The 72,089-nt window shown below is 37.7% G+C and overlaps 2 protein-coding genes across 3 annotated transcripts; one reads left to right on the forward strand and one right to left on the reverse strand.

Annotated features, from left to right (window-relative positions):
• The first annotated feature begins 25,717 nt into the window (after positions 1 to 25,717).
• On the forward strand, positions 25,718 to 30,132 carry LOC104091569 (uncharacterized). The gene is made up of 3 exons (XM_009596938.4): positions 25,718 to 26,730; positions 28,616 to 28,693; positions 28,790 to 30,132. The coding sequence occupies exons 1-3, from the start codon at positions 25,870 to 25,872 to the stop codon at positions 29,945 to 29,947; spliced, it is 2,097 nt and encodes a 698-aa protein (XP_009595233.1). The 5' UTR covers positions 25,718 to 25,869; the 3' UTR covers positions 29,948 to 30,132.
• Positions 30,133 to 32,197: 2,065 nt separating this feature from the next.
• LOC104091570 (protein ULTRAPETALA 1) lies at positions 32,198 to 36,474 on the reverse strand. Of its 2 annotated transcripts, none has more exons than XM_009596939.4 (4): positions 36,258 to 36,474; positions 35,734 to 35,966; positions 34,287 to 34,608; positions 32,198 to 32,531 (listed from the first exon to the last, which is right to left on the reverse strand). In XM_009596939.4, the coding sequence occupies exons 2-4, from the start codon at positions 35,939 to 35,941 to the stop codon at positions 32,357 to 32,359; spliced, it is 705 nt and encodes a 234-aa protein (XP_009595234.1). In that variant the 5' UTR covers positions 35,942 to 35,966; positions 36,258 to 36,474; the 3' UTR covers positions 32,198 to 32,356. The 2 variants fall into 2 exon arrangements, with proteins under 2 accessions (XP_009595234.1, XP_009595235.1); XM_009596940.4 differs by lacking the exon at positions 36,258 to 36,474 and adding an exon at positions 36,073 to 36,207.
• Between the last annotated feature and the right edge of the window lie 35,615 nt (positions 36,475 to 72,089).

A 72,089-nucleotide genomic window follows, 5' to 3' on the forward strand; every position in this document is an offset into this window, starting at 1 on the left:
TTAAGGTATCATTTTTCTTGTGGGAGGCAAAATTCAAAATTTTAATTTAGTGGACTTAGATTATTTCTACAACCGCTATTTTGTTATGACAACATGTATAAACCTATTCTGTGTGTATATTAATGGGAAGAACTTCGGGTACGAAGCACCTCCCCATTTAATGGATCTTATGCGATGTAAATTCAAATTAATCGGACCTCAGTACCGGTTATTGACCACGGTATGAGAAACCAAAAGAAAAAAAAAAAGATAGTGATGTTGTCTATGCATGCGCTACTTGTAATGTCATTTACTCTTGTACAGCATAGTAATTAATGATAGTTTATGTCACGACCCAAAATTCACTATAGGTCGTGATGATGCCCAATATCGCCGTTAAGCAAGTCAACGGTGAACCATCTAAATAATTATTTATTTTATTACTTTAAAATCATAAGTTTTATTAAGTAAAGGGATTTACACACTGAAAATCATAGGTACATACATAGTTAGCAAGATATGAAAATAAAAGATGATAATATTATGCAAATCGATAAACATCAACTAGAATATCCCAAAACCCGGTGTCAAAAGTACATGAGCGTCTTCTGAGGAGTGCAATAATAGTACAACATCTGTCTTGAATGTAAAATAGACATGATAAAGTAAATAAATATGATGGAGGCTCTGTGGCCTGAGGTACGTAGCATAGAAAGCAGCTCACCATAAAGTCCCCTCAGCAATTGCACCTACGCGCCAAGATGACCACCAAATGAACCTGTCAAATACTGCACATTTAGTGCAGAAGTGTAGTATGAGTACGTAAATCAACGCGTACCCAGTAAGTATCTAGCCTAACCCCGAAAAAGTAATGACGAGGGGTCGATATTAACACTTACTAGTGGTCCAATAAGTCAAATATAATAAAGAAGATAAGTATAAAACATGGTAAGTAAACAGTAAGAACATATATAGGCAAATAATACGGTCTACGACTGAACAGTGAACACAAAGTCCTCAAACATCAGATACCTCCTCAAATAGAATACATAATGGTCAACACCAAGTCAACGGTCCCATCTCAAGTCAGGAAAACTCATGAGTACGCGGACTATTTATCAAGTATTTCGCACGATTCTATCGAGGCGAGCGGCCCGATCCCATAGGAGTATTTCATAGAACTGCCGAGGCGAACGACCCGATCCCATAAGAGTGTGTTACAATATCCTGTCGAGGCGAACGACCCAATTCCATAAGAGTGAAATACCATAATCCTGCTGAGGTGAACGACCCGATCCCATAAGAGTGTATTACAATAATTCTGCCGAGGCGAACGACCCGACCCCATTAGAATAAGAAGCTTTAACGGGTCCTTGACCCCACTCACGAATATACGTATGAGTTATGAAATTTAAGGAAACTTTTTGTTCAATACGCACAACGCGGATGAAATTCGTAAGGAAAGCACAATTTTTCATGGCTAATCAAGTAGCTCATCAAGTATCTAAAATAGCAAGTCCGATATTCTACGTGAGTCTAGACTCAGGCTAAATGTAAATTAAAGCAATTAAACATGCAGAAATAACTCAAATATTATAATTAAAGCATGACGTAAGTCTAAGTTTACCCGAACCTAATCATGAATTCCAGCATACGCACGGACAGCCGTCACTTCATACGTGCGTAGTCCCCACAATATGTAGAACATAGCAAGTATAATACTTACGGGGTAAATTCCCCCTTACAAGGTTAGACAGGAGACTTACCTCACTCCGAAATCCGATAACTAACTCCAACGCCTCTCTAACTCTTCAAACCGATGTCAAACGATCCGAAACTAATCAAACAACGTGCAAACCAATCAAAATATACTCCAATACTCATAATTTAACAATTTGTAATAATTCTCAACTCCACGTGAAAAGTCAACAAGGTCAATTCCCGTGCTCGGATTCCAAAACTTATCAAAAATAAATATTATCCTTAACTTATATAGTATATATCCAAAATATTATCTAATTGCATCCACGAATTGACCCTCAAATCAAGGATTTACTATTTCTCAACTTTGGTGCTCAAAACCTCAATTTTTACCATCCAAAACGGATAAAAATACTAATCAACGAAACTAATCATGGAAAAATATCAAAATAAAGGTCATATATTTACCCCCTTATTGATACAAGAACAACGCCGTAAAAATCACCTCAAACGGAGCTCTAAAACTCAAGATATGCTCAAAATACTAAAATGCTCGGTTTAAAACACTGCCCAGATGATTTTTGTTAATCGCCTTTGCGGGAGACCTTCGTGTTTCTCTAAGAGAAATTTTTTGCGTTGACCGGTCAACCCAGAAATTCATCTTCACGTTCGTGGAACCTCTCTCGCATTCGCGAAGAACAAAAGTTCGCACCAGAAACCAACAATCTTTTCCGACACGGAAATAGGCATAACTCTCTCATCCGACCTTGGAATTTGACGATTCTTGTTGCTATGGTTCCGTAATTACGATGCAGATCTAATGGTTTAATCTAATCCTAAATAAAAGGTCGTTTGCTTAATATAGTACCCTTTATTCCCAAAGAAACGACGCCAAAACATCAAATAAGAGCGCGACACAACCCAAACACGTCCGAAACACACCCGAGGCTCCCGGGACCCCACTCAACCATACCAACGCATCCTAAAACATGATACAAACTCAGTCAAAGCATCAAATCACGTCAAATAACGTCAAAACTATGAATCGACGATAAAATCATTCTCTCAACTTTAAAACATTCAAATTTCGACGAACGCGTCCGAACCATATCTAGACATTCCGGAATGACGCCAAACTTTACGTACAAGTCACAAATCATAATACGAACTTATTCCAAGGCTCGAAACTCCAAATGGACATCGATAACACCAAAGTCCTCTTCAAACCAAACTTAGGAAATTCTAATAACCATCAAAATGCCAACTTTTCACAATAAGCACTTAAATACTCCGTGACCACCTGATACTCAACCCGAACATACGTCCAAGTCCGAAATTATCATACGAACCTATTGGAACCTTCAAATCCCGATATCGAGGTCGTTTACTCAAAATTCAAACCTTGGTCATCTCTTCCAACTTAAAACTTTCGAATTGAGAATTTTCCTTTTGAATCAACTCCGAATTTTCCCGAAATTCAATTCCAACTACGCGTACAAGTCATAAAACATGAAGTGAAGCTACTCAAGGTCTCAAACCGCCGAACGACATGCTAGATATCAAAATGATTGGTCGGGTCATTACATTCTCCCCAACTTAAACATACGTTCGTCCTCGAACGTGCCAAGAACCGTTCCAGAGATGCTCAAATCACTGCTTAACACCTCGTGCACTTACCCGTGCTGCCATAATCCATATGAGCATATTAACTCAAGCCATACTGAAGATCCTTCCTGCTATCTTACCCCACTAGCCTTAGAACAAAATTCCAACATCCGAAATTCTCTAACATGCCTAATTCTAACATATGCACGCCGTATCAATCTCAACACACTGCACCAAAACATAATCATGCATCCATGCTGAATTCACGCAATGCACCCCATAATTCGTATGCTCATAATAACATCCTCCAACCACAATAGTTGCAAATTCACGAACATGATGCCCATAATATACCTCATAGCGCATACAAGCCATGTTCCAACCCTCGCAATACTGCAAAAAAGAAAGAGATGTGTAGAAACTCATACCCATATGCAAAATCAATAACTCATAAAGTCTCTCTGCTTGGCGAGAAATATTGCCTCATTCTGAACTGATTAGTGACATTTTCCCTCTAATATACATTATACAAATCTGATTGCACTAATTTCAGGTCCAACAACTTGTATCGCCCAATACAAGCTGCTCGGGCAATAAGCCACCTCAAACACCGTCTAAAATCTCATACGACCCCATAAAGGAGCCAACAAGACACAACTCGAATATGACCAATAAGGAATAATGAACCCGAATACAAGACTATCCGGTCTGCGCAATGAAGAAAAACAACCAAACTAATGCTATGAACCTATCTCAGAGATGAAAAATAAAACACACAAAATAAGTATAAAGATTTGTACTCAACATCTCACTGTTGCATCGTGCAACCCAATATACACATCATACCCGTGGTGGCGTGCCACCCGATCCGCACATAATAATCAATAAGGTAATATCCATCGAGCCAAAATGCTCATACCCATGAAATACCCGAATATTGACCACAAGCACGCCAAATGCATAAACACAACTCTTGGGAGACAGATAGCACCATGCGCTACAAAATGCTAAGCACGACTAAGGTGCAATGGTCACGACCTAAACCGATAGGCCACGACGGGCACCCGGTGCCTTACCTAACCGAGCACCAACGTAACATATCTTTCTTATCATACCATCATGGGTAAATGGTCCAGAAGGGCCATCATGATATAACCAGAATAAAACATAAGGGGATACTCTACATAGGATAACCCAACATGGAATACAAACTTATACATATGACATACGAGCCTATAAGACCGACTTGATCATTTGTACACTCAAAACATAGGCCGATAAGGCCATACAAGTATCCATATACATGAGATATGTCTACAAGCCTCTAAGAGTGTATAAACATCATAAAGGTAGGGACAGAGCTCCGCCATACTAATCAATACATGTCCAAATCATACTGACCAAATAGGTAACTCCAGAGCAAGTGGAGTGCACCAACACCTTCCGCTGAGCTGATAACCTACTATAAGGACTCTCAACCTGTCTATCGGGACCTGCGGGCATGAAACGTAGCATCCCCAGGTAAAAGGGACGTCAGTACAAATAAAGTACCGAGTATGTAAGGCATGAAAGCAGTATATAAAAGACATGAAAGAAACATGGAGTAAAGCACTCAACCTATAATTCTGAATAGCTCTATGAATCATGAAAATTGTATAATGTCATGCATGTGCGGATAAATGTCATATCGTGCATAAGTATATGCGTACATAATATCATCAAGACTATGAGGGCATCCCATCATATCATCTCAGCCACTGTGGGCGAAATCATCAACATATACCAGCTGATCAGGTGGTGGTGCATATATAACGCCATAACCTTTTCCCATACCTCATATACATATACTATACGCGTATATAACGCCATCTGGTCATGGATAAATATACATGTATAAATGAATGCAATGCATAATGAAGTAAGTCAATAAGATCTCTCAGAATGTCATGAGACCCATGAACAGATGATATGACAGCAAGACATATGGGGAATTAAGAACATAGGCAACGCTAGTACTTCTAGGAATATAATCATTTGTGAAAGTTGCGTGCTTGCTCATTTCGTCGTATCATATGGATCATGCCAAAAGGAAAGAAGTGATAGCCTTAACATACCTTAAATCAGCAATTCTTTAAACAACTCAACTCAATCTACCATAGCATAAGGAGATTCAAAATCAGTGTTGAGTAAAGGCTAAGTCCGTAACTTAAACTAGTAGCTTGTTTATATAAATTTGGGCAGCATCTCCCCTGTAACAAGAGCCTAATCCAATACTATATACCAACAACAATGACCAGAGTAATCTAGCAATATATAATTATCAATAACAAGACACCATATAACAACAACAAGCCACAACTACTTCACGATGAGCGGTAAGCTCCAATTAGAATCTGTATACCCCATATCACCCCTTATAGACTTCTTACTTTAACTTAATAGTATCATTAATATGATAATGAATTTATTCATCAATTATTCCAGCCTTATACCACATCGTAATAACAAAAAAAAATCCATAACTCCAATTATCCTCAATTAGCAACTTTATTCACTAGTTCATGTCTAATCCATCCATTTAACTTAATCAATATCAAGATAACCTTAAGAACATACAAGAACACAATATACATACCTCCTACAGTAGCTTCACATTGAAATCCAAGTTACATTTCTCTTATAACATCCCTCAATGTCAATACAACACCATAGAAGTGACTTAAGCTAATCTTCACTTGAAATCTCAAGTTTCATATGTTTCTTTTATCAATTCACTTGATCAACATATATACATGCATAACAACAGAAACCATATCGTAATAAAGTTATTTTCACCATTTTCCATCCATAACAACCTATATATATAGCCTTAAAACAACCCAACAAAAGATAACAACATCTCTTCCACTTTTAAGTGTTATCTTGTAATCTTCATCCAAATAACTTAACCAACACATAGATAAGATTAATCCCGAGAAATAGGATGTTATACATAACTTACATAATATGGAAAACCTTGAAGCAAAGCTTCCCTTAGCTTACACGCATCCTTAATCACATCACAACACCATAGAGACTCTTTTCTTCACTTAGGCTAACTTTGATGTTTGACTATGGTGTATTTCTTTGGAATTTGTTTTGAGCTTTTGGGGAACTATTTACGAGGGTTTGGAGAGTGTGAGGCTGGAAGTAGGAAAAAAATAAGCAAATTTCATTCCAAAAATGAGATAAGAATAAGTGAAGGTCGGGCCCCGACCAAGTGGGTCCCATAGAGGCTTCCTACGCAGTCTCACAAAAATGCAAATATATCTCTACACCGATGTCGTATTGACGAACGGTTTGCAGTGTTAGCAACTAGATACATGGGGCTTTAATTACCTATAAAGATATCCCTATAACTCTCTATATATTTGGAGAAAACTGCCTCGCAACCTGGCTTATAAACCTGCCAATTTCTCCGAAGTGCGGCGACGTGACTTGGCGACCCTACTTTAAAAATCTATATTTATCTACCCCGATATCGTATGAATAAATGGTTTGGAACATTGGAAACTAGGTTCAAATACCTTCATTTTTATATGATATATTTCTCAAAATGACATCATAAAACTTACAAATTTAATTTCTCAAAATGGCTCGTGACAAGGCAAATCTTAGCTTGATTTTTCCGCAACTTAAATCCGATTTTTCCTAAACTTTATATTTTATATATAAACATCATATATAGTCATATCATGACTTTAAAATTATTTAAATCGTAATTAACAGGTCTCTTATTCATCTTAACTTACTTAAGACTTCGGTAAACCTTTCTTATCCTTGTAGAAGGATTTCGTCCTTTTTGAGCTTACATTAGATAATCCTATAATGACAGTGACGTCTGAAATATGGGGTGTAACAATATTAAATCACTTCATATACTTTCAAAGCGGATCTCATTTTCGAGCTTACATCAATTGACTTACGTCGTACTTTCACGTACAAAAACATGGGGTGTAACATCATTCCCCTCTTTGGAACATTTGTCCTCGAATGTTGACTGATGTGCTTATCAGTCTCATAACCTATAGATCTAGTGAATAATTTAATATTGTCCTTACCATCTAGGTAATTGTTCTGTGAATAAATTCAAAGACCAGGGCATTCCCCCTTTTAGGCCTCTTCCCACATCACGACTTATGGTCGGAATTCTTCCAATCTTGTAACTTTAACTAAATTCTGTGATGAAGCATGTATGACTCTGTCCTTTTATGCGTGGATCTTCTCTCCTTTTTTCTCCAGATTTTTGCCAATCTCTTGGCCTCACTTTGTGAACATATACAGAACTATGACAAGATGTCCCTCGGGGCATATATAGGTGTACTGAAGTTCTTTGCTTGGTACTTTGCTGAACTTATGACTATTGCTATATTTCGTTTCATAGACTCAGTTATATATGCTTATGGATTTACTACATCTAGTTAGGTTATATTATACCATAACACTTACTTTGATTTATTACTACCTAGGTCTGCTACCCATCTCCGGGTTACTCTCTCGCTGCTTATCCTATATGTATAAATCTAAGTCCTTTAGTTCTTCCTCATCACTGTTCATCTTAAGAATGACGGCTTAATCTCATCTCATACTTTGTAACTTTTATCCATCAATTGTTGATTCACCTTAATGTTGATCTATAATCTACCACTGATAACTTGAAACTTCTTACATAATACATTATCACTAAGGCTCACGTCTCATCGGAGAACATTTGAAGTAATTTGCCTGATCCACCTAGGGACGATACTATACTTCAATAACCGTATTTCATAGCATCCCAACGTGATTCATCATATGGGTTCTAATCCCGTGCAACTCATGAAATCCATTTTCTCAAAATTGTTACTCAATCAAAGGCCTAAACGTCATCCTGTTATTTATTACCATTACACCCTTATTCTACTACCAGGGCAGCATTCCATGTCTTCTAACTACTATTAGTCTTAGACTCTTTTGCATTCATTAAGGCTATACTGAGCTTTCTATAACTTACGGAAACCATCAGCTCTCTTATTTTGATGGGCTTAATCCCGAGGCCTTACCTATTCTTGTCACCTTCTCACTCATCTTTACTTATCCTTACTCCTATCTACCTAAACCCTTGTCGCCCTACGATACTTTAGCTTGCGACCTACACATATCTATTCATACTACTCGCAACTTTCCTTTAACTTGCTAGCACCATAGATTTCCTTTCGTGCCTTCTCAGTTGCCTTTAAACATAAGCAATTATTTTTTCTGTTCATTTTGCCACTTGTTGCATGAATACATGGCATATCTCATTTCCCATGAATATTTAAATTTCATGTAACTCATATGATCTCAAATATCACCTTTTGATTTTTTTTCTTCTTCCCGTTCATTAGCCACGATAGATGCCTCTTTCTTATTGACTACATACAATGTTATAGTGAGACTGTTGTTACAAGACCATTTCTTCTTTATGTCATTATGCTTAATTTGAAGCCTTCTTCCTTATTTCTTCAGCTAGTCTTTCTTTGTAGTACTTAAGGGAGACCCTTTGACTCCTGTAAAGTTGCGAGCTTATCACATCGTATACCCGAAGGAATTTTTGATGTTCTTACTCGCCTATAATTATCCTTAGTTACTTACCTATGTGCCCTCGTGCTTGTAGGGTTGCTTCTGAACTGAAATTTTTGACTGTCTTCTCAGTGGCATCGTCTTTTATTTTTGTAACACTTATACGGCACCTTTAACAACCCCAACTCCTATCTGAATATTTCTCAAGGATCACGATGTCATCATATTTGCGAGACCGAATTCCCTATGTTGGGTTTCACTATGTTTATCTTGCACAATCTGCTAATTTGTCTGTATCCTCTTGTCTAGCCATAACTAGACTCTTCGTAAATCAACTACTAACTACTCGTTGGTCTATTCTCATATCTATATTCCGCGTAATCTCCCTTGGGATATGTCCTTTGTTTGAACTTACCTCTCGCACTGGCTCCTTATGTATCAGGTGTTCATTTGCACTTATTTATCAATAACATCTAATGTTGGAACCCTTACTGCCTCTCCCCGGCATCGTGCTTATATAATGTTCTGGAGTCGTATCATATCTGTAGGATCTTAATAAATGCAATCTCATTCCTTTTTCCTTTCTACCACATTCTTCCTTTACTATTCCATAGTTACCTTAACAACATAACTCCGACTTAATACCATATCACACCATCTTCCCCTCTTTATGGGAGTACTAATATTTAATGCTATGAATATTTACCTATAAATGGTTTACCTCTTCATCTTTGGCGTCTTTTCACATCTTCACAGATTCTTACTCGCCTTGCGGTAACCCTTTTGTACCAAGGATAACTGAATTTCTTACGCACGTAACTATCACACTTAGTCCATTAAGCTTAACTCTGCTCGCAGTGCTTGTTTTAGGGAAGCGTCTTCCTGAATGACCTTTAAAGGTTATTCTTCTATTGTCCATTCTATTATTGTCAGAACGTGGTCTTTGAAATTGTCATGATGTCGACTATTATCAAATCCTCTGGTCTCTAATTCATGTTCAATTTATCTTGTTCACTAGCCCATATTGATTTCTGTTACTCTGAGGATCTAACTTAGCCTTCTGGTGATCACTTTTGAGTTACCAACTCATTTCTCGAAATGAGGGTATGACTTTATGGCTTATACAGTTTTATTGTCTCAAGGCTTGTCACCTTTTATCTTTTCCTTCACTTGACTATACACTCTATCATTCTGTTATATTTTGATTTACCGTATCACCCGTTTATCACGTCTTACTCATAATGCTTCATTTACTTTTTTCTTATTCTCTGACTAATATTTCTGTCTATCACTTTATTTTGAAAACTTCAATAAAATATTCTTTCACTTTTAGCTCCCCTTGTTTCATCTCACTGGCTCTTCGGGATGCCTAATATTCTCTTTTTTTTTACTAGGGGCGAGAGTCATATTAAGGTAAATATTTATCCCTTCTAGAATTCCACTGCCTATCTTCTGAAATTTCTGAACATTCTATTATTCATATCTGACTTTACTACTCTAGAGTGCACCATGTGGGTGTCTCACAAGGAGAACTATTTCCCATTCTTCTCTTAAACTATATCTGTTAGCCCCCGTAGGGCATAACGGAGATGGGTGTTGTCAAGTGTATATACTCTGTTACTGTTGAAATTAAATCAGAATGCTTATATTTCTCTGCCTGAATTGTAAATACTGATAATCTTCACTAACTAGGTACCTCGTATCCTTCTTCACCTTACTTCTTTTACTTATTGAAACTTGTATCTACCTTTTGATTCTCTCGTTGCTTTTTACCATAGGGGAGGATAGATATTCATGCCTTAGGGTTCCTTATCAAGAAGCTTACACATCTTAGTAAACACATGATTTGCTGAAGACCTTACATTTACTCATCATAAGCATGATGCAAAATCGAGTTCCTCTTATTCAACTCTTCCACAACCATATTCAATCTCTTACCAACTGTCTTTCTAGATGTAGATATCGTTGTATTACAAATAAAATAGAATGTAGGAGTTTGAATTCTTACAATTGAGCTCTACCACACGATCTAGAGTAAGAAGAAAGAGTGACAGTCCTAAATGCCATGTAGCCTCCTGCTAATAATTGTGGTGCACAACACACCCATAAACAAGACTCTACTATACACGGCTTGTAGACTCCCTAGGACAGAACTTCTCTGATACCACTTTTGTTACGACCCAAACCGATGGGCCGCGATGGGCACTCGGTGCCTTACCTAACCGAGCACCAACATAACGTATCTTTCTTATCATACCATCATGGGTAAATGGGCCAGAAGGGCCGTCATGATATAACCAGAATAAAACATAAAATATACGACATAGGATGACCCAACATGGAATACAAACTTATACACGTGACATACTGGCCTATAAGGCCGACTTGATCATTTGTACACTCAAAACATAGGTCGACAAGGCCATATAAGTATCCATATACATGAGATATGTCTACAAACCTCTAAGAGTGCATAAACGTCATAAAGATCGGGACAGGGCCCCGCCATACCAATCAATACATATCCAAATCACACTGGACCGAATAGGTAACTCCGGAGCAAGTGGAGTGCACCAACACCTTCTGCTGAGCTGATAGCCTACTAGAAGGACTCTCAACCTATCTATTGAGACCTGCGGGCATGAAACGTTGTATCCCCAAGCAAAAGGGATGTCAGTACAAATAAAGTACCGAGTGTGTAAGGCATGAAAGCAGTATATAAAAGACATGAAATAAACATGGAGTAAAGAACTCAACCTGTAATTTTGAATAGCTCTGTGAAACATGAAAAATTTATAATGTCATGCATGTGCATATAAATGCCATACCATGCATAGGTATATGCATACATAACATCATCAAGCCACTGAGGGCATCCCATCATATCATCTCAGCCACTGTGGGAGAAATCATCAACGTATACCATCTGATCAGATGGTGGTGCGTATATAACGCCATAACCTTTCCCCATACCTCATATACATATACTATACGCGTATATAACGCCATCTGGCCATCGGTAAATATACATGTATAAATAAATGCAATGCATAATAAAGTAAGTCAATAATATCTCTCGGAATGTCATGAGACCCATGAATAGATGATATGATAGTAGAACATATGAGGAATTAAGAACATAGGCAACCCCAGTACTTCTAGGAATAGAATCATTTGTGAAAGCTGCGTGCTTGCTCGTTTCGTCGTATTATATGGATCATGCCAAAAGGAAAGAAGGTATAGCCTTAACATACCTTAACTCCATTGAGTCCTTAATACCTTCAAAGTAATTCTTCAAACAACTCAACTCAATCTACCATAGCATAAGGAGATTCAAAATCAGTGTTGAGTAAAGGCTAAGTCCGTAACTTAAACTAGTAGCTTGTTTATATAAATTTGGGCAGCATCTCCCCTGTAACAAGAGCCTAATACAATACTATATACCAACAACAATTACCAGAGTAATCTAGAAATATATAATTATCAATAACAGGACACCATATAACAACAACAAGCCACAACTACTTCACGACGAGCGGTAAGCTCCAATTGGAATCCGTATACCCCATATCACCCCTTATAGACTTCTTACTTTAACTTAATAGTATTATTAACATGATAATGAAGTCATTCATCAATTATTTCAGCCTTATACCATATATTTATAACAAAAAAACAATCCATAGCTCCAATTATCCTCAATTAGCAACTTTATTCACTAGTTCATGTCTAATCCATCCATTTAACTTAATCAATGTCAAGATAAACTTAAGCACATACAAGAACACAATATACATACCTCCTACAGTAGCTTCACATTGAAATCCAAGTTACATTTATCTTATAACATCCCTCAATGTCAATACAACACCATAGAAGTGACTTAAGCTAATCTTCACTTGCAATCTCAAGTTTCATATGTTTCTCTCATCAATTCACTTGATCAATATATATACATGCATAACAACATAAACCATAACATAATATAGTTATTTTCACCATTTTTCATCCATAACAACATATATATATATATATACAGTATATACAACTTGAAATTTCAGCCATAACAACATATATATATATATATATAGCCTTAAAACAACCCAACAAAAGATAACAACAACTCTTTCCCTTTCAAGTGTTATCTTGTAATCTTCATCCAAATAACTTAACCAACACATAGATAAGATTAATCCCAAAAAATAGGGTGTTATACGTACCTTAAATAATCTGGAAAACCTCAAACCAAAGCTTCCCTTGGCTTACAAGCACCCTTAATCACGTCACAGTACCATAGCGACTCTCTTCTTCACTTAGGCTAACTTTGATGTTTGATTATGGTGTATTTCTTTGGAGCCTTTGGGGAACTGTTTGGGAGGGTTTGGAGAGTGTGCGGCTGTAAAGAGGACGAAAAATGAGCAAAGTTCATCCCAAATACGAGATAAGAATAAGTGAAGGTAGAGGCCCGACCAAGTGGGTCCCATAGGGGCTTCCTACGCAGTCTCGCAAAAACGCAAATATCTCTCTATACCGATATCGAATTGACGAATGATTTGCAGCGTTAGAAACTATATACATGGGGATTTAATTAAATATAAATATCTCCCTGTAACTCTCAATATATTGGGAGAAAATGGTCTCGCAACGTGGCCTATAAACCTGCCAGTTTCTCCGAAGTGCGGCGACGTGACTTGGCAATCCTATTTTAAAAATCCATATTTCTCTACCCCGATATTGTATGAATAAATGGTTTGGACCATTGGAAACTAGGTTCAAATACCTTCATTTTTGTATGATATATGTCCCAAAATGACATTATAAAGCTTACGAATTTAATTTCTCAATACGGCTCGTTACAAGGCAAATCTTAGCTCGATTTTTCTGCAACTTAAATCCGATTTTTCCAAACTTTATATTTTATATACAAACATCATATATAGTCATATCATGACTTTAAACTTATTTAAATTATGATTAACAAGTCTCTTAGTCATCTTAAATTACTTATGACTTCGGTAATCCTTTCTTATCCTTGTAGAAGGATTTCGTGCTTTTTGAGCTTACATTAGATAATATCATAACGACAGTGACATCTGAAGTACGGGATGTAACAACATTAAATCACTTCATATACTTTCAAATAGGATCTCATTTCCTAGCTTACATCAATTGACTTACGACATACTTTCACATACAAAAACAAGGGGTGTAACATTAATAAACGACCTGCATCTCGAGAGCCATCTCGCTCACATAACACCACAAGCTATACATGATCTCAATACACGTGTGGATAATCAATTCGTCTCATAACCCACATAGCATAAAGAGTAGCACCTGAAATAGATAGAGGCAGGAATATCATCCACCACGCCTGAAAACCCATCCATAAGCGATGTTATGACGAATAAGCATATCTGATCTGGTATAAAATATACATTCACATTAGGCCTACCAACAGACCTCAAGCCGATTCCGATTATCCCATACTGGGCCAATAACCTTTTAAGGACCCACAATGACCCTATTTATGACACATACGAGCAGTCGTCCAATCCGGAACAAAATCATACAGTCCACAACCAAAGGAACAGAGTGCCTCTCAGGCATAAACTCTCTCATTAGCGACAATACCAGAATCTCCATACCCGATTTCAATCTCTAACACTCAAATGACTAACGCGTCACACTTATACGATCTTCACATGGGATATACTCCCACAACCTTCCGCACCAGGTAGTAAAATCTGAACATCAATGGCCATCGACCATACTACTTCTATAGTGCTAGCCATGCATCCACATTTCAATGCCCAACACCTTTTCCACAAACAGACCATCCTCGGGCTGCCCGAAAATAGTGCCAGCATACTCCGAACATCTAAAATCCTCCCCCGCTCCTTCGAGCTCGTGACATCCTTATCAAAACTGATCTGCAACCTCAATCCTCAACTTCCAATTTCCATGCCGCTCACTACACCAAACATGCCACTATGCGAGGGTACAAAAATTCCATCATAACCCCTAAACCATTAGTATGATTAACACTTCATCGGCTCAGAACCTTTCACTTAACTCATTTCAGAAGAAGAACCGCCACCCACAACCAACTTCCCATAACCATAGAAAATGCAAACCACAAGTCGTGGTCTAAACTGTCATAACTCTTCCGGGATCCATTTACATATAACCAAGCCATCAGGATCAAATACCTCCAAATCAATCAAATCACGATGGCTGTCAAGCCCGCACGTACAACCACGAATTACCTGTATAGCCTTATCCCACTGAAGGAACTGATTATTTCCCCAGCCATGCTGATTCAAACCATGACTAACTCACTCAACCTCTTCCAATTTTCTCTTGACTTGCCTTAGAAATTACGGACCTCCAATAACACTCATCCCGAGTGACCCAAATCACGAGACCACGTTGTGTCAATGCCCATAAGCCATTTCATATCCTCCTCATGCGGTCTATAGTAACTCCAACTGATACACATGAGCTGATTAGATCTTTTGTGAATCTGAAGCTGTTTCTCCCATTTTTTTCTAAAATTGCACTGCAGACCCGTTGATAACATAGAAATACTCCAAGTACCCTTCACACTTTACTCCCTAACCCAATCCTCAGCTACATAACAAACCTAAAAATCCTTAAGCACCGCACCTAAAATATTGAATCCACTAGAACCATTATTGTGAGTCACCCGCTCTGACCTGGTCCCGAATATAAGCAAACTCTAGTGCTTTGTTAGCACATGATTACTCCCAAAGAAGCAACCAGACGAATTTTTTTCCTTGTACATCATATCCACAAGAGGCATAAACTTTGAGTCATTCCAAAATCTATACATGAATTGATAAGGCGAAATGTAGCATGCATTCATCAAGTCCTATGCCCGAATTACCTTGATGTTTTCTTCCCTTAGTGATAACTAAGCCACCAATGTACCGATAGCCCGAAACTGCAAGGCACATCACCATGTGGCCCAATCATAGATGGTAGGCTCCCCCACATAGCTTTAAGCCACAATTACATAAATCCAGAACCCACAATGACTCCTCCCCCTTAGTTACCATGATCTCGCACCGTTGCTCAACCAAATTTCTCATAAGTTCTTGTTGTACTAAACATAACACATCCCGAATTATCATCCATAATCGTACACTCGGCCTCCTAACAGCCGTACCATCTTCTTCAAGCGATGATCACATCACAATACATGAATTATATTGGATAAAAGGCAGAACTCTTTATAGGAATTCATCAGGAGTCATGCAACCCCTAACCTTCTCACAGGAGATAGCCCGCATGTGTAACCTCATACCGACATCCTCAAGATACATAGCCATAACCACATCCATTATGAAATCAGTTGATTCTCCTAGGTCCACATTCATCCGCCAACTGCAAAAGTCCGTTCACCCCATTAGCATCAATGAAGGTCCAATAATATGTTTAAACTCAGGGCCACACTACATCCCATAATGACGATCAAATATTCACATTTTCCTACATTTAGATCAAGCCCCTTCTTGTCACATTCGAACTTTTTAAGTACATAAAACACCTCAGGGATCATCTCCCTTGAACCATCAACACTGGAAACGCCGATTCGATCCTGAAGTCGCAATACATATCCATCTCTGATAACTTCTTCTTAGGCATCATTCCACAACTTCCTGCCCTGAAGATAAATCAAAGGAGACCATAACACCGATGAGCCTTAATGCGTTTCTACAAGGACGATTACACCACATCACAAATGAGAATGCCACCAAGTTTGAAAATATCAAGTCTTGCTACTCCGTCAACCAATGCCTCATCATCCATAGTCCAATTGCCTTTCCTCCGCTGGAATTAAATGTCGAACATCTAAACCATGAACCGAGAAATCCTCTTTTCGAGTCATTCACTGCCGTGACACATAAATAAGCACCCTACAATCTATACCAACATTGCGCGATAACAACACATGAACCTTATAATACACTGTGGATAGCCTCGAAACCGTAGGCAACACTAGCATTGGGCTGAAACGACAGAGCATCCTCAAAATACGTATGGAGAAATATCATATACCTCATCTGCAGTACCACTACAACTCCTCGATGCCCAATTTATAACAAGCGCTCAACATCGTATAAGAATGAGTAGAAAGGAAATGAAGGCATAAGCTTCAATGGAATCAAACCGCACGACGAGGAATCAAGAAGGAAAGTTATCCTAACAACCCTGTAGCCTCTCGAAGATAAGTACAGATGTCTCCGTACCGATCTGCAAGACTCTACTCGACTTGCTCATCACTCGTGAGACCTAAGTAAACCTAAAACTCTGATACCAAGCTGTCACGACCCAAAACCCACTATAGGTCGTGTTGGCGCCCAACGTCGCTGTTAGGCAAGCCACGGTAAACCATCTAAATAATTATTCATTATATTACTTTGAAATCATAAGTTTTATTAAGTAAATGGATTTACGCATTAAAATTATAGGTACATACATAGTTAGCAAGATATGAAAATAAAATATGATAATATGCAAATCAATAAATATTAACTAGAATATCCCAAAACCCGGTGTCACAAGTACATGAATGTTTTCTAAGGAGTGCAATAATAGTACAACATTTGTCTGGAATGTAAAATAGACAGGATAAAGTAAATAAATATAATGGAGACTTTGTGGACTGCGGTACGTAGCATAGAAAGCAACTCACCATAAAGTCCCTTCAACAGTTGCACCTACGCGCCAAGATGACCACCAAATGAACCTGTTACATCCTGCACATTTAGTGCAGAAGTATATCATGAGTACTTAAATCAACGTATATCCAGTAAGTATCTAGCCTAACCCCAAAGAAGTAGTAATGAGGGATCGATATTAATACTTACTAGTGGTCCAATAAATCAAACATAATAAAGTAGACAAGTATGAAACATGGTAAGTAAACAATGAGAACAAATATAGGCAAATAATATGGTCTACGGCTAAACAGCAAACATAAAGTCTTCAAACACCGGATACCTCCTCAAATAGAATACGTAATGGTAAACACCAAGTCAACTGTCCCATCTCAAGTCAGGAAAACTCATGAGTACGCGGACTCTTTATCAAGTATTTCGCACGATTCTGCCGAGGCGAGCAGCCAAATCCCATAAGAGTGAAATATCATAATCTTGCTGAGGTGAACGATTCGATCCCATAAGAGTGTATTACAATAATCTCGCCGAGGCGAGCAACCCGATCCCATTAGAATAAGAAGTTTTAACGGGTCCTTGACCCCACTCACGAATATATGTGTGAGTTATGAAATTTAAGGAAACTTTTCGATGAATACGCACAACGCGGATGAAATTCGTAAGGGAAGCACAATTTTTCACGGCTAATCAAGTAGCTCATCAAGTATCTAAAATATCAAGTCCGATACTCTACGCGAGTCTAGTCTCAGGCTAAATACAAATTAAAGCAATTAAACATTCAGGAATAACTCAAATATTACAATTAAAGCATGGCGTAAGTCTAAGTCTACCCGAACCTAATCATGAATTCTAGCATACGCACGGAAAATCGTCACCTCATACGTGTGTATCCCCCACAACATGAAGCACATAGCAAGTATAATACCTACAGGGTAAATTTCCCATTACAAGGTTAGACAAGAGACTTACCTCGCTCTGAAATCTATTAACCAGCTCCAATGCCTCTCTAACTCCTCAAACCGATGGCAAACGATCCTAAACTAATCAAAAAATATGCAAACCAATCAAAATATACTCCAATACTCGTAATTTAACAATTCGTAACAATTCCCAACTCTGCGCGAAAAGTCAACAAGGCCAACGCCCGGGCCCACGTGCCTGGATTCCAAATAATATCAAAAATAAATATTACTCTTAACTTATATAGTATATATCCAAAAAATTATCTAATTTCATCCACGAATTGACCCTGAAATCAAGGATTTACCATTTCTCAATTGCAACTTTGGGGCTCAAAACCCCAATTTCTACCATCCAAACACGGATAAAAATAATAATCAACGAAAATAATCATGAAAAAATATTAACATAAAGGGAATATATTTACCCCCTTGTTGAGACGAGAACAATGCCGCGAAAATCACCTCAAATGGAGCTTTAGAACTCAAGATATGCTCAAAATACTAAAATGCTCGGTTTAAAACACCGCGCAGATGATTTTTTTTCATCGCCTTCGCGGGAGCGAAGAGAATTTTCGTATTGACGATCAACCCATAAATCCTTCTTCGCATTCGCGAAGAACAAAATTTCGCACTAGAAACTAGCAAACTTTTCCGACACGAAAATTGGCATAACTCTCTCATTCGACCTCGGAATTCGACGATTCTTGTTGCTATGATTCCGTAATTATGATACGGATCCATGGTTTAACCTAATGACAAATCAAAGGTTGTTTTATCAATATAGTACCCTTTATGCTCAGAAAAACGACACTGAAACATCAAATAAGAGCATGACACAACTCATACACGTCCGAAATACACCCGAGGCCCCCGGGACCCCACCCAACCATACCAATGCATCCTAAAATATGATACGTACTTAGTCGAAGTCTCAAATCACATCAAACAACGTCAAAACTATGAATCGATGATAAAATCATTCTCTCAACTTTCAAACATTCAAACTTCGACGAACGTGTCCGAACCATATCTAGACATTCTAGAATGATGCCAAACTTTACATACAAGTCACAATTAAAATACGAACCTATTCCATAGCTCGGAATCTCAAATGGATATCGATAACACCAAAGTCCTCTTCAAACCAAACTTAAGAAATTCTAAAAACCATCAAAATGCCAACTTTCCACAATAAGCGTCGAAATACTCCCGGACCACCTGATACTCAACCCGAACATACGTCTAAGTCCAAATCATCATACGAACCTATTGGAACCTTCAAATCCCGATTCCGTGATCATTTAATCAAAAGTCAAACCTTGGTCAACTCTTCCAACTTAAAGCTTTCGAATTGAGAATTTTCCTTCCGAATCAACCGTGAACTTCCCGAAATTCAATTTTGACTACGCGTACAAGTCATAAAACATGAAGTGCAGCTACTCAAGGTGTCAAACGCATGCTAGAGCTCAAAATGATTGGTCGGATCGTTACAGTTTAATACTAATATTGCTACTAATTAGTTTCCAAATATAATTACACGATATAGAATAAGCATTTATCAACCACATATATAATAAAGGATATATTTTAGAGTTGGATGTAATTTTTTAATATTTGTCTAAATTATAGTTATAACTAATCAATTTGTGTCATCTTGATTAAGTTTTATACCTTTGCCTTCATTGAGAATTCTAGTCCACTATTTGCTTAGACCCTTTATTTGTATCATAAAATTTATTAAGTACGTATAAATATTTAATCGTGAACCCAACAACTAAAATAAATGTATGAGTTTAGTGATAAGTTCAAAACTCATAAACTTTAAATTTTGGGTCATGTCAGCACTTGTGAATGTGATTAATATGGAGTGATGGGTTGCCATCTTTCTGCATGCTACATGCAGTTCATCCGCGTGAAGAGTGTTTTGATTTTGTGTATTAAGTATTTATATCTTTTGTGTCAGCTATCTCTGATCATGTTAAAAAAGAAGAATAAATTAAAAGTAGGAGCTTCTAACTTTCTATATAGTCAACAAGTTCCTTTATAAATCTCAACATGTCCACTGTTCTAATATTTAAGTAACCTATCGAACCAATATCAATAACTGCATTCAGTGGACTATGATCTGAAGTAAAACTTGGATGGGTTAATTCAAAGCAGTCATTATATTGGTAAGTAATCATGAAGATTTTTTAAAAGGTGTTATAAGTAATATTTAATTAATGGTAATAACCCCAGCGTAACCCCCATTTCCCCAACAGAAAATTTTGGCTTCATAATGACAATATAATTGAACCTAAGACCAAACCATTGTCTGATTATTTGCCTTTTCAGGCCAAACAACACTTGACAAGTGACGATATTAGTTTCCATCAAGTATAGTCTCTTGCTAATAAACTATTATTAATGTTGAAAATTTTCTATTTTAAGGAGTTCATGTACTTTAGATCACTTTCACGTAGGGCCAAATTAAATTACACCTCATCCTTCAAAATAGGAAAGTGTGGACATCCTAATACAGTGTGTGGTGTACAAATTCAATTAATATTTCGTAAATGAGTGCAAGTCCTTTTTCCATATCATGTCATTATAATTGATCATTAAGTCTTTTTCAACTTAATGAAATCTTTATTTCTCCAACGTACATGTGGATGACAATTTATCAACTCCATTCAAGAAATCTATTATATAGAAAACGATTATATGTCATTGTATATATATCATTGAAAATTCCAATCTTGCCAATAATCTGTAGTTTATATTTCAAATGAGCCTATGAATTGTTGAAAAGTTAAATATGATATTTCAACTGCAAGTGGACGTTTCTGATACGAAAGTGAAACCGAAGTGAACGCTGGCCCTAAGCAGGGGCGGATCTACCTTATGAGCTATGGGTGCCACGACACCCGTTCGCTTCCGTAAAAGTTTTACTATGTGTATGTGTGTAAGATAGCTGTGAGAAAACGATTATATTAGTAGAGTAGCACTCAGAAATTACTAAGTAGTTTCGGGTGCCACTGGCCTCATGGATGCGAGTTCCAATCCTACTATAGCCTCATCTTTGCTTTTACCTTTTATTCTACTTATTAAGATTTGTTTATTCTTAGTTTATTTAGCTCTAAGGCCCACCTCTTCTTCCTTTTTTTCCTTCACTTTCTTGTCCTCCCTTTCTTCCTTTTTATTTTCTAATATGTCTTCTTCATTTTTTAAATTTCTTTATACAACTCTCTATTTCTGTCATCATACCTTAGTTCGTTAGCAACTTTTTTTGATAGGCAATTTAGATTGATTTTACTTAACATATAATCTCTCTTCTTAATGACACGAAATTAATTTATATATTGGAGTATAATTTGAACAATATCTTTTATTGAATTTAAAAAAAAATAAACTGACTTGATCAATAGTTATTTTGAGTTTATTATCATAGATTAAACGTTAAAGGTTTTTCTTTGAAAATAATTGTCTTATAACATGACAATTAATATGAAAATATTAACTCAAGAATAATAAAGGTAAATTAATTTAGTCAAACTAAGAATATGTAGTAATTAAACTACTCTTTAAGCAAATTTTTTAGTTAGAGGCGCTCTTTCATAAAATTTTATTTGTAATTTTTTTATAATATATTTGAATTTACTTTATGAGTGAAAGACCTAATTCGAATTAATCAAACACTAACCGAATCGACCAATAGTAGGTATATTATATGTATAAAATAGTGGCACCCGCAACCTTTAAATTTTGAATCCGCCTCTGGCCCTAAGCAGGAACCAAAAAATGTAACGATATAATCGAATTGAAGTCTTTCAACACTCATGCTATAGCTATTTGAATGAGTTTTCAACATGAAGCGGAGACCTTTTTTTAAAAAATACACATAAAGTGGAGACTCTATATCGTATATAAAGAGTTAGTTAGTGTAGAAATAACACATAATTAAGAAAGGAATTATGATATTTTGATGGTGTTATTCTGTAGTTTTCCTTGACCTTTCCTTCATTTACAATCGACCCTTTATTTTATTTATTTTTTAACTTTTTGGCAGACCTGTTATATATCCTGTGAGATGATTGTGGAGTGTGGGTTGCCATTTTTCTTCAATTATTACATGCAACCAATTACGTGTAGAGTGTTTTGACTTTGTTATGTATAATATAAAATTTATATATTTCCTGTGTGAGATATAAAATGATGGATCTTCTCAGCCAAACAAAGAAGAGTAATAAATAAATACATAAGAGGAAGAAACACGGTGGGCATTTAAAGGCTTCATAAGAACTGGACCAAAGGAGATTAAAAAAGAGCTTTTAGTCAACAAATTAATTCACTCTAAAATACCAACTTGTCTACTCTCCACTGTCATTTAACTGTATTCTGTGGACTGTGATCCAACGTAACTGTGGCTATGATTGGTTCAAAGCACACTGTTTCCTGTGTAATCAGAATTTTGTTGTACATTATGCCGTGTGAAAAAACTATATATTTACAAAAAAGATTTAAACTATATATTCTGATTGCGTATTTGCATTGTCCGTGTAGTTTAATCTCTTATATCTGATAAGTTAGTTATCACACTTATGTTATTTCTAATTAATGCTTATACATACTAATATGATTGTACGAATATTTTAGGGGGATTTGCATCTATACTTAGTTTTTGGGTCACATTTTAACTTATACCCACTTTGCAAAAAATATTGCAAGCGTACTCACTTTTCGGGTAACTTCAGACATACGAGCCTAAAGTAGCAAAAATTTATTTCTGAAGTTTGAACTTCGGAATGTTTTACCTGAAGTGTAGCCTTATCAAAGCAAAATTTCAGATATTTTTGCCTGAAATTTGGCCTGACTTGCAAAGGCAATCACGCAAACTTCAGTTCATAGTGCAATGACAAACTTCGGTTCAAAAAAACTATAACATATTTTGGCTGAAGTTTTTGTTTTGTAATTATTGAACTTTAACATTCTAGGAATTGAAATTTTGTTTTATAATTGCTGAACTTCAGCATTCTAGGAGCTGAAATTTTATTTTGTAATTGTTGAACTTCAGCATTCTAGGAGCTGGAGTTTTGTTTTGTAATTGCTGAACTTCAGCATTCTAGGAGCTGAAGTTTTGTTTTGTATTTGGTGAACTTGAGCATTCTAGAAGCTGAAGTTTTTATTTTATATTTGCTAAATTTCAGCAGTCTTAGAGCTGAAGTTGTGTTCTGCCTTTCTTTGAAGTTAGATGGCTTTAAAATATAACTTAAGCCAAATTGTGCTGAAGTTTTAACTGATTTTTTTGATAATGTTCTGAAATTATTTTTCCTATCTTTTATTTTTCAGTTCTGCAGCCCTTTTCTGTCGTTTTTCCTGCAGATAATATCATAAAGCAAGGGGTAAGCTAATTCCAAGAGATCGCGAGAACAACTATTGTGTATAATAAATTTCACATGCATGTACCATTCTTGTGGCAGGTAACTTGGAAGAGAGGACATGTAGTAGTAAGTTGTTGTTGTATGTTTAAGAAGGATGGACCAGGGAAAGACACAAATCACACCTACTTTAACCAGCTTGTGGAGTTTTATTTACTTGTCCTTCAACATAGAATATGGTAGTTGATAAGATTTAATAAAAACTTTACAGATCCAATCAATAATACTTATACAAAGTCTCATGTATTTGAGAGAGAAAAGAAAAAAAAAAGAAGAGGAGGAAGAAAGGAGCGCATAGGTGAGGAGGAAGAAGAGGAGGCGTCTGAAGTTGTCAAAATTAGGATATAAGTTAAAGAATTTTAAAAATATGGGTATAGGTTAAATGAGAGCGACCAAATAGGGTGCCCTGTACAATTTTTATAATATTTTACAATATTAGTGTATATAACATTAAAGTTTTATAAAAATGGAGAAAACAATTGTGCAAATTGAAATACTATTTATATAGTTGTAGGTTAAGATTGTGATGTGAGCTATGATATTCAAAAATTGCCTCAACTTCAAGGCACTTTTTCATCCAAAAGATTCTGCTTTTCAACGTTTTTTTTTTTTGAAAATCCTTCTTCTGAAATCATTGGTGATCATCCGAACCCACAACTTATAGAAAATGTTGCTTCATTATGAGAGTATAATTGAGCCTACATTTTGGCCTAACTGTTATGTAATTGCTAGCTTGACTTTTCAGACACACGATAATCGATATTGTACAAAACAACACTTGACAATTCAAACAAGAGCAGTATGTTCCTAAACCTTAGGTGTTGATGATATTCAATTTTATTTAGTTTGGTAGGTGTTAATGACATTTTAGTTTAAGCACTCCATTACTTAAAAGAGTAAAGTAGGGATTATTTCCTCCACAAAGATAACTAAGAAACTAGCTAGTGCTTGAGTCCCCTTCCTAAATCATGGGACTATAATTGATCGCACATGTCATTTTCAACTAATTAATGCAATCTTAATCTCTCAACACGAACATGTTGATAAAATGGCATAAGGGTTTATTACACTTAGGACCACTTAAATATTTCAAAAATTCAATCTACTCCATACTATAATGTGACTTTGTCTCTACCATACACCATCAGTACCCTTTACTGTCTCTCAAATGATCTTTCTAAACAAATTAGGATCCAAAGATAACTTTAGTGCGAATCCATTCCCTCAATGTACTAGAGTGGTCTAATTATTTTTATTAATTTTTGCTAATAATTCGTCGTCCTTACCAAACTCTGATTGTAACCTCCCCCTTCAGTAATTTAGGATAATTATATAAGACCTTTGTGATATTTATTTCTTTTGTTTGTCTGTATTTTTATATAAGATATTCCCTCACTATTTTCATATGCTTTTCGACTATCTTTCCTTTACATAAATAGCCGACTGCATTCATTGTTTTTTTTAATTGATATACATAAATTATACATAATTATACGCGTATTACACATAGATTATACATATTTATATATATTTTTTGGGCTATTTTAAGTTAGTTTTAGCGGTTGGATGAGTGACTATTTTGGTCAACCATAAAATCATGGATCCACGTATTGGGCTAGTTGGGCTGGTCCCTCTCCTAAAGTTGCCTTGTTGAGAATGGACAAATGAAGAAAAAGGCCCATAATCGAAGAGCTTACAAGCCCAAACCCTAGCCCGGTTGATTTCCCTTTTCGTTTTTTCCAATTTCTTAGACCTTCTAAATTACTCTGTTAAACCCTAGGGTTTAAGATGCTTTCGGTTGCTCAACAAAAGCCTCAAAATCCGCACATCACTCTTTGGATACGTTTATAAAAGTCAGTATCTTTCCTATTACAGCAACCATGTCAAAGATTTTGAAAATCCAAATTTCGTTACTTGAACATGGTGGGTTTTATGTACAATCCCACAAGTGAAGAGGTTGAAGAAGAAGAAAAAATTCAACCCTTTTCAGAGCTTAACAAACAAAACGACCCCTTTAGCCTATCTGTTCCTGATTTTGACGACTCTTTTTTGACTTCTGCTGATTTTGATTCAATCAAAGATTTAATCTTGGATAGCTCAATGGCTGAAGTTAAACAAGAAGCAGCTGAGTTTGGTTCTGAACAAGTTGAGTTTAGCACTATGGATAAGAATAATGAATTGGGTACCTGTGAAATTTCTGAAAAATCTGAAATTCAAAAGGAGGTTTCTGTAAAGTTGGATTCTTTGAGTTGTTTGAAGGTGGAAAAGAGTGAATGCGTAGAAGTGGGGAACTTGGGTTGTATAGTTGAGGAAGGGATTGGGAAAGTTAGTATAAATGCGACAGAGGATGAAAGAATTGTTGACCAAGATGGCAATAGGGTGAATATTGCTGAAGCTGATATTGGCAATTGTAGCATTGTCAGTGATAGTGTGGCGGCTGTCGTTAGCAAGAATGAGGAGAGTGATGAAGTTGCCATCAGTAGTAGGACTGAGGAAAGAAGTGTTGATGAGACACGTGTTAATGGAAGTACAATGAATGGTGACAAGTTAAAAGGGGGTGAAGACGGGAGTAGTAGTGATACCGAGTCTGAAAGTGAGAGCTCAGCCTCTTCTTCAGCCTCTAGTAGTGATGGCGAGAGTAGCTCGAGCGAGGAAGAAGAAGGGGAGGTGGATATGGAAGAAGGTGAGATTCAAGTGTCTGATCCCGATGAGATGGTTGCTTGGAATGAAGATGATGACACTGGTGTTAAGGGGCCGATCAGGTCTAAGAATGAGGTTCAGGTAATAATTTATCATTTCATAGGTAGTTGCTAATGCATCTGATTTGCTATTGAAACGATACTTCTAAGTACTTGATGCTTCTGTGCCTTATGGAATGTAATGGAAAAATGTCTAAATTTCTGCTAAATAGTAAAGAAAAGGCACCCCTTTGAATTTGAACTTCTACAAGAGATGATGCTCTAATAGATGCCGGTAAAGCATGAATATTAAAATAGGCAATTATACATTATTTATTTGAAGAGCAACCATGTCAATGAAAGATGAACAGGCTTTTTCGAGTAAAAGATGACTGCCCTTAGTATAGCCAATTCTGGAACCCAAATCTTTGATCATTGTTATAGACTTGAAGCCAGAATTGCTGACTTCTGTATATATCTAAAATTGCAAATCTGATAGCATTTGATTGATAACTTGATATTCATTTTGTATTAGCGTATGCGTAGTCTAAATATGTAACACCGGAACTTACTGGGATGTGGAGTTCATCTATCTCCCTGATTATGGATCCAAAGTCCTGGTTATTGGTCATACCCATAGATAAAGTGGCAAACACTTGAAAGTAAGTTTTGGCTGACGCAAAGCTAACACCGTAATTATCCTGATTGTCGTTCCAAAAAATTCAGATCGGTTCTTCTTCATTTTCCTATAATGACGTCTCTTAATTTTTTTTTTAAAATTGTTGGAATTCAAATTCGGGCTTTGGTTTGCTAAATAGGGGAGAGCTTTAGAAGAATAGCTCTGAAATACCTACAGGTTTTCTGTGGGGTGCCCTACCAATCTAAAGCCTTAAACAGCAAAGGAAAAATGGCATCATAGTATGGATTTGTTGCAGTTCTAAGTGGGTTTTTTTCCTTCTGAAAGTAATCTTTGTTCCTCTATTTGAGCCAATTTTTGCTTTCTAGAAGCTACCCACTTTGACTCTTTCATTCACAAATTCGCCTCCAAACGCCATTACATTTTTTTTTATCATTTTCGTTCTCTATAAAGAAAAATAAGTTTTGGCTGACCTCCAGGGGTTATCATCGAAATAGGTCTTCCTTTCAGCATGATCCACGGTTTGATATGGTTGATGTGAACATGACTACACGAGCATGTTTCTGTATTTGCAAGGAACTAAGGATAATAGAAGAGCTAATCAGGTAATTATTATGTGAAAAGAAAAGTGCTTACAGCACAAAATATCTTTAGTAGAACTAAGGAACTAAGGATAATAGAAGAGCTAATCAGGTAATTATTATGTGAAAAGAAAAGTGCTTACAGCACAAAATATCTTTAGTAGAACTGGGTTGGGAAACAATAAGCGATGCCTCAAACTTGTCGTGAAAGCCTTATACTACAGGAGAAACAATGTCGGTAGGGAAGTGGCAATATTCATTATGGATTAGGTGTAAAAAAAGAATCCAGCTTAAGCTCAAAAATAAATTGTTGTTGTGAGGTTATCTCGTACTTCAACTTGTTCAGTATTTTATATTTTTCTGGTTTAAATTCCACCTCCAATTTTCACGAGTCTGGTTTGATTTTTGGAAGACTGAGAAAATGTAAACTAGTTTAGAGAATGGAAGAACTTAGTTTTGAAGAAGAAAAAAGACGGTCTTGTTTCTGCTTTATGCTTGTCAACTTATCGTTAGAAGGACATCTTGATCAATCCCAGTTTGAGATTAATCGACATTTCAGAAAATGTAACAAACAAATCAAGTTTCTTCTCTTCATGGAACTCTGACTTGCATTCAAGCCAACTTCATTTTAATGATCTGGTTGCTTAGCTAACATTTTATGCTGTTACTTGAACTCTGTTGTATTACTCTATGGTGAGAAGTGATGTTATGGATTTGCGTTTCGTGTTTTATTTCAACATGCACAATATTCAGTCTTCTTGCTATTGCAGGCTCTACCCCCAGTTCCGGCAGTGACTGTAACCTTACAACCACATCACCAGATGCTGCCTGTAGGAGTTGTATCATCGGTAAGACTAAAAAGCTAAAAAGCAAACAACGCAATCTGATCTTTAGTTTTTTGCTTCTGTTTTATTCAACTTTATTATCTATATATGGGTTGACAGATCATTGGAGCCCAAGTTGTAGTAGAAGGGGTGGAGAAGCATACTCCTCTTTACGACGGTTCTATTCTCTGGATAACAGAAAGCAGATCTCCACTAGGTATAGTGGATGAAATTTTTGGGCCTGTCAAGAACCCGTACTACATTGTAAGATACAATTCTGATAACGAAGTCCCAACTGGAATCAACCCGGGCACCTTGATCTCTTTTGTCCCTGAATTTTCCGAACTCGTCCTAAATGACAACAGTCTTTACAAGAAAGGGTATGATGCATCTGGTGAAAATGATGAAGAGGTGTCAGAGGCCGAAGAATTTTCAGATGATGAGAAGGAGGCTGAGTACAAGAGAATGCTGAAAATGAAAAAGAGGGGTGCCACAAATGACCAGAAACCAGGAAACAACAAGGACAAAAGGAAACCCAAAAATAAATCTCAGAACTGGAAACACAATGAATCTGCGGCCGCAGATGTGCAACGTGAAAATGCTAGGCCACCATTCGACCAAAGTCAACATTTTATCTCAACTGCTGCTGGTTCGCTGGATCAAGGCGTTTATCCAAACTCCTCGTTTCATGGACATGGACAGAGTAGTAGGCCTCCGTCCGTCTCTCTATTCCCTCCTATGGAAAAAGCCCCTGGTCAAGCTGCACCGTCGACTGGAGTTTGGACAAATGGAATCCCATATCAGCAGCCACAGAATATGAGCTTTCCTAATGCACTGCCGACTATTGGCATGCCATGGCCACAACAGATTCATCAACAGCAAATGTTTCCATTGCCTTCGCCGAATGCAGTACCTTTTGAGCAGCAAATGAATCCAACTCATCCATCTCCCTTTATCTTCCCAGGCGGGCAACCAAATTTTGGTGCGGGGCCATCATTTCTACCTTGGCCTGCGTTAGGACAAAATGTTTTTAATCAACCACAACTGTCAATGGGTCAAATGACTCCTACGCCATTGATTTTGGGAGGTCAGGTACCAGTGAATGGACCACAAATGGTACAGAACAACAATTCACAACCAAATGCTGCAGGTCCAGGCGCTTATATTAATGGCTCTCCTAACTTCAATCAAGGCACTCATTCTGGTGGTGGTCGGAGAGGGAATCACAGGGGTGGTGGCCGTTTTGGTGGTAGGAGAGGCAGGACACAACGTAACTGAAAGGTGAAAAAATGTACCGTTGATACCATGCACGGAGAAAATTACTTGTAACTTGTATTAAAAATACAGTAGTAGTAGTAGTAGATTTCCGAGTTTACTTCCCCTTTTCCTTTAGGGATCAAGTGTGTACAGGGATATTCACCTTTATTTGTGGTTTCATCAAATGCAATGCATTTTGTCCCAAATTTCTAACTGTTTGCTTTCCTGGAAACCGCATACGATGCACAAAGCATTGGCTAAGCATAATTTGGCAAATATTGAATTACCGTACCGAAACCAAAATTTTTGGTATTTGGTATTCGATATTTTGGTATTCGGTATGGTATTTGATTTAAGTTTTAAAAAAAATATAGTATTAGGTATGATATTTGGTATTTTATAATGAAATACCGAAATACCGATATCGTACCGAAATATATATTATATTACACAAAACACATATTATTAATTATAACATAAATATAAAAAAACTAAAATTTTACTTTCTTTTATTCTCTAAATTCATCAATTAACTCAAAGCAAATAAGAAATATTTCTAATGATCAAATTTATTTCTTTATGTGCAGTTTTCTCTCTTTAGGTTGATATTTGCTGGTTTTAAACAAAACTTTTGTTAATAAACGTTTTTAGTTTTGTACTTTTGAGTACTTTAATTAAGAATATTATAATCTATGACTTTATGCACTTGTTAGTATTCAAACCGAATAAACCGAAACTGAAAGGAGAAAAACCGAACCATACCGAATTTAATTAGGTACGGTATTGGTATAATATTTTAAAAAACCGAATACCGAACTGAAGTATTTAAATACCGTACCGACCGACGAATGCCCCTAGTTCCACTTTGTTCCATCTGGCTCGTTAACTCTCTTTCTCTGACTTAAAAACGATAATCTTTTTAAACTATATAAGAGTGAAAGTACTAGAGTGCTCTACTGTGGATTTCTCAAGAGAGACGTGTAAAGTTGGATAATCATTCTTTTATTATACTATATTGTTACTAGTTTGATAAATTTATTAGCTGAGAAGTCTCATGAAATAAACAAGCTAGACAAATCTGGTTAAGATTCTTCAACTTTTTTAGTAGGAAGAAAGCGCTCAAAAATTACAATCTCAACAGGAGCTAATAGGCTTAACTCCGTTACGAAATATATTTATTCGCATCTGGTGCTTACATAAATAATTCGATGTTATGACAAATTAAAAAATACATATGATTAATTGATAAAAGTACATATGAGAATTGAATTTATTGATTTGGTATGAATAATTAAGTTTGTTTTTCTTTTGCCTAAGACGTGGCAGTGGGTACATGGTCCTTTAGAAACACTTTCTCGTATCTTTTGGCATGCATATGTGCTTCTTATTCACTGAAGTTCTACTTTGCCTGCCGAAAAAGTACTTAAAAAACTTTTAAGCTTTTGCTTTTTCAATCAATGACGACGTTGAGACTTTGCAATAAAGAAGGTGTATTTGATGTTTACATCGACACATAAATTCTACTTCTACATGGCATAATTAAATTAATTGGGGGGCTCTTTACAACGCATTAACAGAAAAGGAAATTTGGGTGGTGGGAGGCATCTTTTTGGAAATACTTTTATGACTTTTAGCAAAGATAAGATGTTTATTTTTTGTTTAATCAGCAGACACAATATTCTATTACTCTATTAGTCTAATGCTCTATGCTATAACTAGTTTTGGAGTTGTCAAAATAAAATAAGCAGAAAGAAACACTTTGTTGATTTGCCTTGTCCCATTTGATATGACGGAAAGAGTTTTCTGGATTTTTTTTTTTTTTAAATAAATGACTTTTCTTAAAAATAAGTTCTTAAATATAAATTTTACACTTTTTCGGCTACCGAATGTAAATAATTTCTGGCGCGGGCTAAAAGTGATAATATCCCTTGTTTTCCAGTATTTAGTTAGATTGTAAAATATATTCATTAATGTCTGATGATAATTTTACCAAATCGACTAGTGTTTTTATGAAAATTGGATATAGAGATTGATAGTTAATGTGTAAAGTGAGGTCATTAGAAAATATATTCTAGCAATCAAACACAAGAAAATAACTTATTTTTAGAGTAAGTAACTTTTGTATCTTACCAAAACTTTCTTACTCTCTAGAATAGCATGAAATGCAGCTGCTTTTTAAATAAAATCATATTCCTATTAATGCCCTCAAATTCCCAAAATTAATTGATACTCCATCTACTAAGCAGAGTAATAATATTTGGCACCAATCAATATATAAAGAGAAAGCCTTTGATTGTAAATGGAGCAGGGAAACTTTGGGTTTATAATTAGATATGTCAGCAAAAACATGCTGTGAACATTTGCAGGGGTTCGAATAATGGGGAAAACATACCCAGGAGAGAAGAGAAGAGAAGAGAAGATATAGAATAATCAGGCTTTTGCATTACTTGTGAAATCACTGCAAGTCTGGCAACTGCAGTCCGAAAAACGGCATACTTGGCACCCAAAACAAACACAGGAGGTGCAACCTTTACATGATGGAGAACGAGAACATCCCTTGTACACCCTACGGCTCGCTCGTTCTTCTTCATCATCACATGAAACTCTGTAACATAGAAGAAGCCAGCATTCAAATAAACATCCTTACATTAAAAACATTGAACAATAAGACATTTTGATATTTTTGGATGATCAGTTGTAGACAATTTTGGACAGGCTCCAAAAGAAAGAAAAGGAAATGATAAAATGAAGTTGTCAATCTACAAACAAATACTTGACAAATTTTGGTAACACAGAAATTGAATGCTTTAGGCAGTTCAACAACTGCAAAACAGCAAAAGTAAATATCACAAGCTATCTACCACCTAATAAGATATGCATAAGCAAACTCTTCTACATCACTTGGCATTCAACCAACTAATAAGATGAGGCATGCATCAATAAACTGTTTAGTATTCACTTGGAACCACAATATTTCAGATCCAACAGAGTGGAAGGGGGACCATCGATGCAAACCAAGAAGGTGGATGGCATTTCCAGTGGAGTCGATCCATTACAAGGACATCAAGAACAGATTCCTTAATGCCGAATATTCTGACTCAATTCTTGGATGGCATTAAAAAATTCCAATTCCCACAAGAAACAGTTATTTCTCTCAAGAATAAGTCGGCTGACTTCCGAAATCTAAAAAAACAAAGAGCCCCCTCAACTAGTCAAGCAGGTTCTGACCATCAGCAGAGATCCCATAAGCGTATGATTTTTTTTTTTAAAAAAAATGGAAACCTTCGAGAGATGCTACTTCTGGGAAAGAAATTGATAGCTATTTAAAGCAGTAATATCTGTGATTCCAATAGGAAAGACGTTTTGATGGTTGTATGCTATCATACACCTAAAGGTCTTCTCTTCAAATATGTATACTTTTATATGCAAATACAAAAATTTATATTGGACTGAGTAATCCCAAACTTCCAAAACAAAACCAGAAGAGCTGCACTCCAATAATATTTGCTTGAATAAAATGAGCTCTCATGCCAATTTTAGACTAAGAAAACACTACTGGAGGCACTCAATTACAACAATAAAACTTAAAGCAGCTACTTTGTTTTACACCTAATTAAAAGGAATGAAAGCATTAACAGAAGAATGAAGTTAATTCTCTTAATGTTCCTCATGTAATCCTAGAAACAGTCAGATCGCTAAAGTATGTGCTAATGATGGTTTGCAAGGATAAAGATCAAACATTTCTTTAAATACTTCTCAACATGCAAAAAGCCAATGTCTAGGTCCAATACGAGATGATTGCTTAAAAATAAGACTTCCGGGTAAGTGTGCCTGCCCTTTGCTTCTGTTTGACATAAAAAGTCATCAAGTGCACATTTGCCCTGTGATCTTTCATGACTTTCCTCCTTTTGGCAACATTCTTTTCTTTTCTTTTTTCTTTTTCCTTTTTGGGAGGGGGAGGGGGTAGAACTAGCGTGGATATGATACAGTAATAACTAATAAGGGCATACTGCCTGGTATTTCATGAAGCTGGACAAAAAGGAATCATCAAGTAATTGAAATAGGAACAAAAATCATATACAGATCTCGAAAAACAAGGCAAGAACCCGCATGAATTAGTTAAAGACTTCTAAGACAATCTAACAAGCTGCAATTATTGTCCCATTCCATGACTTCTGCAACCATTCACAGTGCCCCACTTTGGACGAGATAAATTTGTAACTTTGAGCTAAAGATTTTTTCTTTTAAGGAGAAATCAGCCCGCAGCATGAATGTATAAGAGAGTGGTGAGTCTAGAAAAGGAGGAATAAAAGAATCCAGTGACCTATTAAATAAACAAACTTGAATTAGATGAACATACTTGACATAAGGAATATCAGAGCACTTCCAATGCACATTCGCCAAAGCATCATGATAAATTTGGCATTCTTCCTTTGAACGGAGACGGAACCTGCGCTCTTTCTTACACTCAGTGCATCTTAAAAACTCATCGCGATGCACTTTTCCATTTTGAGATCTATGTGACCCATTAGCATGCTTTGAAGACTTGTTATAATATTTGAGCAGTGGAGTCTTTACCACAGGCACTTTCTCACCATTGAGAATGATCCATATATTATTCTTCCATTTCCTTGCAGTTTCTCTTCCAGAATGCTTCTCAAATGCAGCCGGAGTCAGCTTGTCTGATCACAAAACATCAACTCTTAATAGAAGCACAGTGCACAACAAGACTATCAAATAATGCAGAAGAACAGAATAAATAGAGAGTATTCTTTTTCAACACTAAGAATGAGAGGACATATTAATACAATTCTACATAACACATTCAGTTCTCCATTCTTAGATGGACAAGGGAAATCAGAAAACAAAACTAGCAATTGGAGATGAGAGAGCAAATGATGTAGGAGGCAAACTCAAAATTTATGCATACATGAAAAAACAAATTAGTAAATGGGTAAAGAAAATGAACGTGTTATAGCTGAGGAGCTGATTATCTAGATTCCAGATAGAGAAAGAGACTCTTGTTAAGTACAACAAGTACCAGTGTAGGACTTAAAATGTACTTTATCAGATCATTTTTGTATTGTGGAATTTTATTTATCAAGTACATAATTGATTCTTTGTGCCTTATGATTGTAATAAAGAAAAGAGGAAATTACCAAGAAGATGAGTACATAGTAGTGAAAAAAGGAGATACATATCCTTTGACAACTAATGCTGTCGAGAATGTGCTGAGTGATATAAGATTTCTTTATAGTATAAGATAATGTACGAAAATCATCACGCTATGCACATACTACAGCCATGTATTCAACCAAAACATTGCACTATTCCCTGCACAAGCTCCCATGAACATACATTATACATTAAGATTTGATTGTTTTAGAAAGTTGCCACGACAAAGTTTTCAACATGGTGGAACCAGTGAGTTGTTCAACCAGAAAGAACACGCTTTGAAGAGTGTTGGTTTAGCAGAACTTCACCTCTATAAGTAAAACTCTGCATCAAAGGTTAGACCTTTAGCAACTAAACCATCAATAGAACATTATCACATAGTATAAAGCACGCAATGTAGGCTAGTATCTCTAGCTTTGTTAACATGCTTATCAGTCATACCTTAGTAGTACTATATAAGAAAGAAGTTATTCTCTCTGAGGCAAATTAACATACAGATAAAATCTTATACAGAAAGCACAATGGCTCAAAACCTTAAACGCAGAAACAGCATCTTATCGTAAAGCGCAACACAGAGTCCGCGCGCGCGCACACACACAGAGAGAGGCGCATAACATGCAATTAACGCAAACCTTCTTGGCAGCCAGGGGTGCATTCACAGGAGATTGCAAGTTCACCAGAAGAGAAAACCCTAAGCCTAGCAACAGCATCACCATAGCGGTGGCTGGTGCACCCACACATCACCTCCACGTAATCATCCCCTCTCTTTACTCCGCTTATCTCTCGCAACTCTTCTTCCGTGAACAACGTGATGCCGTTACTCTCTCCGCCATTCTCCATTGATCGATGCGCCTAGTTTTGTTCTCTGTTATCGCAAACCATAAACCAAAAAAAACAAAAAACAAAAAACAAAAAAGAGGTTTTTAGAAACGCACCCAGAAAGCGTTTCGCATAAAAATCAAAACTTTTACCTATAAGAAACCAAAAGAGAATCGAATACAACAAATGGGTATATCACAACCCACTTGCCATATATATATATATATATATGCGTATGCTTCTCTTTGTGTGTGTGTGTGTGTGTCGATGCAAGATAGATATAAAGATTTTTAAGACTGCAAATGCATTTGCAGAGAGAGAGAGAGAGAAGAAGGACCCAGAAGGAGGAGAGGGGTTATCAGATGAGAGAAATGGCCTGAGCGAGCACAGCACGCATCTCCAAGGAGTCAGTCCAAGAGATCTGGTTGGAAAAGCGTTGAAAAGGAGGAACTTTAGGGCTTTTTATAGAGAGAATACTGGTTTACGAGGAGGGGGTGTAGGGGGGTTGGGAGGGGGTTAGGGAGTTAAGGGGGTGGGTGGTCACTGGTCACTTTGATCAGAGAGAGAGAGGAATCCTCTAATAAGATGAGGCTTTTGTGGGGGTTATGGTTTTTGTTTGGTTTAGAGAAAAAGTTTGAAATAACTGAGTTGGCCAAACTGTGCAGACAAATGTCGTGATTGAATTTGAGAGTAGAGACTTATCATATTACTAATAATTTCATAAGATGAACTTATAAAATACATCAGTATAGAGTTTCTGCATATTTTATACATATATAGGATAGCGAGTTATCATATTTATTTTGAAAGTGAGAGATGGTGTTTTTGGGGGATTGGGGGAAGAAGATTGAAAAACTAAAATCCTTCACATGGGAAGAGGACGAGGTTTTTGAGAAGTGTACTTGCCAATATTTTAACCTCTGCTTAGCAGTTTAGGCACTGTTCTCACGGAGGCTTTTAACTTTTACTGATTTACTCATCAATTTACCTTTTTATATTTATTCAAAATAATTATCTATTTATATAATTAAGAAAAAATTAATTTATTTTTTTCAACTATTTTTATCTATAATTTAATATTTTCTTAATAGATGACAAATTAATCTGATCGAGGGAGTAACAGTGAAGCCAAGACCTTTGCTCTGCCATCCCTTCTATTAAATGTAGGACGAGGACCCCACTTTAGCCCAATGACGGATTTAAGACAAGTTATGTGTATTTAATTATGTATAAAGATAGATTTAAGGGGAGTTTTGTGTATTTAATCTTTATACACGATGAATTTAAGGCGAGTTCCATGAATCATACTCATTCTTTGATTCGTCTTTGTTCCAAATCTTTTTCCCGAAGCGTGATTGGTATGAAAAACCACAGGGACAACACTTAAGGAAAAAAACATAAGAATATGATGATGGTGGAGAAATGGGGGAATAGCATGGATTTCAGATGGGTGGTGGTGCCTGCCTCAATAGTACAACAGTAACATACTCGATAAGAATAATATATACGTAAATTTTACCTCTACTCGATAAGAAAAAGTTATTTCTGATAAATTTTCGGCGAAGGGAAGTATCTCTCCATAAGCAGTGATGAAGATTATTTGTGTCTTCATTTTGTATCTAATCAAAGCTTTAATTATTGTTGGTGCATGCTGAGCCTCGTAATAGTATAGCTACTCGTAGGTCTGTTTTGGAACCATCATTGGCGACGAAAATTCAAGAGTTTGTATTCCTTATACACCAAACTCCTATTTGGATTTTGTTTTGTTTTTTTAAGGGAAAAAGATTCTTTCAGGACTCTTTAAATTGATGGCTTTAATTATTTGACGATAACTCATAAACACCATTTTTTTGCAAATTCATAATCCACCAAACTAACTTATATATAGAGGCACAATGTAAAACTCTTAGCTTGACTCAAACGCAAAGTATATCTACGTCTAGTCCTAATCCAAATGTACTAAAATACATAGTTTACTTTACGTAATGAAGTTCCATAAAGAGAATTTTAAATGATAGCAAAATGTTAACCACAAATAAGGGATAGAGTCTGCCATTTTTTTTATCCTTCCATATGTGATGAGAGGATAAAAAATGAGACATGGGAAAAGTTCATAATTGCATAGCAAAAGGTCCTCAAATGCCCATGTGACTCTGTTTTCTCTTTTCCAACGGAAATAAGCTGAATATTATTTCCATAGGCAATGTGGTTAGCTATTTGCCAGCCATTACTGTATAAGAGTAGTATATATATCGACAGCTGCTAAATGCTAATAATAAAAAGTAGGCAAGTAGGTGGAGTGTATATATCAGCATTTCACCTTAAAGTGCTCTTGCGTATTGATGCCCTTTTTTAGGATGATGCTAAAGCTCTCTCATTTTTGGAGAATCCCTTTCACATTCTTGTTTTTATTTGCTCTTCACTTCTTCTCCTTCTCTTTCTCTAATTAAAGAAATTATATTTTCCTCCTTTCTTTAGGAGCACCCACAGAGAACATCCCCTTTTCTACGCAATGGAAAATCTATAATTTGGTAAAATTCATAACTCACTCTTCAATTCATGATCACAACGTTTAAATTCTGAGTCCATCATTAGTTATACGCTATACAATCATACTTCTCTATAACAATCATCCTCTATAACAACATTTTACTATAATGGTCAAGTTTCCTTTGAAATCGATTTTTCATATTATGCAACATAACATCATTTCTCTGTAGCTGCCATAATTTTCGGACAAATGATATCGTTATAAAAAGGTTTGATTGTACCATGAAGGTGAAATATAGTAATTAACCAAGATTTGACTATTCTTTATGACATACACAATAATTAATTTCCTCACTACCTACTGTTGTTCATAAGGGCATCCTTGTGTTACAGACTACCAATAATAACACCCTATTCCATCAGTCCACTTGAAGATAAGAGTAGTATTTTAAATCTACAAAAGCAACTTTAATACTATAAGAGAATCAAGTTGTGATGTTGGGAGGTTGTCTATACCCTATAGTAGTACAAGTTATTATATATGGGGCTTAAAAGACAAAAAGGCGCGTGCAGGGGGCCGCCATTTTCTCCCCCTACATATTCTTTTGCTGCTCCCACTCGATATACATGAAAGCTGCATTAAGCTGAAGCAGAGACTCTCATACATCAACTTCAACCACATTATGAACTGTAACATTTTTAGTGCTATTAAGGGCACACTAAAAGAAGTCTGCTGCATTATTAATGCAGAAAAGAAAGAAAAAAAAAAAGCAGTCCGGTGCGCTAAGTTTCAGTTAAGTGTGGGATCCGGGGAAGGGCTGGACCACATGAGTCTATTGTACGCGGTCTTATCTTCCATTTATGCAAGTGGCTATTTTCACAGCTCGAATTCGTGACTTCCTGATCACATGATGGTGACTTGACCAGTTATACGCCAAGACTTCCCCTCATTATCAATGCAGACGGAGATATCTAAAATCCAAAATCCAAGCTTTACACACACTATTTATGAGTCATTACCCACTGTATCGTACAGTAAATTGTTTACACAAACGTAACTCTATCCAAAGATATTCTTCGTTCTGATTCTCTGGCTGTCTGTAACCCAGTTTCAAGCTAACTCTACTTGCTTTGCTGCAGCTTGGAGTACTTGATCTTGCTGCTGTGCTATGTTTTCAAGATTCTATATTGCTAAAGATTAAACTTCAGTGTGTAAGCTCATCAACCTCCGATTCCCTTTTACTAGGTGATTTCTTCTCATCTATCCAAATCTTGATGGATAGAGTTACATGTTTCTGGGGAGGTGGCAGGTATCCCGTGAAATTAGTCGAGGTGCGCGCAAGTTGGCCCGGACACCACGGATATTAAAAAAAAAAAAAAAAAAACCTCCGATTCCCTTTTAGCCAAGCTTTAATATTTCCGTACTTTAGGAGTTCAGACTATCTTTTCTATACCAGTAATAGTGTTCGGACAATTTTTAGGCATGGGACTGAATATGTTATTTAAATTAATTTTTGAACCCCTTATGCAACTAAGCTGAAAACCTCAATTATGTCAAGGGAATTCAGTAGTTTAAATCGTTTATCTTCTTTTTTTACACTTCAATGCTTCTATGAAGTAATTGAACACTGGTCAAGTACAACAGTTTTCTTCAACAAGCTAAGAAACTCAAATCCAGCTAGATGGATAAAAAAGAAGATGAGAAAGATCATAGGTTTAATAACTACGCTTTAACTAATGTAAATGAAATGACTTCAAAGCTTAAAATACGCTTAAGCTTGTAATTGCCTAATAATAAAAGCCACCTAACTAACATTTTCTGCAACTTAACTATGATATTTAATTTCCAGAAAGTCAAAAACCTAATCCAAGGGTTGACCTGGCGACATTGACTCCTTGCACATGTAGAATCATTAATTAGCCACGAATAATATCTTTGACAACGTAATGGATTTAAAATATTTGAATCCATAGTTAAATAATATATAGTTTTAATCATCACACAAATCTTATAACTACCTCAATTAATTTGGGATTAAAGCTAATTTAAAACTAATTGACTTGTATGTGGTATGACTTTTCGTTTCAATCTCAACTTTGATGAAGTTTTTTGGATATTTGAAATGGAAGTATACATTGAATAACTAGCCAAAAAGTCCAGCTTTGATATAGTTGGCCTACCATTTTGGATTCGTGCATGCAATGACCTAGTCTGCTAATAAATATGTAACTATTTTACTTCAGTACACACATATATATAATGTGGCCAGTAAAAATTTACACCCACCTGATATTTACATCAAGTCAATGATAGTAAGAAGTGTGAAATTTTATATACATTTTTTATTTAGCTATGGTTAACTAGTAATTTGTATTTTCACTTTAATTTTTATTCCTAAAGTTAAATTGTTTGATTTGGTATAAACACTAATTTTTACTAATGTGGGACCTAACTTATAGTAGCATGCATAATATAACCTTTTCCTTTAATTAGAATCCGATGGAAAGCTTTGTTCCGTTGATGTAATTAATTGTTGATCCAAAGATTTATTTAGTGATGTCGTTGATGCCAGCTTGTAGTGTTTAATGAACAACTCTAATTTTATAGTCCAATGATGGCGAAAAGTCTCAAATCCTGTTTGCTGAATAATTTATGTGAATTGATTTAATATTAAGCTGTTTGTTTTAAATTTTAATGTGTCTATATAATATTAGTGGCATATTAAATACTATAAATTTAGAATATATAGTAGTTGTTAATTTAGAAAAAAATGGAATCAGCTGCATAACGTACGTATTCTTTATGTGCTTATATATTGGTACATATATAGGATTAGTAAATGGATAATGATTACTTGTTATCATCCTAGTTCTTTTTTCTTTCCAACTCGATCGGCAGCTCTTCCTATATTAATTTATGTAACTCGCCCGTGTGGTTGGGTGTACAACGAGAATTAATCTCTGTCTACAATTCAATATAGCTAATACTACTTTGTTTGGTTGCCAATAATTTATTTTATACGAGATATAAGGTGGGATAAGAATGAGAATTAGCAATACCTGAACTAAAATTATTAAATGATAAAATAACCCTTCATGTAGTAACAAATACTTATTTTGTTAAGAACATATATTAAAAATATTAGATATACATAATAACTCTAGCAAATATTTATTTCCTGTAAGGCTATTTTTCCAAAAAAATAAATTAGTAGTTCTTAGGTTGCATGAAATAATTTTAAAATTTTGAAAATGCTACTGTTTACCCTTAAAAATGGATAAGAATTGAATTTATACGCGGCTTTTAGGATATGTGGACTAATTCAATACAAGTGATTTAACAGCGTTAGATGAGCAAACTAAAGATAGAATAAATGGTCAAACCAGTAGTATACCGAGTTCAGGCTCGGTTATGATCCAAGCACTTAGCCTGCCTTCGACTCGGAACCAAACACTTATGTAAAACTATGAGTAAAATCAATAACTTAGAATGATCTTTAGAAGCAGAAAAAACAAATGTATATTGTCTTGATATGCGTATTACAATGTGTTTAATGAATAATCAGCTTCTATTTATATAGTAAGGGAGTTTTACCCTAAGTACAATTCTAAAAAAGGTAAAAATCTTCATTTTTGCTAATCACTGATCTACTGTTGATACAGGCCGAGATTCACGCCGTGATATCCGGTTGGACACGGATATCACGGCCCTTTGTTAATCGTGTGTGATCGTTCGCTAATGCTCTCTGAGGTCTTGGAACTCGAACCAGACCCGGGGGGCGCGGTCTCGATGGCTCCAAGGGTAGGTGTTTTGCTCGGGCCTTGATGCGAGAAGCTACTGGCTTCGATTCCAATTCCCTGCAGTCATGTCCTTGCTTCATTTGCCTCACCAAGAAATCGGGGTACTCAATAGCCTCGGTTTTACCCGTATACAGATAGTCCCCTCGTTTCTCAGAGAGTAGGTTTGCTGAAACGATGGGAAACGATAGAAGTTCTCCGGTTCCTTCCTCCGTACATGGGAAACGATAGATGTTCTCTGGTTCCTTCCTCCGTACGTTACGACGAAGGAGCCGAAACGTCCCATCATTCGCGTCATTCTGACTTCGGATACGTGTCAATCATCGGCTGGTTGCCTTCGAATGTGAAGCGTCGCCTGCTTCCCTATAAAAGCTTCCATCCTTTGTTCTTTTTCTACATTTCAACCAAGCTTTTACCTTCGAGCTTCCCAGCTATCATCAAACTTCTTTCAAACCTTCATACCTTTATCTTTTGATCTTTAAATCTTCAGAATTGTTCTTAAATTCTTGCCCAAATCTTCTTAAATTCTTCATATCCCGTTGTTCAGCCTTCTAACTTGTTCTTCCAAACTTCCACACTTCTTCTTTAAATCTTCAAATTTTACTAGTTAATAATGGTTAAAACTTCCAAATCAGCTCCCCAACAGGATGTCTCTTCATTTTCCCAACCGGCCGCTAGTACTGAGGCGGTCGATCCCGAAATAGTTGTCCTTGAGGTGGCTGCTCCCGACATGGCTGCCACCGAGTCGGCAGCCGCCGAACCGGCTTCCGAGCCCCCTTTGAAAGTGTTTATTCCTGGGGGTTATTCTATTACGGATGACTTCAAGGTTGAGAAACCCTCATCCAAGCAAGACTGGGGTGAAGGAGAATCAAGGTACATATGTTCCGTGACCGATGACGTCCTTTCTGTGGTTCGAAAGGACAGTAATTAGGAAGGTAAGGACGTCATAGTCCCCAGCCCGAGGACGTTATTACTAACCACGTGGAGGGGTACTTAAGTGTTTACACTTACTCCTTCATGTTGGACCCGGTGGACCCAGTTATTTTAGATTTTTTTAAGAGATACGAGATGTGCCTGGGGAAAATCTACCAGTATCTATGGAGGAACGTGATCCTCCTTCATTACTTCGTGAACAAGATCTAGTCATGTCAGTTCATCATCGATCATCTACTCCATTTATACAGTCCCCGAATCTTCCGAGGGGTACTGATTAAGCTTACTTTCTGGGCCAGCAATGCCCCGTTTTCGAGCATTGATGAAGACCGAGACCGTGGCTGGCAGGGATGCTTTGTTCGGGTTAAGACCGAAGCTTGATTCCTCCCGAGTTCATCCAAATCTCCTGAGAAGTGGAATGCATTTCGTAAGTGCATCATCTCCTTAAGCGTCAATTTTTCTTTATTTTCTTTCCTTTTATTCACTTTTGTGATTGTGCAGCTGTTGCGCAGGTTCCAAATATGGTCCCCCGGCTTAAGGAGTAGATAGAAGGCATATGCAAACAGATATCATACTTCGAGCGCGCATGGCGTAAGTTGTCAAATGGCCTATAGGAGGCCCATTCTCATGGTAAGGTTCCCCTTCAAATGGTTATTATTTTGTCCTTAGCTCACAACATACTCACTTTTCTTCTTTCTTTCTCTTTTTTTTTATATATAGGTTTGCCTAAGACCACCGAACTTAGGCCTTTGGAAGAGGACGAGGACGTGTCCGTTGATCCCTCCGTTACAGGACAGCCCGAGGCTGCCACGGGAGATAAGAAGAAAAGGAAAAGAAAACCTTCAGGCTCCCGGGCCCCGAGGTGAAACCAAAGAAGAGGGTGGCTCGCAAGCCTAGAAAGAGCACCAGCTCCCGGGTGCCAGACTCCGATTTGCTTCTCCGGCTCAGAGATGAGGCAGAAGAAGATGATATTTCATCGCTCATGGATCGACCCCTCCCGGGGAGTAGGAGGCAACCAGGGGGGAGACTCGTGAGGCCGACCTCCCTCTGACTCGAGAGGTCGATATGAAGACTGGGGGTGGGAACCCCCGGGAAGCCGATATGGTGTGGAATCGTCCACTTTGGAAGACTTTTCCGGACTGGGTGACCTGGAAGTCCCGAGGAAGGATACATCGTCGGAAGCTGGTAGGCCGAGTTCGAGCCCAAAACTAGTTAATCAGTTCCCTGATCCGAGCGTGGACCCCTTTGCAAGAGATCGATTATCTTCACTATTTCGTAGGATGCCCGAGTTTTATCTGCTCCCGTGGGAGCAGCCAGTTACCTCTGATGCCAGGTGTCCGAGGAGGACCAGGCAAAAATGAACGATGTAGACGTGCCGTGTCTTTTTAACGAGGCACAACAGGCGCTGAACCGGGTAAGGCGTCATTACATCCTTTTGAATTTCACTTAGGTTTGGACATTTCTCACGACTTTCTTTGTTTTGCAGGTCTCAGTAATTCATCATGAAAGCTTCCTCCGATATCGCGTCGAGGTCAACCAGCTCGAGCTTGAGCTCAAGGAGCTGGCTAAGAAAATGGATACGTACAAGCTCATCAACGAGCAACAAGACGGGGTAATTAAGGACCTTCAGGCCAAGCTGGATAGGGCATAGAAAGAAGCATCGGTCCTGAGGCGGGAGTATGCCGACTTGGTTGAAAAGGTAAAGGTCTTTGAAGTTAGAAACAAGGAACTAGTTGTAGTGGCTAACGACAAAACCTCGCAGGTCCAGCAGAATATCGACCAACTCCTAAAGGAGATGTACAAAATCCAAGTTATGGCCGATGGGTGGAAGAGCAAGATGGATCTGCTGGCCTCAGAGAAGGAAATCGCGCAGGCAAAGCTGTCTTCGGTGGAGGTTCAGCTTCGGGTGGCGAAGGAGAAAGCTGATAAACGGGTGCAACTAAATGAAGATCTCCGAGCACAGCTGAGCTCGGCCATCGCAGAATGGGATGCCCTTGGTAAAGAGCTCGAAGCAACGAGGTCCAAGTTGGAGACAACTTCTACTGATGCCGGCGAGATGGTGACCCAATACAAGGCTGATGGCGAAGCAGCCGAGGCCCGCCTGAAGACCAATGCCGAATATGTGAGGCGGGTGTCACAAAGGGAGACCCTAGAAGAGATCCATGCCCGAGGCTTCAACCTGGTAGCCGATATTGATGAGGCTAAAAGCCTTGAGGCCGAGGCAAAGAAACTATCCGATCTCGAAGATGTGGAGGGCTCCAAGGGTTCTGAAGGATCCGAAGGCCCCGATGGTTCTGATGATGAAACGGGCTTCGGTGAAGATCAAGCATGAATGCCTTAGAATTTTTTAGTTTTTGTGTACATGTTCATTTTAAGGCCGTTTTTGTTGGGCCTTTGTAAAGATATTTCGGAATATATAAAATTTTCTCTTTTGGAAATTTCAACTTTTTTAGCATCTTTTCACAATTTCTATTCTTGCAAATATTTCTAATGCCTTAGCATAGAATCAAATATAGTAATAAGCCGTTTGTTTTTTGGAGTTCCAAACTGAACCTGACCACGATGCAATTTTTTATTTGCTCGAAGCTTTGAAAACTCAAAGTGAGCGGAAGTTTTCTAAAATGCTTAAGTGTTCTTAGACGATGTTTTTGTAGAGGGTAACCTTTTGGAAGATTTTGAAATTTTTATTGAAGACCTTACATTTTGATTACGGACTTCGGACGTCTCCGAGCCATTATTTTTAGGGCGGCTGTAGCCTTTTGGGTTTAGGCACTACCTAATAGGTTTTGTGCCTCCAGGTTTTGATAACCCGCGTTGCCCGAAATTATTTCGGATGACAGTCCCCAAGTGGGGGTAGACCTTGGGCTCTGATAGGGGTAGCCTTTGGGATTGATAGTCCCCGAGTAGGAATAGCCCTTAGGCTCGATGCTTTAAAAGGCAAAAATACGTAATAGCAAGGTGGAAACTTTCATTCATTTCTGTATATAAAGTACATGATTGAAAGCATGTAAAAGCTTGTATTATGGCTAAGGTGGCCTACGTGGGCATTGTTTACTTGACCGTTTGGCCCTTATAATAAATCCTAACCACCGATCCTAGGTTGTTCGAGCACAAAGTTTTCTTCTTTCCTTGCTAAGAAGCTTAACCCGAAGGTCATAGCTCCCAGTATTCGAGGTCAATCTTGAGAGGGCTCGAATACTGTTTTTGCGACCATTGACTCCGATTTAAAACTGGTCTTTGATTCTAAGTTAGCACGATTTACTGTTGCCTCGTTAAAAACCTTACCGAAAAATTCATTTGGGACAAAACCAATTCAAGGGAAAAAGAGTGCAACTTGTGCTTTCACACCTAATAGTCATATTCTCTTTTGGCTGTTGTCTGCAAGTGTTAGTCCGATTCATAATATTATAAAAAGGTAAGTGAGATCGTACCTTAGCAATAGTATCATTTTAAGTGCATCACGTTCCAGTTGTTCGGTAGGTGTGCACTGTTTCCTGCTTTGAGTTTATACGAGCCTTTATCAGTAATCCCAACGACTCGATATGGTCCTTCCCAATTCGGCCCCAGCTTCCCCTCGTTCGGGTTTCGGGTGTGCAATATGACTTTTCTTAACACCAAGTCTCCGATATTGAAGTGTCAAAGGTTGGCTCTTCGGTTGTAATACCTTTCTATCCGCTGTTTTTGGGCGGTTAACTGGACTAAGGCGGCCTCGCACCTTTCATCCAATAGTTCCAAGCTAGAGCTCATGGCCTTAACGTTTGATTCTTCGGTCGCATATCGAAATATGAGGCTCGGTTCTCCCACTTCGACCGATATTAGTACTTTGGCATCGTAAATGGAGTGGCCCCGGTACTAGACTTCGAGGTCGTATGATATGCCCACAAAACTTTGAGCAGAATTTCCTTCCATTTTTCTTTGGCATCAGTCAACCTCTTCTTTAGGTTTGGAAGTATGGTCTTGTTTATTGATTCCGCCTATCCGTTCTCGCTGGGGTGATAGGGTGTTGACAAGATCTTTTTGATCTTGTGATCATCGAAAAATTTGTTTACCTTGCTGCCGATGAACTGCTTCACGTTATCACACACTATCTATGTCGATATCCCGAACCGGCATATTATGTGGTCCCAAATGAAGTCAACGACTTTTTTTCCCTGGACCATCTCGAACGCTTGATCTTCGACCCACTTAGAAAAATAATCGGTTATAAATAGTATGAGTAGAGACTTACCAGGTGCCCATAGTAGGGGGCCGACAATGTCCATTCCCCACTTCATGAACGGCCAAGGTGATAAGACCGAATGTAGTAGCTCTCCGAGCTGATGGATCATCAGTGCGTGTCTCTGACAGTCGTCGCATCTTCATACAAAGTCCTTTGCATCTTTATCCATGTCGATCCATTAGTAGCCGACCCTGATTATCTTATGAACCAAATATTTTCCCCCGAATAGTTTCCATAGGTGCCTTCGTGAACTTCTCTGAAAACATATCCGATATCTCTCGGTCCCAAGCATATGGCGAGCAGGTCGTCGAATGTTCTTCTGAACAGAGTCCCTTCGGACAGGCTGAACATGGCTGCCTTCGTGCGTAGAGCTCTCGATTATTTAGGATCCGAGGGCAACTTCCCAGTCTTTAAATAGTCTATGTACTTGTTTCTCCAATCTCAAGTTAAACTTGTTGAGTTTATTTCGGCATGGCCTTCCTCAACTACCGATTTCATGAGCTATACGACCGTCCCTACGCTGAATTCATCATCATCAACCGATAACCCCAAGTTAGCCAGAGCATCGGCCTTGCTATTTTGATCTAGGGGTACGTGTTATAGGGTCCTGATAAAAGGGGATTATGACTACTTATTAGCGCCTTTTAACTTTTATTTTCAGTCTAAAGGTATTGAATTGTGCTCCTAGAACTAATAAAATTGTACAAAATTGCAGGAATATTGGAAGTTGGGCCCCCGAGATGAAATCCGACTCAAAAAGGAGTAGTCTAAGCACAAAGCAATAAAAGGGCACAAAAGAATAAAATGTGCGTTCCGCAGAAGGAATTCAGAGGCCGCAGAATTCCATCTACGACTACAACCAAAGAGGGAAAAATCTGCAGACAATTGTGCTAATTGTAAACTGCACATGAATTGTGCGACCGCAAAATATGGGCTAAAGGGAAAGATCAGAGAGATTGCAAAAAGACCAAGTCCAGTGCTTCAGTGAATTGCGGACCGCTTAAGATTTGTGCGGCCACAGAGATTGTCTTGCGGTCGTAATCCTACTATTGCAGACCGCAGAAGAGTGCCTTGCAGCCGCACTTCTAAATCTGTGAACTGCAAAAATATTGCCTTACGGTCGTAGTTCAAAATTGTGCGGCCGCAGAATCCAAGCTCCTGCCAAATGAAGAAGTTTGCGGACCGCACATGGAATTGTGCGGCCGTAGAACCTCCCGAGAGGTATTTTTGTCCGAAATTTTTAGCCTTGTATAAATAGACGAGTTCACAAAATTAGGTTAAGTTTGAACCTCTGTAATCACTGTAGCCGTTGTTCTTTTAAGTTTACTTTGCTTTGGTGTATTTTACAATAGATTTAGCCTTTTTAATCTTTCATTATGAGTTTAATTAGTCTTTCTTCTTCATTTTCTTTAAACCAAAGTATGAGTAGCTAGATGTTTACTAGGACTGTGACCCAACCCTAGTATGTAAACCTTATGGGTAATTAATTTAGTGATTGTTTATGATTGAGTGTTTGTTATTTAGCTTAGTTCATGTTTTAGTTTGAGGAATTAATTGTTGTAAACATTAGTTCATGCCTATTTGACTTAGTATCTTCTTGAGAAAGAGAGACCTAGTCTAGGATAACTTGGCTAACAAGAAATTGGGTCAATTGAGAGATTAATTTACCCAATTAAAGGGTTCAACCTAGAGATAGTAATAACCCGACTTGAGCTTTTATCAACTGTTTTGTGTGATACCCATTTGATCTTGAGAAAGCCAAATTGGGCAAAACCACTCTCTGACCGAGAGTTATTGAGTGGGTAATTTAGAGTTGATAGCTATGATACACCCCAGTCTACAGAACAAGCATTAAATCTTTTTCTCATTAGGCAAATACCTAGGTAATGGTCACAAACCTAGGCTTTTTATCCATTTGGAAAAATTCCAAAAATAATTATCTCTAGTTTTCTTTCTTTATTTTGCAATCAATAGAATAAAATTAGAAATAGAAAACCAATCTTGTTGTGGAAGTGCAATTTAGATAAATCACGCGCATTGGAATATATACCCCTAACTCCCATCTTATCTCCCTGTAGATTCGACCCCGATTCTTAGTTTGGTTTCTATAATTACAATCAACCATTTCATACCTCTTTTGAGGTATGCATTTGGACGCGATTAATTTTTGGCGTCATTGCCGGAGGAGTTAAAATGGTGTTAGCTATATATTTGGGTGTGTTTTTGAAGTATCTTCTTTTCCTTCCGTGTTACTAACTTGTTTGAGAATTTGTAGATACAATCATGGCAAACAATGAGCTCGAAAATATTGCTTTGGGAGATGTGGATGTTGAGGATGACCAAATGGATGAGGTTCCTTTTGAACCTCAATCCAATAGAAGAGGCTGAGTGCCTCATGACAATGTGACCATTCCACCCCCATCTCCACCACGAGCTGCTCCACACCGGGTGTTACCCAATGAAAGATATGCAAGTGCAATAGTCCCTCTCTGTATTAGGGTGGGCAACTTTCAACTTACCAACATGATGCTCACTTTGCTAGAGCAATGAGGTTTCTTCACCGCTGCTCCGAGTCAAAATGCATACAGACATTTGAGGGGATTTGTGGACACTTGTTGGGGGAGAAAAAAATGTCTCTGAGGATGTATTGAGGCTAAGACTTTTTCCCTTCTCTCTACGGAGAAAAGCTTTAGATTGGTTGGAACGTTTGCCTAACCATTCCATTCACACTTGAGATGTGTTGGCGAAAAAATTAATTTCTAAGTTATTCTCTCCGGGGCACATGGCTACACTTCAGGATGAGATTTTGGCATTTAAGCAAGAGCCAAATGAACCACTACATGAGATATGGGAACGCTATCGAACAATGGTTAAGGAATGTCCCAACAACGATATGACGGAGAACATGATTCAACAAACATTCTATCGTGGGATCAACACAGCCAACCAATGTGTAGTGAATCAACTTGCCGGTGGAAACTTCATGACTATGCCTTATGCAGAGGCGTGTGAGATTTTAGATGAAATGGTGAAAACATCATCGGCATGGCAATCCCGGGCTAATGTTCCACAATGTGATCCTAACGTGATCCACCTTGCCAAAGAGTTGCATGATCATGGGCAAGCCATAGTCGAATTGACTACCACCATAAATCAACTAGCAAAGGCTCAACTGTTACATCTCGCATTTTCGTTCGTTAAAGTTTAGTCTTCAGTTAATCGACGTAGACGTAGGGATGAGGTTATCTCGAGGTTAACGTATTTATGCTATTTATAACAAGCGATAAGTAAGTGCCATGTTGGATAAAGGGCACACCAATTAAAGAAAATGAGTTTCGTTGAAGGTTGCTGATTTAGGATAAAATACAGTCCGAGCTATAATACCCGATATTTATGGACTAGTACCATACAAAGTACCATATGACCGTGGTAGTATGATATATAAAGTATATTAAAAAAAAGTAGTATTTAAGTAATTTAAGATGTTTCTTAATTATGTGAGTGATTGATTAATTATCGGGTAACAGGATATTACCTAATTAACTAATAAGTTTGGATAAAGACTAAATTCTCCCCCCCCCCATGTGGCAGCAAGCCACACCTTAAGCAAATGACTCTTAGTCATTTTGATTAGGTGGCAACCTAAAATGCTAATTATAAGACACATCAATTCCAACATTTTTTAATAATAATCAGATGTGAAGCTTTGGCAAAGTTAGTAACGTTTCCAACATTTTTAATACGAATCAGATGTGAAGCTTTGGCAAAGTTAGTAACGTGACTTCTTACAAAATTCCTACAAATTCCTACAACGACATTAGCAACGTGATTTCTTCAACCCTTTCCTACAAAAGAAATCGAAAGAGAATTATTAGAACCTTAGCAACGTAAAATTTTGTAGTTCTAAAGGAGTACGGTGCAACCTTTTCCAAGAACATCATACATATTTTTTCCCTACTCCAGGTATGTTAAGGCTATCCCTTCTTTGTTTTTGGCATGATCCAAATGATACAAAAGAAACGAGCAAACGCAAAGCTTTCATAAACGACTCTATTCATAGAAATACTAGGGGTCTCTATATTTAAATTTTATATATGTATATCATCCAATTATAGTGTATTACCGGTTGGTTTGTATTATTTCTGTCATGAGTTACATCATTGGTCAACAAATTTGATCAGAAGGTTTTTACTGCGTTCATATGTATTTTGGACTAGCTGGCCATTCTTCTTAAATCTTAGTATTTTGAATTGGTTAGTGAGAGTCTTATTGAGTACGGAAATTTCCACAACTTTGTAATATAGCTTATAAAAACAAACAAAAGACATAATCATAGTAGTACAAGATGCAGAAAACGTAAAGTCAGTTGAATTGACTAGCTAGATCGTTACGTACTAGGATTATGAAGTAAGTGATTCCCCCATTGCTATTGACTTGTTGATAAAGTTTATCCGAAAGAAATATTGAGATTATTAACATATTTTCATGCATTTCATTCATTTATATATATACATTGATCCATGACCAGATGGCATTATATACGCGTATTTATATGTATATGGGATATGGAAAAAAGTTACGGCGTTATATATGCACCACCACCTGATCAGCTGGTATATGTTGATGATGTTGCCCACGGTGGCCGAGATGATATGATGGGATGCCCTCAGAAGCTTGATGATGTTATGTACACCTATACCTATGTATGGCACGATATTTATACGCACGTGCATAACATTATAAATATTTCAGGATTTACAAAGTGATTTAGACTTACAGGTGGAATTCCTTGTTCCATGTTTTATCTATGTCTTTTATATACTGATTTTCATACCTTACATACTCAGTACATTATTCGTACTGACGCCCTATTTCCCTAGGCCTGCGTTTCATGCTCGCAGGTGCAGGTAGACAAGCTGAAGGTCCCCCTCCTTAGGATCCTTGATCAGCAAAAGTTGGTGTGCTCCTTTTGATCCGGAGTTGTTTTCGATCTTAGTACGATATATTTGTGTACACATATAGGTATGACGGGGCCCAGTCCCGTCCTTGTACAGTTGTATATTCTAATAGAGGTCTGTAGACATTTATGTATAGCTGGGTATATAGTTTTCTATAGCAGCCTTGCCGGCTCGCCCACTGTATTCCGCATGTATATGTACATTTGTCCTTTGGACAGGCTTCCCTCGCATATGTTATTCATGTTTATATCTCAGACATATGTTTAAGGGTGTTCGACAAGTAGGACTCAGGCACCCGTCGTGGCCCATCGGTTTGGGTCATGACAAAAGTGGTATCAGAGCAGTTCTGTTCTAGGGTTGTCTACAGACCGTGTCTCGTAGAATCTTGTTTATGGGTGTGTTATGTACCACACTTATAAACAGGAAGTTACAAGACATTTAGGATGGTTACTTTTCTTTTTAATCCAGATTGTGCGATAGAACTGAGTCATAAGTATCCACTCCTAATCTTTACCTTATTTATATTTTTAGTGATGCCTATTACTACTAGACGACAAGCGCAAACCGCTAGCACGGGTCAGAAGGCCACTAAAGTGTTAGAAAGAGATATAAGTTATACTATGAAGTCAGACCCATCGGAGATCATGGGTTCTATTGAGGAGGATCCATATGAGTCATCCATTCGAGCTGTTTTGACCACTCCAGCAGCAGATGGGGTGAGAGGAGTTTTGACCTCACCAAGACCCTTAGTTTCATTATCACAGCCCGTTGATCAAGGTAAGAGGGGAGTGGTGCGCGGATTGGCACAGCCGGGTTCCCCTTAGGCTCAAAACTATGTGAGGGTATTTGCGAACACCAACTCTTCTGAGGTTCCAGATAGTCCACAGTCTTGGGAGTCCGTCAATCAAGGTTCGTTTGTGTATGTTATGGGATACGTAGAGGAAGAGGATAGCAGTCAGGCCAAGAGGAGTAAGGTAATTGATAAGGATATGAAGGTTCCGCTTTGAAGTGTGTCTGATCGAGGTTCTCATATAGGATGAGGCAAGGACCCTCTACTGTAGACTTCCTCCAGATGTCAGCTTTTGGTTGTTGAGCTCCACTTCTTCTTGGAATATTACCAAGTCAGGTTCTGAATACGTTAGGTTGTTTTATGAGGATGTAGGGAGCCCTGTCCCGACTTATATATATACATATTATGGTTATGTTTTCTTAGAGGTTTTGTAGACAGTATCACGTGTATAATTTTGGGTATGATATGTCTACGGTCTTGTCGACCCCTATGTATATAAACCTTTTTTCTAAATTAGTTATGCGAGTTAAGTCTTAATATTGTTACTTATATATATGGATGTCGCCCGTAATGGCCCGTGATAGGTTTGATAATAAACAAGGATAAGAAAAGGTGAGTCAAAGGTAACGGGAATGGATAAGTCCTCAGGATTAAGCCTATGCAAATAAGAAAGTTGATGATTTCTCTAAGTTATAGAAAGCTCAGTATAGCCTGAATAACTCAAAGGAGTTTAAGACTAGTAGCATTTAGAAAAGGTAGAATACTGCCCTGGTAATGGAATAAGGGCGTAATTGTGATAGATAAAGGATGACGTTTGAGCCTTTGAAAAAGGGAATTTCATGAATTGTAAAAGATTAGAATACCTAGGCAAGTTGACTCGGAAGGGAGAAAAGTTTAAATGGACTGATGCTTGCGAACGGAGTTTCCAGGCATAGAAGGACAGATTAACTTCAGCACCAGTTCTAACGCTCCCAGAAGGGACCGATGGTTATGTTATCTATTGTGACGCTTTAGGCATTGGATTGGGTTGTGTGCTGATGCGGCACGGTAAGGTTGTAGCTTATGCTTCTAGACAACTAAGAAAGCACGAGAAGAACTACCCGACCCATGATTTAGAGCTAGCCGCGGTGATTCATGTACTAAAGATGTGGACGCACTACTTGTATGGCATTCATGTTGATATCTATACGGATCATAAGAGCCTCCAGTATATCTTCAAGTAAAAGGAATTGAATTTACGTCAAAGGAAATGGTTGGAGCTACTTAAAGACAATGACGTTGATATTTTATACCATCCGGGGAAGGCCAACGTAGTAGCCAACGCCCTCAGCTGTAGATCTATGGGTAGCCTGTCATATTTACAGCCAGAAAATAGGGGAATAACCCATGAGATTCATCAGCTAGCTAGTCTTGGAGTTCGGTTACTGGACTCAGGTGATATTGGAATTACTATTCAGGATACAACAACATCCTCTTTAGTAACTGAAGTAAAGGAACGCCAGTACGAGGATCTTGTGTTAGTTCATTATAGGGATACCACCCCTCAGAAGGAGAAGACACCGTTTGAAATTACAGAAGATGGGGTCCTCAGATATCGAGGACGATTATGTGTCCCTAATGTTGCAGGGCTACGTCGGCAGGTTATGGGAGAAACTTACTATTCTCGTTATTCTATCCATCCAAGAGCGACAAAGATGTATCATAATATCAGGGAAGTATATTAGTGGGACGGAATAAAAAAGGATATAGTGGAGTTTGTTGCTCAGTGTCCTAACTGTTAGCAGGTTAAGATTGAGCATCAAAAGCCCGGTGGATTATTACAGGCCATGGAGATCCCGACTTGGAAATGGGAAGTAATTAAATGGATTTCATCGTAGGCCTACCTCGTACCCAGTGTAATTTCGATTCGATATAGGTGATTGTTGATAGGCTTACAAAGTCAGCCCATTTTCTACCCGTTAGGGCTACATATTCCGTAGAGGATTATGCAAGGCTTTATATTAAGGAGATAGTTCGACTGCATGGTGCCCCTGTATCTATTATCTCGGATAGAGGAGCTCAATTTTCAGCTAACTTCTGGAGGTCCTTCCAAAAAAGGATTGGGGACTCAGGTAAGTCTTAGTATAGCATTTCATCCCCAGACAGACGGACAAGCTTAGCGTACTATTTAGACACTTGAGGATATGTTAGGAAATTGTGTGATAGATTTCAAAGGTAGCTGGGATGATCATCTGCCGCTTATTGAGTTTGCATACAATAATAGCTACCATTCCAGTATTCAGATGGCTCCATACAAAGCTCTTTACGGACGGCAGTGTAGGTCGCCTATAGGGTGGTTCGATGTGGGGAAACTACATTAGTAGGACCAGAATTGGTACAACATGCAATCGAGAAAAAATAAGCTTATACAGGAAAGGCTATTAGCAGCTCAAAGCCATCAAAAGTCTTATGCGGATAATCGACGGCGAGACTTGGAGTTTCAGGTTGACAACTGGGTATTCCTAAAGATATCACCAATGAAAGGTGTTATGAGGTTCGGTAAGAAAGAAAAACTTAGCCCACGGTACATTGGACCCTATAGGATCATACGCAAGGTAAGCCAGGTAGCATATGAGTTAGATCTGCCTTTGGAATTGGAGTCTGTACATCCAGTATTTCATGTGTCTATGCTCCGTGAATATATCAGAGATCCTTCCAGAATCGTGTCAGTTGACTACGTTCAGGTCACAGAGCAGCTATCATATGAAGAAACTCCCATTACTATATTTGACAGACAGGTTCGGAGATTGAGAGCAAAAGACGTAGCTTCGGTGAAAGTACTTTGGAGAAACAAAAATATGGAAGAAATGACTTGGGAGGCCGAAGAAAGCAAGAGGTCTAGATATCCCTACTTATTTTCGCCTCCATAGAAGGGTTTGACTGAGACATCACAACCTTAAGGTATGTGTATGGATTCTTGTGTTAGTTATTGTCATTGGTCGTGTGAGGCCATTGTTGTTATTGATGATTGTGGTCCTATGTGGCATTGAATTATTGTGTTTCTACAGGAAGAATTAGTAGTAGTATTGTTACAAAGCGACTCTACCAAATTTATATAGATCCCGGGGAGTTGAACATTCGAGGACGAATGTTTCTAAGGGGGGAAGGATGCTACATCTCGCTTTTTTGTACGTTAAAGTTTCGTCTTCAGTTAATCGATGTAGACACGGGGATGAGTTTATCTTGAGATTAACGTATTTATGCTATTTATAACAAGCAATAAGTAAGTTCCATGAAGGATAAAGGGTACACGAATTAAAGAAAATGAGTTTCGTTGAAGGTTGCCGATTTAGGATAAAATACGGTCCGAGCTATAATACTCAATTTTTATGGATTAGTACCATACAAAGTACCATATGACCATGGTTGTATGATGTATAAAGTATATTTAAAAATAGTAGTATTTTAAGTAATTTAAGATAATTCTTAATTATGTGAGTAATTGGTTAATTATTGAATAACGGGACATTACCTAATTAACTATTAAGTTTGGATAAAGACAACCCCCCTCCCCCCCCACACACACACACTGTATTCCGCATGTATATGTACATATGTCTTTTGGACAGGTTTCCCTCGCATATGTTATTCATGTTTATATCTTAGACACATGTTTAAGGGTGTTCGACAGGTAGGACTCGGGAACCCGTCGTGGCCCATCGGTTTGGGTCGTGACATCAACTTCAATAAGTGCAACATCCTAGGCAAGTCAAAGGCATGGAGGGAATGAACATGATGATGAATAAAAGAAGAACAAATGATCCACAAGTGCAACATCGAGTGGATAATTTTGTGCAAGAGGATAGTAGTGTTGATCAAGATGATTCTTACAATGACCAAGAAGAGGAGGTGCAATATGTGAACAACTTTCAAGGGCTATGAAACAATTTTCAAGTCCCAAACCAACAACAATGACGACCTCAAAACAATCAAGGCAATTAGAATTCTAACAACCAAAGAAATTGGAGTGGTAGAAGCAATCAAGGGAATTGGCATAACAACATCAATCAAGGAAATTAGAATGGAAATAATCAAGGAAATTAGGGAGGTAACAATCAAGGCGGATGGAACAATAATCAAGGCAATCTGGGGTCGGGTTTTCAAAGGCCCCTGATGTATCAACAACCGAACAACCAGCCTCCTTATCCTTCCCATGGTCCCAGTTCTTCAACCAATGAGATGGGGCGTATAGAGAACATGTTCAAGTAAATGATGGAAAAGAATTCTGATTTGGATGCCCAACTTGCCTCACACAACACATCTCCGCAATTTAGAAGTTCAAATTGGGAAAATCTTTCAAGCTCTCAATTCTCGTCCTAATGGGGTACTACCAAGTGACACGGTGGTGAACCCAAAGGGTGGAAACAACACGAGGCATGCCATAGCCGTTACTACAAAAAGTGGAAGAGGTGGGAATACACCCACCTCAAGTCAAAAGCAAATTGTGAATGATGAGCAAGTGGTACAAGAAGAAGAGGTCTCGAACAATGCAGTGCAAGCAAATGATGAATTTCGGATTGATATTGACGATAATGTGGAAGAGATTCAATAGAATGTGAACTCGTCTATGGATCACATTATTGACATACCAAAATCGGTAGTGCAAAAGACTAAGGCACCATTGCCTAAGCCTCCACATCCATATCCTCAAAAGACTTGCCAAACAAATTGGTGAGAATCAATTCAAAAAGTTCATTCAAATGATGAAGAGTCTCTCAATCAATGTGCCATTAGTTGAAGCTTTGGAACAAATGCCCGTTTATGCAAAGTTTATGAAGGATCTTGTGACGAAGAAACGGTCAATGAATTTTGAAACTATCAAAGTCACTCATCAAGTGAGTGCAATTGTGCCTTCAATGGCTCCTAAGTTAGAAGGTCCCGGTGCTTTCACAATTCCTTGTACAGTTGCAAGTGCCGAGTTTGCTAAAGCTCTTTGTGATCTTGGAACAAGTATAAATTTGATGCCCTATTCAATTTTTAAGACCTTGGGAATTTGGCAACCAAGACCCATCTCTATGAGATTGCAAATGGTCGATCAGACCATGAAGAGACCTTTGGGAGTGATTGAAGATGTCTTGGTTCGTGTTGATAAATTCATTCTTCCAGCGGATTTTGTCATTCTAGATTGTGAAGTTGATTATGAGGTGTCAATTATTCTTGAAAGACCTTTCCTTGCTACGGAGAAGGCTCTTTGTGATGTTGAAGCCGAAGAACTCACCTTCCGAGTGGGTGATGAAAAAGTGGTTTTCCATGTGTGTAAATCCATGTGGCAACCAAATAGAAATGAGGTATGTTCTTTTTGTGGACTTGGTGACTGATGTTAATGTTGATGATACAAGTGCCACAATCAATGTTGGTGATATATTGGAGGCCGTCTTGCTTAACTTTGATGATGATGAGATGGATGGCTTCATGGAATGTGTGAACTCTTTGCAAGGAATGTGGTCATACAATAATGCACCATGAAAACTATCCTTGGATCTCGAAAATAGGTAAACTCCTCGTACAAAGCCTTACATTGAAGAGACTCTTACCTTGGAGTTGAAGCCTTTGCCTCCACATATTCGGTATGAATTTCTTGGCCCTTGTTCTACTTTACCGGTTATTCTTTCCTCTTGTTTGACTAATGTGCAGGTAGATTCTACGTTGGTGGTGCTACATAAGAGGAAGAAGGCTATTGGGTAGACATTGGCGGATATTCGGAGAATAAGCCCCGCATTTTGCATGCATAAGATCAACTTGGAGAAAGGTGCCAAACCTTCTATGGAACATCAAAGGAGACTAAATGAGGCTATGCAAGAAGTTGTCAAAAAAAATATTATTAAGTGGTTGGATGTCAAGGTTATCTACCCCATTTCCAATAGTTCATGGACTTCTCCAGTTCAATGTGTCCCAAAGAAGGGGGGCGTGAATGTGGTCATCAATGATAAGAATGAGTTGATTTTTACAAGAACGGTGACCGGCTGAAGAGTATGTATGGACTATCGCAAGCTCAACAAAGTCACAAGAAATGATATTTTTCCACTTCCCTTCCTAGACAAAATTCTTGATAGGTTGGCCGGTCGTGCTTTCTATTGCTTTCTTTATGGTATTCGGGCTACACCTAAATCTTTATTGCTCCGTAGGATCAAGAAAAAATAGCCTTTATATATCCCTATGGTACTTTAGCCTTCAAGCGGATGCTATTTGGTTTGTGTAATGCACCAACGACTTTTTAAAGGTGTGTAGTGGCTATCTTCACGGACATGGTGGAGGACTACCTTGAAGTTTTCATGGATGACTTCTCGGTGGTTGGGGATTCCTTTGACGATTGTCTTGCAAATATAGATAAAGTGTTGGTAAGATGTGAAGAAACGAATTTGGTGCTCAATTGGGAGAAGTGTCATTTCATGGTCGAGGAAGGCATTGTCCTTGGATATAAAATCTCAAAGAACGGAATTGAAGTTGACAAGGCAAAGATTAAGGTGATTTCTAAACTTCCACCTCCAACTTCGGTGAAAGGTGTGCAGAGTTTCTTAGGCCACGCAGGGTTTTACCGGCGCTTCATCAAAGATTTTTCTAAGGTGGTGAACCCGTTGTTCAAGATTCTAGAGAAAGATGCTAAGTTTAACTTCAATGATGATTGCATGAGAGCCTTTGAACTGTTAAAGCTCAAGTTGACAGCCACTCCCATCATCACCGCTCCTAATTGGAGTGTCCCTTTTGAACTCATGTGTGATGCTAGTGACTTAGCGGTTGGGGTTATTTTGGGACAACGCATCAACAAGATTTTTCATCCGGTTTACTATGCTAGTAAGAACATGAATGGTGCCCAAGTCAACTATACCGTTATAGAGAAAAATTCCTTGTATTGTGTTTTACAATTGAGAAGTTCTGCCCGTACTTGATGGGTGCGAAAGTTATTATCCACACGGATCATGCGGCATTTCGTTATCTTATGAGCAAGAAAGATTCCAAAGCTCGGTTGCTGAGATGGGTGCTTTTGCTGCAAGAGTTTGATATTGGCATCCAATATAGAAAAGGGAGTGAAAATCAAGTAGCGGACCACTTGTCTCATTTTAAGGAGGAGGGGAGGCTGCATGATGGCCTTGAAATCAATTACTCCTTCCCTGATGAGCAACTTTTAGCTATTTCAATAAAGGAAGTGCCTTGGTTCGCGGATCTAGCAAATTTCCTTGTGTGTGGAATCATCCCGGATGAGTTCTCTTCAAATTCCTTTTCCGGATTTGTACGGATTGGGTGATTAGAAGATGTGTACCGGAACAAGAGCAAGGTAAAATTCTTGGGGCTTGTCATTCTTCTCCATATGGTGGTCACCGTGGTGGAGCAAGAAAGGCGGCCAAAGTGCTAAGCTGCAGTTTCTATTGGCCCACTCTTTACAAAAATACAAATGATGTAGTAAAAAGATATGATGAATGTCAACGGGCCGATGGAATCTCGAAGAAAAATGAAATGCCTCTCACTACCATTTTGGAGACTGATATCTTTGATGTGTGGGGTATTGACTTCATGGGTCCTTTTGTGAGTTCTTGTGAAAACACCTACATCTTGGTCGCGTTTGATTATGTGTCTAAATGGGTTGAGGTTGTTGCTCTACCTAACAATGAGGTGAGAAGTGTGGTGGCGTTTTTGAAGAAGAATATTTTCACAAGGTTTGGTACTCCGCGGGCTATCATAAGTGATGAGGGATCGCATTTTTGCAACAAGGCTTTCAACACTTTACTTAGCAAGTATGGTGTTACTCATAAGGTTATGACTCCTTATCATCCACAAGCTAGCGGTCAAGTGGAAGTCTCCAACCAGGAGATAAAGAGTATTTTTTCCAAAACAGTGAATGGTAACCGGACGGATTGGTCTAAGAAGCTTGATAATGCATTATGGGCTTATCGGACGGCTTATAAAACACCTATCGGAATGTCTCCATATCGGTTGCTGTTCGGAAAAGCTTGTCATCTTCCGGTGGAACTTGATCACAAAGCCATGTGGGCTCTAAAGAAGTTGAATCTTAGTTGGGATGTAGCTGCTAACTTGAGGGTTGCACATTTGAATAAATTGGATGAGTTCCGGTATCATGCTTATGCAATTTCGTCCTTGTACAAAGAAAAGATGAAATATCTTCATGACAAATCATCCTTGTACAAAGAAAAGATGAAATATCTTCATGACAAGTACATTTGGAATAAAGAGTTTAAGGTGGGCGATCTCGTATTGTTGTTCAACTCGAGGTTGAGGATGTTTCCCAGAAAGCTAAAGTCTAAATGGAGTGGTCCTTTTGAAATTGTGGGTCTGACACATTTTGGTACATTGGACTTGAAGAATAAAAACAATGAGGTATTCCGAGTCAATGGTCACCGGGTGAAGTACTATTTGGGAAAAGTTGGAGATGACCATGTCATGACGGTCATTCATTTCAACTGATGGTATTCTACGTCGTGTTGCAACGTTAAATCAGGTGCTTCTTGGGAGGCAACCCATGTTTCTTTTTCTTTTATTTTTTCTTTTGTAGTTAGGTATTATTTTTGTGCTAAGTTGATTTGAAGTGTATTGCAGGGATGTGTATGCTTTACAAGAATTATGGACAAAAATCTGATTAAAGTATTGAAAGAATTGCGGACCGTAGTTGCATTGTGAGGACCATAGAATTATGGTTGATGCAACAAAAGTTCTTTGCGGCCGCATAACTAACTTGCGGACCGCACAACTGGAAGATGGAAAATGATAACTGCTGGTCTGTCAGAAAAATGATCGATCTGCGACCGTAACAGAAAATATGCGGTCCCTAACAAGGATCTGCGGTCGCACATAAAATTTTGCGGACCGCATATAAAATGAAGGTTTAATCTCATCAGGTAATAGAGTGCGGGCCGCAACTGAAATTTTGCGACCGCACTCGCCCCTTTCTCCCTTAAGAACTTCAAGCATATAAATAAGAGGGCTAGGGCTATTGTTACCCTTTCCCTCTCTAAGCACACAACTAGTACTAAATTGAAATCTCTCGTTAAATCATCTGCTCTCATGCCTAGAAATTGTTGATCACTTATTCTTTGAACTTATTCATATCTGGTATACTTTAATTCCTTGTTAGAATTTTTTATTTTTTAGTTTAATTTGTAGCTTTGTAAGTATTTTTAGGCCATTTGTCATAGAACTCAAATTGTACAACCATGTGGGGGTAAATCTGTAGTGGGTCAACTAGTAAATGCTCTATGGGGAATGGGTCAATAGATTTTCATGCTTGTACGATGTTTCTATGTCAAAATTTGTGAAAAAATAGCACATCTTAGATAAAAGTACTGACCTGTTCATAATTGTTTGAAATCTGCGGCCGCACAAAAAATTGTCCCGTCCGCAAAAGTTGAGTCTAGGGTTACTCAAGGAATGAATGGGTCTGCGGCTGCAAGAAAAATTGTGCGGACCGTAGAATTTTCATTGCGTCCGCAAAACAGCTATTTCACCGTCTTCAGAGAAGTGTGCATATTTGTGATTCAATGTGCGACCGCAAAACAAAATGTACGGTGCATAGAAAACATGTTGCGGCCGCACATCATCCAATTCTCTGTCATCAGAGAGTAGGCATATTTTTGGTTTATAAGTTGCGGCCGCAATGAAAAATGTGCGGACCGCACTTCACATCTGCTGCCGTAAGAGAGAATTGGTAGTCCGCAAGGCCCAATCTTTAGTCGTAAGAAAACATGTTTGGACCGCAGATTGCTATCATGCAAGCATATTTCAACAGTGTTCCTCACTGTGTCTTCTGGTGTGTCCTTACATATCTCATTGTATGTTTGAACTTGAATTGCAATTAACGCCTCTGCTTGGTACAAAAAGTTGTTCGATCTAGAGGCAGAGGTGACACTTTGAAAGGAAGGGGTGAACCTTCTCGGTGACGAGGCAAGAGACCCTTACCTAGTGCCCAACAACATGAAATCAGAAAAAAGACAGCAGCTAGGAGAGGGAAAGGTGCAGATCTCTCTGAGACAAGTTCATACGCCCCGTCTAGGGACGTATCAGAGGGCAACTCAGCCTCTGTTCAAGAACAACTGGCAGTACAGTCCAGGCCGTCAGGGAGATTTCAACTGAGGGAAGAGCCGTCATCATCACACAACACTTCCGAGAGTTCGAAAAGTGCTAGTCAGATTTCTGATCCTTCCACTACACCTGTCCCTGAGGTACAAGAGACATCAGTTCAGGACATCCCCGATAATGGTTGAAGGGGAGATGCTACAGTTACCGTCCTCGTAAGGACGAAGAAGAAAGAGGTTTGAGAGGACCGTTTTGTCAGTTTGGCCGCCTTCACCAGCTTTCGTCAATGGTGGAAAGTGAGGTCACTTACTCTTGAGCAGTAACTTCAGTTGAAGGATTTGGAGAAATATAACCTGGCAGTGCTAAGACAGTTCAAAGAATGCAATGGGTGGATGTAGATCACCCAGAGTGTGGTGGATGCCAAGGAACATCTTGTCAGGAAATTCTACGCTAATGTGACTCATATTAAGAAGGGGACAAAGGTAACCAAAGTGCGTAACCTTAAAGTGAGATTTGATCAAGCTACTCTTAACATGTTCTTGGGTTTCAAAGATGTCGAGCCGACAGAATATTTAGAGAAGTATGCAATGAGAGATAAGGCCCGGTCTTGGTTAGCAAAGATTCTAGCAGCTCTTGGGCCACCACTGCCATGGATCACAGCATGGGTGCCTATTTATAGGAGCACTTTGAGCTTTCAGGCAAAGGGTTACCCCATCAATGTGGGTGCCGTGATGTCGGCCAACATCTCTGTGATTGCCTGACAGGATGATTCTTCCTACCCATATCCCAACACCATCATAGAGTATCTCACAAATGTGCGGGTGGAGCCGAGGGATTTTGATACAAAAGTTGAGGGCAAAGAAGCCTTTCTCCTAGTACTCACTTATAGGTGCAAGCAACCCAAAGAAGAAAGGTCGACCGTCTACCGCCGCATGCCAGTATGATGAGCCAGTTGTGGTAGTTACAGAGGGAGTTGATGTCCCATCTACTTCGGCCGAGCCTTCCTCTAGTGCCGCTGTTATGCCTACACCATCATCCACAACCCCTTCTGCAGTTCCTGCCACAGTTTGCACTTCGGCTTTGAAGTCGGTACCCATGCCTGCTGCTCCAATTTCTGCGCTGCGAATCTCCCAAATGTTGATGAGCCTCAACAACTAGATGCAGACAGCCACTGTAAAGCTGTCTGACCTACCTAGTACTGTTGCAGCACAGTCCTTAGTTCAAGAACCTAAGATTCCCCCGACAGTTGAGGAGACACTAAAGAAGCTCATAGAGAACCAGAACACCATCATGACTACCTTGGTACAACAGGGGTCAGTGATCAAAGAGCTGGGAAAAGAAATGAAGAAGATGAGAAAGTCCCAGGCTAGTAAGAAGTCAGTGGACAAGCTCCGAAGGTAGGTGACCAAGCTTGCTGCAGTCGGAGATATCCCGTGTGACATGTTGACTGACCCACACCCTTCAGGCCCAGATCCTGCAGCACTATCAGTACCGGTGAGACCAGTTGGCCAGTCTAAGAAGCCAGACTCTGCTGTCGACACTGCCGAGGCAGTGCGTCATATGTTTACTAACCCAGTCACACTCAGAGCTGAGGATGGTGAGATCCAATTAGATGAGACTGAGGGCAGTGACATTGCTGGGGGCACAAAGATGTCCAAGGAGCCATAGGGAGTTTCTTCACTCTTTCCCTTCCTTTACTCTCATTTTGGTAAGCATTGGGGACAATGCTTATTTTTATCCGGGGGATGGAGTTTATTTGATCTTATTTGATGATTTTGAGACATTTGGCTTGTAATAACTTGATACTATTTTCTTCTTTTTCTCTCATTATGTATATATCTTCTCTTTCTCCCTCATTATGTATATTCGTTATGCTTTCGGTAGTTTTTGCTTTGTAGCTTCTTTATTTTTTTTTTCTTATTAGTTAGTGTTTAATTTAGTAGCTTCTTTTTGAATTAGTAGCTTCTTTTTATGTTTCGGTGGATAATAAGCCTTTGATTTTCTTAATGCCACGGTTCTTTCCAAAGGTAGTTATTGTGTGAACCGGGTGACTCATCCCAATGATGGATGGTGTGACAACCTTCTTAAGGGAATGAGTTCGTTTTGTGTTTAGGTAGTAATGAATAAAAAGACCTAATTGAGTCATGCTCGAAGAGTCAATCGTGCTTCATTTGGTACCAACACACTTAACTACGTCTTTATGGTTAAAAATAAGGTTTTTGAAAGAAATAGCTCTAATTAGTAACTTTGTGACTCTTGTGTTAACTTTGGCAACTATCCAGTGGTTTAATTGAACCATAGTGATATTCAAACTTAAATGTGGTCGTTATGGGCCCTCGACTCTATCCTCTTTAACAATCCAGTTGTGTGAGAGGTGAGTTGCTTTGTTATTAGTCCAAGTACCCGTGCGAAAAGTCTAGAACTTGCCCCAAATGTGTTTCAAGGCGAAATCCTAAGTTTTGCTTGGCTTGAGACGTGATTATAGGCTTTTCTTGGACCGTTTGAATTTTCTATTGCCTACCAATGATGTCATCCCTAGTCAACCTCTTCGAGCCTTATCTTTCTCATTTGAAAACCATGTTACAAGCCTTTACCCGTTCTATTGTGATCCTATCTTGGTACCTGAGTTTTCCTTAACACTCATGTGAAACAAATGGCTAAAAACATAAGTTTGGGGGAGAGATGAGAAACTTAAAAAAGGTATCAAGGCACAAAAAAGATAAAAAGAAATGATGAGAAGAAAAGGCAAAGAAAAGAAAAGAACAAAAAGAAAAATGCAACAAAATGAATAAGTAGAGGAGTTGAAGGGATTCAAATAAAGGAAATGATCCCAAACATGGAGAAATATGAATGTAATGATCAAGAAATAGTGATGTTAAGTCTCTCTAGTCCCCCAAGGAAAAGAAAGTGTCTCAAGGAATTGGTAAAGTATGAGCCGATAAATGAATGATGGAGTGCTTAAGAAAGGTGTAACCATTCAACCATATTGTATCCAAAATCCGTCATTGCATCCCAAAAGAAGTCTTATTTGATCTCGAGCCGAGTGAGCTTACATTAGTGGCGATTTACATGAGGGGCAAGCCTATGGTACTTGAAGTCGTACTTGCGACATTCGCTTGAGAGAGATGAGTAAACCTTTCATAAATCTATTGAGTGCTAAAATTCTTAAGTGAGCCATGCAACCGTAAAGTAGAGGAGGAAGAGTTTGGAATCCACCATGACCTACATGATAGAGAACGAGTCCTTGATGAGTAAAGTCACCTTTTGATGCTCAAATATCACTCTAGAACTATATGTGCACAAATGTTTAACTTGTCGCCTTGTCGATAATACATAAGTAGTGTGGGTAATTGTTGGTCCCAACTGATGTGTGGACGGCTCATCTTCAACTCGCTGAAATGACCCTTAACTTTTAGAGGTGGAAACTAAATTATTTGCTTGAGAACAAGCAAAGAATTAAGTTTGGGGGAGTTGATAAGTGTGGATTGTGACTACTTTATTAGCACCTTTTTTATTTTTGTTTAGTCTAAAGGCATTGAATTGTGCTCCCGGAACTAATGAAATTGTACAAAATTATAGGAATACTGGAAGTTGGACTCCCGAGATTGAATCCGACTAAAAAAGAAGCAACCTAAGCACAAGGAAAAAAAAGGGGAACATAAGCATAAAATGTGCGATCCGTAGAAAGAATTCTATGGCCGCAACCAAAGAGGGAAACATCTGCACACAATTGTATAAATTGCGGACCGCACATGAATTGTGCGGCCGCAAAATATGGACTAAAGTTCAAGATCAGAGAGATTTCAAAAAGACTATGTCCAAAGTTTCAATGAATTGCGGACCGCATAAGATTTGTGTGGCCGCAATCCTACTATTGCGAACCGCAGAAGAGTGCCTTGCAGTCGCACTTCTAAATCTGCGGACCGCAGAAATATTGCCTCGCGGCCGCAATTCAGAATTGTGCGGCCGCAAAATCACAACTCCTGTCAGATGAAGAAGTTTGCGGACCGTAGATGGAATTGTAAGGCCGTAGAACCTCCTGAGGGGTATTTTTGTCTGAGATTTTCAGTCTGTGTAAATAGACGAGTTTCACAAAATTAGGTCAAGTTTGAACCTCTATAATCACTGTAGCCGTTTTTCTTTGCCATTTTTGGAAGTTTACTTTGCTTTGGTGTATTTTACAATACATTTAGCCATTTTAATCTTTCATTATGAGTTTAATTAGTCTTTCTTCTTCATTTTCTTCAAATCAAAGTATGAGTAGCTAGATTTTTACTAGGGTTGTGATCCAACCCTAGTATGTAAACCTTATGGGTATTTAATTTAGTATTTATTTATGATTGGGTATTTATTATTTTAGCTTAGTTCATGCTTTAATTTGAGTAATTAATGGTTGCAAATATTAGTTCATACCTATTTGACTTAGTCTCTTCTTGAGAAAGAGAGACCTAGTCTAGGATAACTTGGCTAACAAGGAATTGGGTCAATTGAGAGATTGATTTACCCAATTAAAGGGTTCAACCTAGAGATAGTAATAACCCGACTTGAGCTTTTATCAAATGTTTTGTGTGATACCCATTTGGTCTTGCGAAAACCAAATTAGGCAAAACCACTCTCTAACCGAGAGGTATTGAGTGGGTAATTTGGAGTTGATAGCTATAATGCACCCCAGTCAACAGAACAAACATTAAAGTATTTTTTTCATTAGGAAAACACCCAAGTAATGGTCACAGCCCTAGCCTTTTTATCAATTTGAAAAAGCCCCAAAAACAATTATCTCTAGTTTTCTTTCTTTATTTTGCAATCAATAGAGTAAAATTAGAAATAAAAAATCAATCTTGTTGTGGAAGTGCAATCTAGATAGTTCAATCACGCGCATTGAAATGTATACCCCTAACTCCCATCTTAGCTCCCTGTGGATTCGACCCCGACTCTAAGTTGGATTTCTATAATTGTAATCGACCGTTTCATACCTCTTTTGAGGTGTGCATTTGGATGTGATCAGGTCCACTCATTGAATTGATGCACACTACAAGAAAACCTTACATTACATGGGGCTTTTACCTGGGAATATTTCCCGCAGATAATTCCTATAAATTTTCATGCGAAAATCTCATAATTCCTAGACTCTAGAATATTTACGTGCCAATTCAATTTTCCCAGGTAAATCCGCAAAATACATTTGGCGCCATTTAGCGGAAAAATATTACCTGGGGATTTATTTGGAAAAATAATTCCCAAATATCATTTTCGTAGGTAATTTCGTAGGTAAACGATAAAAAATATAAAACAATTATTTCCTTTGTAATTTCGTAGGAACTTCCCCAGGTAATGTTACTTGCGGATTTAGGTAGGGATTATTTCTTGGGGATTTATATAGGGATTATATTTCCTAGGGAATTACCTGAAATTTATTGTTGCGATTTTAGCTGGGGATTATTCCTTGGGAATTTACCTGGGAATGTTATTACCTACGAAATTACTTGAGAATTTTGTTGCTGCATATTAGTTGGGGATGTTTCCCTAGAGATTTACTTAGAAATTTATTGTTGCGATTTTAGCTGGGGATTATTCCTTGGGGATTTACCTAGGGATGTTATTACCTACGAAATTACTTGGGAATTTTGTTGTTGTATATTAGCTGGAGATTTTTCCTAAAAGGTTTATTACCTAAAAAATTAATTAAAGATTATTTGTGTGATTTTAGGTAAAAATTTATTTTTGCAAATTTACCTGGGTATTTCATTGATGTGATTTTGATTGGGGATTTGTTTTTATAATTTATATGGGAATTTTATAGTTATTTCTTTAGTTGGATATATAGTAACTTGACAATTTACCTGAGAATTTTATAGCCACATATTTAAGCTTGAAATTCTTTAAATACACTTTAAAAATATTATTTGAAATATAAGAAAAAATTATTTTTAATTACAAGTTATATTTTTTAAAATGTTACAAAAACATGATATGTAAAATTCATCCTTCATTATTGATTATATCTATTTTATATTTTATCGATTTATTTATAGGTAAACATAGTTAAAATATTGTTCCTATATAAAACTTAATTGTGTGAGATATGTTGGATTGAATATACAAGTCATTGAGCATAATATAGCCAGTTATTATTTTTTCTTAACAAATTTAATAGCAAAATAGTTATCATAAATATGATTATTTTAAGAATTAAATTTTTCATATGTTTAATATAAAAAGATTGTAACGACCCGACCGGTCATTATGAGTATTTTAACCCCGGTCCCCTAAATTATGCTTCCTCTATACTATATCGTGGTGTTGTAACTTGCCGGGGTATTTGATTTTAATTTCGAAGCAAAATGGGACACATAGTCCCTAAGTTGAAAATTTTAATTACAAGTCATTGAGCATAATATAATTAGTTATTATTTTTGAACAGATAAGAAAATAATTATTATGAATCTAGTTATTTTAAGAATTATAATGATATTATTGATATAAAAGGATATAAAAAAGTTAATATCATTAGAAACTATACTAAATTGCAAATAAGTAAATAGTTTAAGTTTAATTTCTAAGCAAAAAAAATTAAGTTATATTTATAAAATATAACTAATTTTATTAACTTTCTATCTTACGTATCTTATTTTTCTTCCATGTATAGTTAGAATGATGAAACTTAATTATAGTATGTTGCTTAACTGATATTAGTTTGTAAAATATAGTATTGAAACTTAAGTATCAAGTGATCTTGTTTTCTTTTTTCTAACATTATTATCTCTTGATTAATTTCTAACATTATTGAAATAACGCAATCTTGCATACATTGTTGGAATTAGCGAAACAATTCTTACCAATTACTTAATTAATGTGCAATATGTTTAATTCTTGTTAGTTAATGTATTTTCTATATAAAAAATTAATGTGTTATATCAGGATTATAAATGAAATTTTAGAAAAACAACTAAGAATATCTTTAAATTAAAAAATAATCATAATTTTATTCACTTGTTTTTACTTGAAAATATTTTTTTATTTGATTTATGGAATCCTTATTTAATATACTCTTTAAAAAAAGAAGAAGAAAGAAACAAATAATAAAAGGGATAAATTAGTAAACAAATGCTCCATGGGAAGAGAAGAAAAAGTTGGAATATCCTCTGCTCCCACATCGACTGAAACGTGTGAACTTCATCTAGTATGTGCTTTTCATATGATATAAGCTTCTAAGTGAGGGATTTATAAAGTTAAATATAGGAAGTGGGTAACTAGTACATAGTAATGCTTTACATTGCTTTACATACTAGTTAATATAGTCATAAGATTTAATGTTGTAATAATTACTAAATACTAATTAGTAATAGTAGTAAGACATAATAATGTTGTGGTGCTATATAATATCTTTGAGTGGGGGGATAAATACGTGACACAAAAATCAGGGGTATATATTCTGAAGCTTTGCCTTAGTAAAAAATAAAACTATATTATTCGGACAATATAAATTTTTGTCCCAAATTTTTTAAAGAATTTACTGGGAATTTTATAGGGATTTACTTGCAGATATTTCCCTAGGACAATCTGCAAGAAAATTCCAATCCTTCGTCAAATTTTTCCAAAAGTTTCATGCGATTGTTTGGTAAAATATACCTAAATATCCGCAAGTAATTCACATCCGAATCTAAAATCCCTAGCTAATTTACATGCGGATTCAAAATTCTCAAGTAATTTATTTGGGAATTTTTAATATCCGCAAGTAATTCACATGCGAATCTAAAATCCCTAGCTAATTTACATGCGGATTCAAAATTCTCAAGTAATTTATTTGGGGATTTTTAAAATCCGCAAGTTATGCTTTACCTACGAAGGTTTTTCCATCAAATTTTTTTTGAAAAAGGAAAATCCGCAAGAAACTGAATTATCTGTGAATTTTCTTTTATAATTCCCAGAAAAATCCCCATGTAATACGTAATTTTCTTGTAGTGGCAGCATTACCTGCAATTTGTCTAAATACCTTCGTATTCATTCCTTATTTACTTCGAACGTCCATTGACTTGATTTACCACAAGAAGAGAGTTGCACTTGGCTTCGACCACCTCGGCCCCAAGGCTTTTAGCAAATTCAATACCTGCAAATCATGGTCTCATACTTGGCCTCATTGTTAGTCAATTTCACAGTTCTAATAGACTCCCTAACTATGTTACCCATAGGCGACTTCAACATGATGCCGAGTCCGGACCTTTTTGTGTTCAAGGCACCATTCGTAAAGAGGGTCCAGACCCCCCAGGAAGTCCCTGATGTTAACAAAATTTCCTTTTCGACTTCGGGTATTAAGGATGGCGTAAAATCGGTCACGAAGTCGGTCACGAAGTCTGCCAATTTTTTTGATATAATGACAGTTCGGGGTCGATATTCGATATCATACCCGCTAATTTCTACGGTCCATTTGGCCAACCGGACCAAGAGCTCGGGTTTGTGTATTATGTTCCTTAGTGGGTAAGAAGTTACGACACATATAGTATGACATTGAAAATACGGTTTTAACTTTTTGGAGGCGCTTAGCAAAGCGAGCGCCAATTTTTTCAGATGAGGATACCTTGTTTCGGCCTCGCCTAGAGTCCTACTAATAATAGATAGGAAATTGCATACCTTTTTCTTCCTGGACTAAGACTTCACTTACCGCTACCTCGGATACCACTAAGTACAGGTACAACTGCTCATCCGCCTCCGGAGTATGGAGCAAGGGTGGACTCGAAAGGTATAATTTGAGTTTTTCCAAAGCTTGTTGGCATTCTGGTGTCTAAGAAAAGTTATTTTTCTCCAAAGCTATGCGCCCGGTTAGCCTCTGAACAACTTTGACACTGTCCACCACAGTGATATCTTTTATAGCTTTATTTTAGGATTGATCTCAATCCCTCGGTTGGACACCATGAATTCAAG

Source organism: Nicotiana tomentosiformis, chromosome 7 (assembly GCF_000390325.3).
Source record: "Nicotiana tomentosiformis chromosome 7, ASM39032v3, whole genome shotgun sequence".
Classification (NCBI taxonomy): Eukaryota; Viridiplantae; Streptophyta; class Magnoliopsida; order Solanales; family Solanaceae; genus Nicotiana; species Nicotiana tomentosiformis.

Excerpts from the sequence above, each read along its gene's own strand:
- LOC104091570 (XM_009596939.4), bottom strand. The coding sequence starts at position 35,941 with ATGGAGAATGGCGGAGAGAGTAACGGCATCACGTTGTTCACGGAAGAA. Across the intron at positions 34,609-35,733 it reads CACCCCTGGCTGCCAAGAAG|ACAAGCTGACTCCGGCTGCA; the intron begins GTTTGCGTTAAT and ends TTTTGTGATCAG. Across the intron at positions 32,532-34,286 it reads TCTGATATTCCTTATGTCAA|AGTTTCATGTGATGATGAAG; the intron begins GTATGTTCATCT and ends TCTATGTTACAG.
- LOC104091569 (XM_009596938.4), top strand. The coding sequence starts at position 25,870 with ATGGTGGGTTTTATGTACAATCCCACAAGTGAAGAGGTTGAAGAAGAA. Across the intron at positions 26,731-28,615 it reads GGTCTAAGAATGAGGTTCAG|GCTCTACCCCCAGTTCCGGC; the intron begins GTAATAATTTAT and ends TTGCTATTGCAG. Across the intron at positions 28,694-28,789 it reads CTGTAGGAGTTGTATCATCG|ATCATTGGAGCCCAAGTTGT; the intron begins GTAAGACTAAAA and ends ATGGGTTGACAG.